We start from the raw sequence: 72,089 nt of genomic DNA on the forward strand, positions 1-72,089 counted from the left end.
GCCAAAAATACTTTTCTATTGCATGGTAGAACATATAATTAAAATACTATTACTACTACCACTAATATTCAGGGCTTGACATTAACCATTGTCATTTACTTGTCTTTCGGACAAGTAAATTGGTCCATTCACTTGTCCGAATCAAAACTTTTTTTTTTTTTTTTTTTTTTTTTTTTTTTTTTTAACAATCATTTATCTAAAGCTATATTCCCACCAGTGTTCTATTAACTTTTACGTATTAAGTCTGCATATTTCTACTAGAGATGGGCAATATCTTATCATTTGCGATATAGCAGTAAAAAATGTCCCCGCAATAAGAATTACTCTTCCTGCGATAATAACAATAAAGTTTTGCATGTATATTAGCCTGTTGTTGTTGTGTTTGAAATTTTGCGATCAGACTTTTTCACAGAATGTATCATATATTGCAGCAATCGTTTGTTTACTGTCAGTTAAAGGGGTCATCAGATGCCCATTTTCCACAAGTTGATATGATTCTTTAGGGTCTTAATGAAAAGTCTCTAATATACTTTGATTAAAAATTCTCAATGGTTTTGTAAAACACCCTTTTTACCTTGTCAAAATGAGCTCAGCAAAAATCATCTCATTCTAAGGGGTTGCTCCTTTAAATGAGCTCTGCTCACCCCGCCCCTGTTACGAGTCGGGTTTGACTCTCGTCATCTAGCCTCTTCTTTCTATGTCATCTCTCTCTCTCTCTCTCCCTCTCTCTCCCCCAGCTGTCTGCTATCGCAATCTGGGTTCGTGCTGATTGCTACGGCACCTGATCCCCACTATGCCCTGATTACCCTCTCTATTTCTACCTGTTTGTTTCTGGGCTTTACTGCCAGATTATTACTCTCTATGTCTGAATGCCATCTCTCTGAGATCCTCTAAACCTATTGCAAGATAAGTTTAGTCGTGTCAAGTCTAGTCCTGTCGTGTTTATTGTCCTGTCGTGTTGCAAGTAACTGTCTAGAGTCTTCTTTGTCTGCCCAGTCATCCTGTTTTGCGCCTTCGGCGACTCACCCTCCCCGGGACACCCACCGCTGGCTCACTCGTACCTGTTGAGGAATCCCCCCTTGCTGCGCTGCTGGAGCCTGCGCGCTCCTGCTGATTCTGAGACTTTTCGTTCCTGTATTTTCCTGTTCTGCGCTACTGAAGTGGAAGTGGACGGCAGACAGCTTGAGTTTATATTACTGTCGTTGCCAAGAACGAATAAAGACTTCTGTTTGCTTTTCCTGGCCTTCGCCTCTGGGTCTTTCACTCATCTCATAACAGCCCCTCTTTTCTCTCTGTGGAATGACGATCTTGTTTATTTTAGCCACATTTAGCCATGTTTACCCACTAAATTTCCTAACTATCACGTTATAAGGAAAGGCAATCACAAAGATTCATAAAAAAAACTCTTATACTCACTTCTGCTGTAAGTGAAGCTGGATCATTAATGATTTGCGTGAACATAGACGGATATATGTAGATCGGGAGGCGCATTCCATTCACAAACAAATGTAATCTACTGCATCTTCAGTGGCTCAGATGTCGGGAGTAAATGACGACCACTATGTTTATTATTACATCCAGCAACACAACACCTCAATCGGAGATATTCTTGTCTAACATACATCCCTGCTCCGGCATTGAAACAAGGAAAGTTACTGGACTGTTACAGCTGATCTGAGGTAAGAGCTCATGTCAATCAACTATCGTGGGAGCGGCCTCTATTTTTTTAATAGCCTGTTTTCTATAATCACTGTTTTTGGCCTAACTAGGAAGTTTTGAGCTCTGAAACTTACAGGCTATTCTAACACCATAATGATCTCATATATGTCAAAAGATCAAGGAAAATGTGACTTCTTAATTCATGACCTCTTTAAATTTGAATCGGGCTACTTGTCCAGTTGGGCAAGTAAAATTGTGTTTCACTTGTCCCTTTAAAAAAAAATCCACTTGTCCCAGGAAAGCACTAACATCGAGCCCTGAGTAATAATAATAATAATAATAATAATAATAATAATAATAATAATAATAATCCGAACAGCTGAGTCCTTAGCCATCTTCAAGAATCGGCTAAAAACACATCTCTTCCGTCTTTATTTGACCCTCTAACTCTAGCACTCTCTGTTCTAATTCTATTCTTAAGAAAAAAAAAAAAAAACTTGCATTTTAGATGTATATTCTATTCATTTATTTACTGCTTGTTTTCTTAAAAAAAAAAAAAAAACACTAGTCTCTCAGTTCTTTTTGTAAGGCCTCTAACACTACCTTGCTTATTATATAATTTTAAAAAGACCTTTGCTACTCTTTTTGCTACTTGTCATAGCACCTGCATGTTATTACTCTTGTTGATTTTAATTGCTATTATTGTCCTCTTTTGTAAGTCGCTTTGGATAAAACCATCTGCTAAATGTAAACATAATACTATAACACATTTTATTAAAACATTATTTATAAGCATAATTAAAATGTATGTATTTGATTACATTTTTAAAATTTAAATACATTATTAGCATAATATGTACATGTATAAATACATTTTATATTTGTTGTCAAAGAGGTTTTTACAATATTTTACTATATAATGTTTCCTGTGAACTCTGTGGATAAAGCAGCATTGCGATTAAGAACACTACTTTAGATATTACATGGAGTGAAGATAAAAACAAAATGCCACTGAATCTTTTCTGAAGACAGTCCGAAACTTCAGAGGTACATTCATATAATTTATTCATTCATATGTTCATTATAATTCCTGATTTATGTTTCTGCCGGTGGGTGCTCAACCCCCAGTTGCTTAGTGAAATGCACAGACTGTAAATACATTACCAAATAATACACACATTCTTTCTATGAGGGTTGCGCTTCACTAAATGAAATGAATAAATACCTGTTTAGAATAAGCACTTATTCGTGCATACACAGGACAATGTTTGAAGGCGCACACGTAATGTTTGAGGGATATGATCACTATATACATGGAAGAGGAAGCCAGCTGCAAGGCGAGAGGATTTGTGCTGGCACCCTTTCATACAGTAATGCATTCTTGACATTTACCAGTAAAATAACGCCAAAACCGGCTTCAAAAGAACTATGAAAATGAGAATAAAGTTGTAAAAGCTGCAATGAATTTCTTATTGCTTAAAATTAACAGACTATCTGTGCGCAAATGAGACTATGAGACTACAGTTATTTAAAACTGTACTTTATGCTGGACAGTATTTATTTATCATCAGTTGTTCAAATCATGGTAATCATATACAGTTTTAATGATAATTAAAATATAAAACGGTAATACTAACCGTGGGAAATTTTATCATGATTTATCATCAAACTGGTAATCGTTACATCCCTAGTCTGTAGTTTTCTGTAGTCCATTTCCCACGTAGATTCACCCAGATCACTCTTTGTTGTCATGAAGCTTGTTCATGGATGTCTGAGGTGATGCTTTACTCCAGGATGCTGCTTTTGAAAACATCATGGCATGTACACATACCTGCAACACAAGAAAACAGAGAAACAGCAGACCAGCAGTATTCATGCATAGACATTTTTAGACTTCTGTTGATTGTATAGTGGTTTTAAGTCTAGTGATTGTATAGTTGTTTTGTTGACCTAGTCTTACGTCATTTGACACCTATGGACCAGTGAGGTGGGGATAAACTACTGATAGGGGAAACCTATGAGGAAGTCTTCACCAAAGGGTTGGCCCCTGAGGCCTGCCATCACTCCATCAGTCATAGCAAACATCATAACCCATAGAGGATGGATGAGTGACTGGAGTGTGTTGTAGTATAACTTTGAAGGCTGTGAGTGTAATTAACTGCCATTCTCTCAATGGAAAGGAGTGACAGTCACCTTCCTGTAGTTTTATTTACAAAGAATATTTCATCTTGTACAGTACAGGGGAAATTAAGCACTCACAGCCCTAACAGTTAACACCTGAGCAAGCTGCTCCAACAGTTCGGCGAAGTGGGGAGGGGCTGCTTCAGAGTGGTAAGCAGACTGAGTAAGAGCTGAGTAAAGCTGTTCACTTCTCATAATGTCTTTTTGCTTTTCCTGCACTCTTTCATCCAGTGTCCAGGTTTACCACAGTAAAGACAACTGCCCTCCCTCTTAGGACATTTACGTTTCTGTTGATTCTTTGTGTTGACCTGAAAGGATGCTGCTGCAATCTTTACTCTGGCTTTAACATCAGAGTCTCTTTCCCATGAAGCTAAGCAGTCTGTTACTTCTGAGAGTTCTGTTAGACCAAGCTAGATCTAGGAATGGCAATGCTTTTCTGTACTCTGCTACAAGGCCATCTGACCAGATGTGGACTAGGGGTCCATTGTCATCTAGCTCACTTTCAGGATCCTCAGCTATTCCACTGTAAGTTACAGCTGTCTGACAAAATCTTTCAGTGTACTCACTTACAGTTTCATCTTTCTTCTGCATACAACTAGCAACCTTTGACCAATCCACTTTTGGTCCAACAATGTTCTTTAATTCTCTTAGAGCTCCCTCTCTCAATTCATCTTTACTACCTTGTTTAAACTCAGAATTATTTGTAACTTAGTTTATAACTTAGTTAACCAAACGTTGCAGCTGTTTGTTAACACTTCTCTGACGGTGCAGAGGATAACCACATGTACTGGTCTGTAGTGGTTCTTTGAATAGAGTAACACTCACCAATTCATTGTTGAGCTGAAAAAAGTTTCTGGAATTCAGTCTGGAATGATGTCTGGCGAGAACCTCTATCCAGGTCACGGCACCAAAACTGTTGTAAACTTTTTCTTAGAAACCAGGAGATGTTTTGGATATCCTGAAGCAGAAGTTTCTCTTTATTGAGATACTAGGTGTGCGTCACTGCAGTCATCAAAAAGTCATCTGACAAAAGCTCATCACAGTAGAGTATATAGGTTTCAAGGGGAAGGAGTACATAGAGGTGGAATCAATCTAAACAAAGCATGCAAATGCAGTACAGGAAATCAGCCCAGTAAAAGATTTTTCCCTGCCTTGATCTATTTAGAATACAAGTGTCATTCAAATGCCTAGGTGCTAAACAAAAAGCACAGTTGTACCTTGAGCTTAGAATTCACACTTAACTTGGGAAACCTGAGAGATGTTCAGGAACTGCATAAAGGCAAAAGGTTACTGTCTCAGGGCCTGGGCTGCCTGCTCTTAGAATGTCACAATATACATAACTTTTTCAGTTCATGCTGTTATATTGGAACCTATGTTTAACCTTTTATAAATTTGTAATACAACACGTGATTATTGGAATCTGTCGGAGGGCTACGGAAACACCACATTCACCAAAGTAAAATGGTCTAACCAGACACTTCTCTGAGTGAAACAAATAACTAAACATCTAATAACTACAAATACAATTAAAAATGCTGACACATAATCATGCCAAAATATCACTTACCTGAAGCACTTGTTTGACGGAAAATCCATGACTGAATTGCCGCCTTTCAGAATTGGCGTGGTCGTCGTAGCAACCGAGGTGTGGCCTGCTGGACATCAGCTAGACTTGATGTGTTTTCCAAGTGTAATCCAAATAGCCAGAAGTCTATGTTTACCAATGACAGCCATACTTGACATAAGTACACCGTACTTGGTTCTAATGTGTTTGTTGTTATCTGGACCATATACCTCAAAAGGAGCTGTGAACTAAGCAATACTTTCCCGCAAATTCTAAACTTATGGCAAAACATATTTGGTAACAATCTGGCCCATATCTGTTCAGCATGCAATATCTAAGCCATATGTGCCAGCTATTGGCCACATTTGGCCCAAAAGTTCTTGCTGTCTGGGGGGTGACTACATTATCTGTAAATTTTTGTTCTGGAGTGGACTTCTCCTTTAACAAAGAGAGTTTGCGACATCTATGTACATCCAGATAAAATAATTATTTAAAGAGAGTATTCACACGTTGTTCAGAATTATTTGTACTAGTCTTTGTATCTGGTTGAAAAGAATAAGAAGTGATCTCCATATATATATGTAACGGGACTCGTATCCAGGGCAAAAACAGTAGCAAAATCCAGAAATCAGGCAGAAGGTCAAAATACCAAGAGAGCAGTCCAAAAGTAAAAAATAAACAAGGCTATGAAACTAGGCAAAAACTATGGCAATGAACTAGATAGAACTATGGTAAGAAAACAAGGCAAAACAATGACAAGAAACAAAACCGTGGCAAAAACAAGGCAATGAAATGGGAAAAACGCTTAGTAGAGTCCGCACAGGCAAAACAGGAAATAACCCATGAAGCAGCAGAGGAAGCGATAACAGACAGTCCATGGGTGAGTGCTCCCTCTGCTGGTGTGGCGTTACAATTTATAAAATGCCTACATTTCTATTTATTAATTGGTAATATTATTTTAATTATTATAATTATATAATTATTGATTATCTAAACAAAACATTTTTTAAAGTGTACATTGTTAATCAAAATTTGAATCTCTGTGAAATGAAGAAAAGGGCAATGCTGCTGTTTCGAAATGTTGTTTATTGTTAACTGTTACAAAGGAGTTTACACAAAGTTTGCAGTGGCTAAACATCATTGAGTGTGACTGTGCTTAATCTCCCCCTTTTCAGGGCTATAACATTTTATCCTAATCACTATTCAGCAGCAGACACAGCTCATCTTTCTTTGGATTTATCTGACCAAGTTCATCTTTTTCAAATCTTGCAGACAATGTTTTGATTCTGATCTCTGAGAGCCAATTGAAGGTCATTCTTAAGATTCATCTTGATCTCTTTTTTTTTTTTTTATTCAATTGAGCAAAGTGAAACATAGATTGATGGCAACATCTTGACATAGGGACTTATACATAAGCTGAAATCAGTCACAGATATATACAAGTATACACAAATGAGACAAAAACAAAAGGAAAAAAAATGGCTGTAAATGTATGGATGTGGTAGTTTAAACAGGTATAGAGATAAGTTAAATCCATAGTTACATGAGTTGTAATAGTAATTATTATTATTATTATTAATGTAATTTCTGTGTTATTTGGTGAAAAAATGAGATGATAGATATAACTGCACTAAATATTAAATAGACATCAATATGATTTAGTAATAATATAACATTAAACAGCAGAAAGAGCAATAGGTGTGATCATCAATATAATAAGCGTTTAAACATCCTTTTGAGGGTTAGTGGGACTGGTTGAGTAACTTCAAAACATTGCGCCATGTACAATCACTAATGCAGGAACAGCTTTATTTTCATAGTAAATATATAGATAGAAACAAATCGAATGACACAGCCTACTTTTAAAACTGTAGGACAAAAATGGAGTCCTAGTGGAATTATAATAATGTATAATAATTATTATTCATAATTATTATAATAGTAATGCGCGTCTTTTTTCTCCATGTCTTTTTTACATGATCATCAAATGGAAAAGATATAATTATGTAGAATGAGAGAATTTTTGAACACACGTACAGATTTTAAATTATGCAAAAAACTGATCAAAAAATGCTTTAATTTTCTCAAAATATAATCAAAATAATATCACCTCATTTTCCAATTATTCCAATGAACCACTTTAATGGCTGTTAAAAAGAACTTACACCTTCTGTGTGTGTGTGTGTGTGTGTGTGCGTGTGTGTGTCAGAGAGAGAGACATGAGTTTATGTACACATGAAACCAATCACAAAAGAAACTGAAAGATTTGTATGTGTTGTTGTACATTTTTTTCTTAGAGACCAGGAGACGTTTTGGATATCTTGAAGCAGAAGTTTCTCTTTATTCAGATACTCACTGCGTGGCGCTGCAGTCATCAAAAGTCGTCTGACAAAAGCTCAGTATAGTAGAGTATATAGTTTTTGAGGGGGAGGAGTACATAGAGGTGGAATCAATCTAAACAAAGCATGCAAATGCAGTATATGAAATCAGCCCGGTAAAAGATTTTTCCCTGCCTTGATCTATTTAGCATACAAGTGTCATTCAAATGCATAGGTGCTTAAACAAAAGGCACAGTTGTACCTTGAGCTTAGAATTCACACTTAACTTGGGAAAACCTGCCAGATGTTTAGGAAGTGCATAAAGACAAAAGGTTACTGTCTCAGGGCCTGGGCTGCCTGCTCTTAGACTGTCACAATATACATAACTTTTTCAGTTCATATTGTTATATTGGAACCTAGCATAGGATCAGCATATTTTAAACAGATTCTTAAATTTGTTATCCCACAGTGTGTATCATGTATATTTGTTTATAACAAGAGGCCATTATTAGAGGGTGTTTATGTCACACAGAGACACTGAGGAGTTTAAATGATAAACCCCAAATCCAGCATAGAGGGGTTCTGTGAACGTATTGTTGAATGTGTGTAAGTGTGTGAGTATGTGTGTGTCAGAGACGCTGTAGAATGACAAAGCGTCGGCCGCCATGTCCAAATACACTCCTATTCTATTAGAGGAACGTGAAAGAGCAGAGATGACAATTGAATTGTTATCATGACGGGCAGTGAAACGGCCTTCACTGCACAAAAGGCTCCAGGAGATTTTATTTCGTCCAAGCATACAGCCACTTTCTGCCTATTCCTTTATATGTCACTGATAAAACAGCCTCAACTCCACTCCATTCAGCCTCCCAGTAACAGCGCCCGGTCAGACTCTCTCTACACAGAATCTGATACACATCAAATCTCTCAGGATGATCAGGATATGACTGATTTTTTTTCATAAATGTCACCTTTCTGTTCTCCTCAGACAGAATGAGCTCATTGTTTGCTGTGTTTGGATCCAGTGTGAGAAAAAAGGCATCTAAACACAAGAACAGAGAAATTTTTAACACAACAACAGTCAAGGTGTGTGTGTGTGTGTGTGTGTGTGTGTGTGTGTGTGTGCGTGCATCTAAGACATACATTTGTTTAGTCCTGCTGTAGTCCTGGATTCTCCTCCATGATCCATACTATAAAAAACAGAGTCACATTCAATCAGTAAGCACAAAGTCATATTATTACATTTTTAATTCTGATTTTGGCTTTCAATTATTATGTAAACGAGAAAAATCAAGATAAAACATGATAAAACATGCTTTAAGATACTAGCAATATGCTAAATATGATAGCAAAAGTGCTAAACATGCTAGAATAGAATTCAGAGACTGAACTGGTCTAAAGCTGAGAAATTCGCATTAATAAAAGAGCTTGAATAAATCCCAGCAATGAGACGTGTGTTTGAGTCCTAAATAAGGCTCATCAAATAATGATCAATATAAACGACATTATATAAAAATAATAAATGTATCATGATAAAGAGTTCACAGGAAAAAACAGTGACAGTAAAATGTTACTGTGTCCAGACTAAATTTTTGTTTCTGCAGAAGGACTGAGTTTTTGGTTTTCTTTTATAACTTTCTATTATATATACAATATTTATATATGTAAGCCGGGCATAGAATCAGACGTAGGCGGGGGATCCATGTGCGACGTAACTTCATTGCAGGCGAAGTCAAACAGGCAGAGGTCAATCAACAACAATCGGGAGCAGAGCAGATAATCCAATACAGAAACGATAATCCAGGCAGAGGGTCAGTGGGCAGGCAGCAAGAATCGTACGAGAATAAACAGTCCGATCGGCAACGGGAAGTCAACAGAAGTAAAGGAAAACGCTCAGGATTGTTAGAAAACTCTAGCCAAAACTTCGCGGGGAAACGCCCGCGAAACGGGTCCATAAATGGCCGCCGGAGGAAGTGCTCCGAACGACCCGGAAACGGAAGGACGGGTCCCAGGCACAGGCTGATGGGAAATGTAGTTAGTAGTCCGGGGATGGCTCCCGCTGACGGCGACTAGAGGGAGCCACAGAGACCGCCGTGGTAACAATATATATACAATATTCTATTATATGTCTATTATATATACAATATGGTGTAACACTAGATACCTGTCTATGTTCAGCACTGTTTCCCTAGCTGCTTATATAAGCATTTTCAGACAGACTTGCTTTTATTAGCTTTGCATATGGATATATAGTTACACATTTTTAGAAATTCCTCTTTGTAAAAGGTTGATATGTGCATTACAATTCAATCTGAAAACAACTGTTGTCACAAATCCGGTCTGTGGCTTTTTGTCCACTCGCCACCAGATGTCGCACTGTCATTACATTGACTCTCACACTACACAAACTGTTGCATGACTACATTTCCCATCATCCATTGCACTGATTACACATACAGCTGCAACCGATCAAACACACTATCCACAAGTTTTCTACGCCCCATGAGACCTTGCGTCAAAAGTGGGAGCGTCTTCCAGGTTCAAAGTAAGCAAGCAGGACGTGACACTCATTCATTCAGCATTTGACAGGAGTGACGGGCAAATGAAGCCTTGTGTAGCACAGAGACTTTCCTCTGACTGTTTCGGGAAAAGATTCACAGCTTTGAGAGTGTCGAAAACAGCGCAATCTGGTGGTTAGTAAAAAATAAAGCAGCCAAAAGCCTGTGAAGCACTGTCGGAAGAAGCATTCACCGCAATTTCCAAAAATCGATCCATGTTATATGCACAAAAAAAGCCTAACCGTGTGTGTGTTTGTTTGTTGAATTTCTGACTCTGATAAATAAATTTACCCATTAAACAGTGCCATTAAATGCCAGTACAAATATCAATATGATGTAATAGAAGAATAATGTACATATATAGTAATTGCATATGGCATATATTTAATTTTCCTGAAATAATTTGTATTCTTCATATTGCTTATATGACTGGGTATTTAAAAATGTAATTATTAAATAGGTCCCAATGAAAATGTACTCACAAAGTGAGATCTGGGGGTCGAACATTAGGACACGCAAAGTGAATCGCACATATGACTGGACAGAAAGTGAGACTTCTACGAAAGGGATTTCTACGTTAACAAGCCAACACAAATTTGAAAAGCATATGTTGTCCATAAGAACTTAATGACATCTCTCATAAAGGTGTGCATTGTTACAAAGTAAACAATGGTCTAAAAAACACTTAGCCTCTTCACTAATTAGCAGACAAAATACCATTGGTATACTACGTCCGCCGCCTCACTGGAAGTTGTACCACGTTCTTTTTTACAGTAGCCCCCCAAACCCAATCATCGTCGCTTGTTGTGGATTTATCCTTCGTTTTGTCATTTCAGACTCTGTTTGCACCTCGTATGAACTCTTGCACGTCTATTGGAATACCCTTTTGCCTAGCCCCGTGGATTATGTTCACCACTGATCGACCCTTGCCTGTCTTGGATTACTCTAGTGTCTTGTCCTCATATACCTGTTTGCTGATATTCGACCCTGCCTGTGTCACACCCCGTGGACTGTTTTGTTGGTTTCACTCTTCTGTGCCCTTATTTGGTCTTTCCTGTTCAGGAGTGACCATCTTGAATTTCACAATATTCAGGAAATTGTAGATATTAAATTGATGTTTGAACCTATTTGCGAGTTTGTTTGTTTTTTGTCTTTTTATCCTCATTCCACATGATCAGAAAAGAGGAAACCAACAATAAAACAGGAGAAAGTACTAAATTATTTCTATTTTATTACTTTACTATAAAGTAGTAAAACACATGTGAACAGTCGCCTACTTTTTGATCAGTTTATCAGTAATATAGTTTCCTCCAGAAAAAATGAAACCAACAATAAAACAGGTGAAAATGGTAAATTATTGAATGACATGATAGCTCACTTGCTCTGCTATTTCCTCAAACACATTGAATAGGAGCATGATGTAATTTTGGTCTAGAATCAAAGTACTTCATGTCTGCCATCTAGTGGTAGGGAATACAAATGAGATACTACACCATATTAGGAACTACAGTCTATTTTATTAAGTATGACGTCTTGTCGCAATTTTGTGACTTTAGTGCTTAGAGGGTTAAACAACTAAAGTTAAAAAAATATTGAACAAGTAAGCTGTTGGTCACATGATTTCACCTGATGCAAATTCGCAGGTGAGAGTTCGCCAAGCTTTAACTTTGGAACTCAGCGAAATGTGAAACTTGTGACCATGTGACCATGCCTTAAGTGATGTCTGATTATTGAGTGAATCATTCTTTTGAGTTGGTTTTAAGGAAGTAATCAGTCGAGTCAAAAATAATTGAATGAGCTGGTTCTACCAACTGTCAAAGTTTCCCGAAGATTACAGAGGATTTTAATGAGTGAGTTGCTGACATTGTACACATGTAGGTTTCTTTAATAATAAACCAAACATATAGGCAATATTCTTATTACTAGTTTTATTAAATATGCCTGCATTTTTATTAAAAATGAGAAAACCTGAATTTTACTATGTTTGTGTATGCAGATTACACAAATACACAAATAACTTAATTTAAATTGATATAAAATGACACTGAATTTTAAGAAAAGAAATGTATACTAACACCATTGCTAGTAGACTTAAACTGATGAATCAGTTCTTTGAATGATTCTTTGAGCCGAACTGTCTAAAAGAACTGGTTTGTGGAAATTAATCAGACTTTAAAATAGTTTCTTTTTTATTATTATTTTTGTGCCTTTTATTTAGATAGGACAATGTAGTTTTGACAGGAAGCAAAGTGGGAGAGAGAGAAGGGCATGGGATTGGAAAGGTCCACGAGCCAAGATTCGAACTCGGGTCGCTTGCAGCGCAATTGTGCTATATGTTGACACGCTAACCACGAGGCTTTTGGTGCCAACATGAAGACAGTTTCAGACGATTTTTAATTCGAACCAGACCGCGAGATCACACACTTGTTGATTGTAGAAACGATTTCACAGTGACACGAGATCTTACAGAGACTTGCGAGATCAAACGTGACTAGAGAAGAAAAACAAATGAAAGAAAGTCCATTTGTTTAAATTGTTTAAATAAACTATTCTCATTTCTTTATCACAAAACAATAAATCAGGCACTGTTTTTAAAAGAAATTAGCTTTTTAATCTCTCATTTTAACCCATCTCATGGTGTGTGATGCTGGACTCTTGTATGAGTTTCTAATGTTTTTTTGTATTCTTTGCACTGTTCTAAACATTAATATTTATGTGCAACAATAGCATGCTGTCTCAGTGGCCTTACACTTGATTTTAAATCATTTTTTTCTAACTGTATGATTTAAATGTTGATGATTGTACTGAGAATAACTTTCATCTTCGCTTTATTAGTTTTTATTGTTTTAATGTATTTCAAAGAGTTGGCAGTCAAAATTAAAACTGCTGAATGATATATATTCTTTATTCTTTAAAGAATATTTTATAAACAATGTTTTCTAAATGTTTAAATTGCAGCGTATAGCGTTTATTAAACGGGGGTACAATCCACAGATCAGTACTCACTACTCAATACTCATGAGTACTTTTAAATAAGCTACTCTTATGCTTAAAGGGGTCATTACCATTTTCCACAAGTTGATATGATTCTTTAGCGTCTTAATGAACCATCTATAATATACTTTGTTTAAAAATTCTCAATGGTTGTGTGAAAAAACCTCTTTTTACCTTGTCAAAATGAGCTCTCCAAAAATCATCCCATTCTGAGGGATTATTCCCTTAAATGCAAATGAGCTCTATTTGTCCTGGCCCTCTCTTCTCTCTGTGGAGTGACGAGCCTGTTTACTTTAGTAGCATTTAGCCACATTTAGCCCCTAAATTTGCGAACTAGCACATTATTAGGAAATGTGGAAAGCTGGATCACGAATGATTTGCGGGAACATAGACCGATATATGTAGATCGGGAGCCGCATTCCCTTCACAAAAAAATGTAATCCACTGCATCTTCAGCGACTCAGATGTCGGGAATAAATGACGACCACTGTGTTCATTATTACATCCAGCAACACAACACCTCAATCGCTCAATAGGAGATATTCTTGTATAACTTACATCCCTGCTCCAGCATCGAAACAATGGAAGTTGGACTGTAACATCTGATCAGAGGTAAGACGCTTATGTCAATCAACTATAGTAGGAGCGGCCTCTGTGGGTGTGACGCCACAATGACAGGCATCTGAGAACGGCTCGATTTGAAAAAGGGATTATTATTTTTACAGATTAATTAAAAACCAGTGTATGGATTTGATTTTTATCATTATAAGGTAGATTTGTACATACACTGCCAACACACATTAATGTTTAAACAACACTAAAAAGTGAACTTAACATCCGATGACCCCTTTAAGTAGGTTTTTGGACTCGCACTACATTTTTTGGAATGTAATGGTACTTTTAATTGAGTATATTTTTCAGTATTCTTTCCACTGCTGCTGCACAACTGTAAGTCTTTGTATTGTGGAACACAGAAGGAAGAGTATTTAGTCTCAGTCACCATTCATGTATTTTATAGAAAAGATGTTGTACTGATAGTGAATAGCGACTGAGGTTGTTAGTCTCGTAAAGGGAACATCAAATAAAATTGTCACGTTTTATTAGCTTTTTTGCATTTAGTTAGGTCTCTGGCATGTCTTCCAGCTCAGAAAAGCAAACTTGCAGCCAGTTTGTTATGGGCTGTCTGAGTCTGAAATGGTGTTATCCAAGGAGACGTTTCAATTTGCACCCAGGATACACATAGATAGCTAGCTATTTGAATAAGAGCAATACATGGATGTATTCACATGGCTTGTGTTGACATGCCCCACAGAAGAAAGGGATGGGGTGAGCAACAGCTCATTAGCATTTAAAGAAGCATGCAAAGAAATGGCTTGCTTTGAACAGAGCTGTTTTTGACAGATAAAAAGGGTGTTGTTTTAGACATTTCATGAAGACCCTAATGCTCTGACTTTGTCCCACTGGAGATGAATCTCATACAATTCTGGTCATTCTTAAGAAAACTGTCTCTTTTAAATTATAACGTGGAGACTGGATATATTGGCCTATCATTTTTTTTTTTTGTACATAATATTTTTGAATGCCTAATGTATTTTCTATATTTGGCTAACCATGATTTATCCACTTCAGAAATGTTATGTATGTGTTTGTAACTGTTTAATTGTACACATGACAATGACAACTAATTGTGATGTTTAAAATTATTATTACATATATATATAGGCTGATTTATTGAATTCTATGAGTTTTTAATAAAATGAACATAATTCAATGTAATTCAACGTAAGGTAACCAAACCAATTAAAATGACTGGAAGAAATTGTGTTGAATTTGTTTTTGTTGAAGCAGTTTAGCTAAGATTTCACTCCCTAGGCAAAACTGCTATGTTTGTTGGTTTGGCCTTGCCTCCTCCTAAAGCCAGTTCTTAAGTTATTTTGTTTGAATTAAAACTGATCTTGGTGTTTGTCATGGTGTGGCTCAAAATACTTGAGTTTCTCCAGAGTGCAGTTTGGATGGTTGAGTGTATCAAAAAGCAGCTTGACTCCTGATTCTCCTGGGTGATTGTAGCTCAGATCCAGCTCTCTCAGGTTTGAGTTTGAACTCAGAGCTGAAGACACATAACGACAGCCGTCCTCTGTCACCATACAGCCAGACAATCTACGAACACACACAGCAACAATCCACATGACATTAGTTTGGCAATCAAACATCACTAACACAAAAATTTGTAATGTAGCTGTTATTTTCTGTAGCTTCAGTGACAAAAGTGAAGTCATCTGGAACATTTATACTTAAATGTACTTAAATGTACTTATGAAAAGAAACATAAAACATTTTTATGCTTGATTTGCATTAACAGGAAGGGCCAAATATTCCCCAAATCATCTGATATTACACATCTTTATTTATCAGTCTAACATAGAAATGTTGGAGTGTACAAATCAACAGGGTTCGCAATATGCCAATCCCATTGTACAAATGATTGGACGATGATAAATGTGGCGGCTGAAAATAACTGTCATTTTAATACCACATCCCTAAAAATAACCCCGGTTTAGAAACCTTGTCCCTAGAACAGGCATGGGCAAACTCGGTCCTGGAGGGCCGGTGTCCCTGCAGAGATTAGCTCCAACCCTAATCAAACACACCTAAACAAGCTAATCAATCTTTTAGGATTACTAGAAGGCTACAGAAAGGTATTAACAGAAAAGTTTTATCAGGGTTGGAGCTAAACTCTGCAGGGACACCAGCCCTCCAGGACCAAGTTTAAAAATAGGGCAGGCATGGGTATATAAACTATTTAAAATAAAATTTGAAACATGTATTTTAATAAATGTTTTTTTTTATTTATTAAATGTTAATGTTATGGATAGGCCAAATGACTCACTGTCAACAGAATATTTTACCATTGGCAACACATTTTTAAATTATGAATATGTGGCTTCTAGTGATGATCATAATTAAAGGATTAGTTTACTTCCAAGACAAAAATGTATTTAATTTTAATTAAATAAATTAAAATTAATTTACACACCCCCTTTTTGTCATCCAAGATACTTACGTCTTTCTTTCTTCAGTCATAAAGAAATTATGTTTTTTAAAGAAAACATTTCAGGAATTTTCTCCATATAGCGGACTTCAATGGTGCCCACGAGTTAGAACTCCAAAATGCAATTTCAATGAGCTTCAAAGAGCTCTAAATGATGCCAACCGAAGTATAAGGGTCTTATCTAGCAAAAGGATCGGTCATTTTCTTAAATAAATGAATATTTATACACTTTTTAAACACAAATTCTCATCTTATCTAGCTCTGTGATGTGCATGCATACTCTGTGCGCTCCAGTTCAAGACAATTAGGGTACAGAGGTCGTGTTAACCGAAAATTCTTTATCATTGATGAAATTTTTTTTTATCAATGATGGAAAAATCTGAAGGCCGTCCGTCACTGACAGATTACAGTGAGGGTGATCTATTGTAAATTGTAGCTGTAATTCCCACCCCTGTCCAGTTGGTGGCAAGTGCGCTCCAATCTGGCAGCAGAGCATAGGCTAAAGAACAAAAACTAAAGTCTCTCAAATGTTTTCCTATGTGTTTGATTACGCACAGGCGAGTACACAGAAACTGTATTTATTGCTTGAATTCCCTAATGAAATGGAAAGAATTTGAAATCTGAGACTTTGTTTCATATCAAAAGTAACACAAATCCTAGCCAACTGAAAACAGCATAGACTTTTTTTTAAGACCCTGTCTGTCAAAATGACGGACAATGGTAAAGTCTAGCGCAACCTCTGTTATTGTATGTCGAAAAACTCCCATCTCATTTTCTCCTCCAACTTCAAAAGCGTCCTACATCGCTGCACAAGTACCAACCAAGTGTTTACAAAGTGAACGTGCAAAGAAGATCAAACCCCCTTTACAAAAAAGGTAAAACGGCAATGTGGGACGATTTTGAAATTGAAGAAAAAAATGACATGGGAGTTTTTCCCAAGACATAAACATCTTGGATGACAAGGGGTGAGTAAATTATCTGTAAATTTTTGTTCTGAAAATAAACTAATAATTAGTAATCTAGTAGTCTTACCTGATGCTAATATTACAGTAGCCAGTCTTAACAGTTTACGTGACTCTTGACATGACTTGGCTCTTGATTTTATTATTAGTTTTTTTTTTTTTGCCACAAAGTAAGTGACTGCGAAACACAGATTTCTCTAATAACCCCCTGTAAAGCTAGTCCCATGCAAATAGGGTTTAAGATGTGATTTTTCTTATGTTTTAATGAATAGAGTGTTATGCTTCACTCTCAAACAAAATGTGGTAGCATTTTCATATTGTTTTATGGAAAACAATTTACCTTAGTATCTCCAGATTATGGTTTCTCTTCAGTCCATCAGAAAGCAGTTTCACACCTGAATCTGTCAGGTCATTGTTACTCAGGTCAAGTTCTCTCAGACAGGAGGCTGAGAATTGAAGAACTGAGGACAAACTCTCACAAGATTGAGCAGTGAGATTACATATGGAAAATCTGAACAAGAAAAATACAGTAATATATATTTAACCAATGTGATTTTTAATAATTAAGTTTAAGTTTATAATTTAGAATTAAGTTTATAATTAAAGTTTCAAATCAAACCTCAGTATCTCCAGGTGACAGTTTGGACTCTTCAGTCCCTCAGAAAGATGCTTTACTCCAGAGTCCAGCAGGTAATTGTTACTCAGGTCCAGCTCTCTCAGGACAGAGGATTGTAGAGCTGATGACAAACTTTCACAAGACTGAAAAGTGAGATTACAGCCACGTAGCCTGTGAAGAACACAGAGATGTAATGAGTACCTGAAAACCATACTTGAGAAAAAGTATGGACATCTTACAGTGAAAATTACTCCACTACAAGTTACAAGTCACCAATTCCAAAACAAATTGTGTAAAACTCTTATTTTAAGTATCTGATTTTAACAGTACTTGGAGATGGGGTATGTATTTTTTTTTTCAAAAATGAGTAGGGCAGATTACCAAAACAAACTTGTAGCCAACCAGCAGTAAGGGGCATGTCTACTCATTATGAGAGGAGAGAGCGCTCAGTGCACAGGACAGTAGCCGAGCCGAGTGACAACAGAAAAATAAAGATGGCGAATTAAAAAACAAAAGAGGAAAATGTCCGCTATAGGCTTACGATAAGGCAGCGGTTCTCAGTTCCAGCCCAGACTAAAGATTTTCATCGGCAAAACACTCATGGCGATTTCTGTGATCGTGGCTCCTGATCTGTGATCCTGTGTTGTACAGTGAAAGAGATGGCTGTTGTCACGGTCTTGTGACCAAAGATAGCCTACGATCATTTTCTGACAGTGTCAGAGATTCCTGATCATCGCATGGTGTGCTTGCTGCCACGACCCACATTTACTGACTAGCAAATAAATTTGCAATATGAAATCAACACGACATGGTGCTAAAACTTGAAACTGCATACCTCAAGCTCTTATTCCTTCCTTTTTTTTTGCCGCTTCCACTTTTTTCAACACACATAAAAGCTACAAATGCCAAAGTGTGATTCATTATGCTTTTTTTGTTTTTCACTAGCGCATGCTGATGTTTTATTCTTCTATAGTAACGTACGTTGTAGCGTATGAGTCGATAGATGTCATCATTGCACACTTTACATGCATGTCGTACACAAGTTCCCCCTCAGTCAGTCACGTTCGACGTTACATCAACTGACGTCTATGGGGTCTCACTTGAGAGCCCAATCACCTCCAAGCTTAAGAAAAAAAGGCCAATGAAAATTGGTGAGTGCATTCCGCACCACTCCCCCGTACATACGGCTATGTAAGATGCCGGTGTGCAAACACTAATTCAGATTTTTGCTTTGGAGCCGATCACTGATCAAGAAGAAGAAATAAATACACGATTTTTCTCTTCGGCACACGGGAGCTCTTCGGCTGTGGCAGTAGGCGCTAGAGAAACTGCTTCTCCTCTGCATCTCCAGCAAAGTGCTGCCCCAAACGAGTGCACCCAGAGTGCCACGGTTCTTCCCTGGGCAACCAGCTAACAGAGTGAATTTCCTCCACTTACACAGTCGTCGAGAGCCTATCATTCGGCCCCTGTGGCCTCTACACCTGCTTCATAGGGTAGCGGCACAGCCCGCTCCTCAGGCATTAACCCCCTAAATCCGCGAAGCGACCCTGAGACTGCGCCCCAGTTCTCCCAGTTTTTCACCATGCCGAACTTTGGGTCCTCCATGCCCTCCAGTTCAAACTAGGCAGAGTAGTTCACTACTGTGCTGGTAGAGGGCTTCCTTTGCCCCCTCCAGACATGACATCATGTCTCAGTAGCCTTGTCTACGATTTTTTCCTATCGTGTTCCCAATAATAAAAAAAATATATAAATAATTCTATTTCCACATGACTAACATCCTGTCATTGTGCTCCCCTATCCCACCCCCCCCGTCTATCTTGCCTGTCAGCACGTATTATAGTTTCTAGCATTTAAAACCGCATTTTTCCATTTTAAAAATATATCTTAATTATGACCTATGCCATTAATGTCAAATGCAAAATATTAATTTATGCTTTCATGGTCTCAAAGTAGATTATTGTAATGCTTTATTGGGTGGCTGCTGTGTGCACTTACTTAAAAAAAAAAAACGCTCCAAACTAGAACTAGGAAGTATGACCATATTAGCCTGGTTCTGTCAACTCTGCACTGGCTCCCTATTGAACATCGAAAACCATTTTAAAATCTTGCTGATTACTTACAAAGTCCTGAATAGTTCAGCTCCTTAATACTTGAGCAATTTTATAATACCTAGAATATCAAAATCAACTACAGGTGGAAGATCCTTTTCATATTTAGTGCCCAAACTCTGAAACAATCTACCTAGCGTTGTTCAGGAAGCAGACACACTCTGCCAGTTTAAATCTAGATTCAAGACCTATCTCTTTAACCTGGCACACACATAGTACACCATTGCATTTCTATAATTTAAATCCAATAAAGGATTGTTAGGTTGCATTAATTAGGTCATCTGGAATGGGGAACACTTCCCATAACACCCGATGTACTGTAGAATGGCATCTACGCTAATATTAGTTTCATTCTTATTCTGAGGTCACCATAGCCACCCAGATCCAGTCCATATCTGGACCAGATTGGGGATCAGTACCTATTAATGACCTCTACACCCCTGAGTGTCAGTGGAGACTCAACTAGATGAGCCCCAGAGACATGTCCCCTGTGAAGACCGCGTCAACTAAATGGCCATCAGGACAAGACAATGAAAGCCTGGAATGAAACCACATCATGCTGGTTTCGTCTGGCCAGAGGAGAACTGGCCCCCTTACTGAGGCTGGTTTCTGCCAAGGTTTTTTTCTCCATTTCTGTCACAGATGGAGTTTTGGTTCCTTGCCACTGTTGCCTTTGGCTTGCTTAGTTGGGGACGCTTGAATGATTGCATAGACACTATTTGAAGAGAGCTGAACTGGATGATGATATCACTGAATCATCACTGAATTGACTTTACCTAAAAAAAATACTCTTTGTTATTGTCCTCTTGCATTATTGACAAAATATTTTCCTGTTTGACACTGTAAAGCTGCTTTGAGACAATCTGTATTGTAGTACCTGAGTCAAGGTTTATAAGCTTTGCATGTTTTTCAAATTGGGCACAAGTGGGCACGTTGAGTTAATATCTGCATCTGTGCATTTTCGCTCAATCCAGTTCATTGATCGTTATCAACACACTGAATGTGTCCTACTGAAATGAGGCCACCACTGAGAGTAATATAATTCTCAGAGTACACTGTATGGAGGATTTGATTGACTAAGTCAGTATAAAGCTAACTAAAATAGATGCACAGAGAAAGGGAACATTTTAAATTCACATGAAACTGTTAATTGAACTATAAATATATGTCTTATATCATTTTCATAATTGGAAAATAGAATTACAAAATTCCAGGTTTTCCAGGATGCTTGGAAACCCTGATTGTTTTCTCACTGGCTTTCTTACGTAGTATTGCTCGCCTTGTGACCTTAAAGGGAACTCTGGGTATTAATGCTTGTATAGCTTAATATAGCGTGAATGATGCCTCTTACTGAAATATGTAGTAGAAAACCCATGAAAGATTTATGTTATTTAAAAAGTCCACATTGTTCTAAACATATTTTGGACTATGGGGGGTGCCATTATTTTGATTGTGTAGAACGGTTTCACTGGTGAGCTACTGGCACTGAGTTATGCTCTTTCTACAACAACACAACTCGGAAAATAAAATACTAATACAGTTCTGCCCATTGTCTGGTCATGGTGTATGGCTGTCACCTACAGGCCATTTTCAGTATTGCAGTTTTACTACTCCTCTGTATATACACAGTTTTTATTTAGTTCGGTAATGGGCAGCGTGCAGCAACGGTTTCAGTTCAGCACGTGAATGGTCATTGCCTTTATTAATGGGTTTTCTACTATTTTCTACTACCTATTTCAGTAAGAGACATCATTTATGCCATATTAAGCCATACAAGTCTTAATACCCAAGCTTCCCTTAAAAGAAACAGCACTTGTACATTTATGCTACAGTATAGACAGGAAAATCCACTAGCTATAGTTATGGAATGTCAATTCATCCACATATTTTAACCTTTAAATACATACCTCAGGTCTTTAGTGACCCAGGATCTCATTCACTACCCTCTCTCTCCTTCATTTTTAATGTTAGACATCAACTTTCTTTGTGTTTCTTAATCTATTAATTCAAACAATATAACAAGAAAAAAATAAAATTAAATTCTAAAAGAATGTGTTTTCTGATGATTTTGTAAAAAGTGTATAGGGTCACTAGTGACCGTATGTATGTACGTGTAAGGAGGACTCGTAGGAAGCGTATAAGATCCAAGTGCGAGCTTTATTTGCAGATCATAGTCAGACAGGCAGGGTCGATAACCAAACAAACAATAATATTCTGGGCAAGGCGAGAGCATAAATCCAATAAACAGGCAGAGTCCAAAACCAAAGAGAGCAGTCCAAAGTGTCAAATAAACAAGGCTATGAAACAGGGCAAAAACAATGGCAAGGAACGGGGCAAAACTATGGCAGAAAATAAAGACAATGGAACAAAACAAAACCGTGGCAAAATCACAAAAAACAAGGCAATGAAAACAGGGAAACGCTTGGTAGAGTCCGCTAGAGCAAAACAATACGGCCAGGTCCGTACAGAAGAGGTGGGCCTGGATCGTGGAGCAGGGACAGACAGTGAAGCGCTGGAGGACCTGGGCCATGGGACAGTAGCAGACAGAACACTGGAGGACCTGGGCCATGGAGCAGAGGCAGACAGTGAAGCTTTGGAGGTCCTGGGCCGTGGAGCAGTAGCAAACCGTGAAACACTGGAGGACCTGGGCCGTGGGGGCCGTGGAGCAATGGCAGACAGTGGAACTTTGGAGGACCAGGGCCGTGGAGCAATGGCAGAGCAGGAAGCCATGGTGGAGCCGCCGCGGGTGCAGATCTTGGTGGTGTAGGCAGAGCAGGTAGAGCCGGGAGCCCTGGCGAGGCAGGCAGAGCAGGCAGAACAGGAAGCCATGGCGAGGCAGGCAGAGCAGGCAGAGCACACAGGAGCAAAGATATCCACAGTGAAACTAGTGACACCCATAGCAGAGCGGTGTGTTCACGGACGATTTCCTTGGCCGTGGCATGACAGGCAGAGAGTTCATAATAGGTCTTCTTGGCTGTTACATGACAGGTGGAGAGTTCATGATTGGCCTTCTTGACCATGATGTGGCGGGGCAGCGTTTTCATGATAGGCCTTCTTGACCGTGACATGACAGGCAGAGGGTTCGTGATAGGCCTCCTTGGTCGTGACAGGACAGAGAAAGAGTTCATAGAAGGATGCAGCCCCCATTGGAGGATCCACAGCATAAGCTGACACCTCTGGAGGCATAGGCGTCAATTCTAGGGCAGACGTGGCAGTGAGTTCATAAATGGGCGCCACCTCCTTAGGAGGTTCTACAGCGTATGCTGACACCTCAGGAGGTATAGGCGCGAACTCGTGGACAAACGAGTCCTCAGGAGCAGACTTGTGGTCAGATGAGGCCTCTGGGGCAGACTCGCAGTCAGGCAAGGCCTCTGGAGCAGACTCGTGGACAGATGAGGCCTCTGGAGCATATTCGTGGACAGACGAGGCCTCTGGAGCAGACTCGTGGACAGATGAGGCCTCTGGAGCACAGTGTGCAGCCCACACACTAAAAATGGCGACAGCCATTACAGGCAGCACAGTAGATAGTGGGGTGTCTGTTGACCTTGAGGGTGTGGATGCTATTGACTTGTGGCTTGGGAGTGTGGGCTCTGCATGGCTTGGGAATGTGGGCTCTGCGGTTTCAGCAGATACATGAGGTTCTGGTAAGACAGCCGTTTCTTGACTTGATTCATGGAGGTCTCCCGTGACTTGACTTGACTCAGGGAGGTCTGCCGTAGCTTGACTTGACTCGTGAAGAACAGCTGTGACCTGACTTGGCTCAGGGAGATCAGCTGTGGCTTGACTTGTTTCATGAAGGTCAACTGTGGCTTGACTTGGCTCATGAAGGTCAGCTGTGGCTTGACTTGGCTCGGGAATAACAGCAGCAACTTGACTTGGCTCATGAAGATCTGCTGTAACTTGGCTTGGCTCATGAAGTTCAACTGTGGTTTGGCTTGGCTTGTGAAGATCGGTAGTGACTTTGCTTGACTCAAGAACCACGGCTGTGACTTTGCTTGACTTGAGAGCTACAGCTATAGCTTTACTTGACACAGGAGCAATAGTTGTAACTTGACTGGACTTTGGAAGAGCAGCTCCGACCTGACTTGACACAGGAAACACAGCTCTAACTTGACTTGATGCTGGAACAACAGCCGCGACCTGACTGGACTCGGAAACTTGACTCGGGAATAATATGGCTTGACTCAGAAACAACAGCTGTAACGTGACTTGACTCAGGAACAACAGCTGTAACATGACTTGACTCATGGGGAACAGCTGTGACTTGGCCTGACTCGTGGGGCACAGCTGTGACTTGGCTTGACTCGTGGGGCACAGCTGTGATTTGGCTTGACTCGTGGAGAACAGCTGTATCTTGGCTTGACTTATGAAGAACAACAGCTGTATCTTGGCTTGACTCATGTAGAACAGCAGCTGTGTCTTGGCTTGACTCATGGAGAACAACAGCTGTGTCTTGGCTTGACTCATGGAGAACAGCTGTATCTTGGCTTGGCTCATGCAGAACAACAGCTGCATCTTGGCTTGACTCATGGAGAACAACAGCTGTGTCTTGGCTTGACTCATGGAGAACAGCTATATCTTGACTTGGCTCATGGAGAACAGCTGTATCTTGACTTGACACAGAAAGTGTAGCCCTGACTTGACTTGACACCGGAGGATCAGGCGTCACTTGATTTACCTTGGGTATGGCAGAGATGATGGGATGAGATGCGGATGAGATGATTTTGGCTTGATGAGGCTCAGGCGTGCCAGCCATCTTGGCCATGGACTCAGACGGGGCAGCCATCTTGTGAATAGGCTTGGGGATGGCGCCCATCTTGTGGACTGGCTCTGGGATGGCGGCCATCTTGTGAGCTGGTTGTGGGAGGGCGGCCATGACAGGTGCAGGCTCTGGACGGGCGGCCATGACAGGTGCAGGCTCTGGACGGGCGGCCATGACAGGTGCAGACTCTGGACGGGCGGCCATGACAGGTGCAGGCCCTGGAGCGGCAGGCATGGCGTGAGCAGGCCCTGGCTTGACAGACTTGGCATGAGATGGCTCTGGCTTAGTAGACTTGACGAGTGCAGGCTGTGGCTTGGCAGACGTGACGTGAACAGGCTGTGGCTTGGCAGATGTGACGTGAGCAGGCTCTGGCGTGGTAGACATGGCTTTAGCAGACTTTGGCTTGGCATTAGAGGGCTCTGGCATGATATAAACAATTCCGGACATGAAGGTTGGGGTTTGAAAGTTTCCTGGTGTGCTGGGCGCTGTAGGGTTGTAGGGCTCCTTATCCGCAACCCCCACAGTAAATGATGATCCTGCCAGCAATAAGGCATAATCTATATACTGCTCCAAAGACCAGTGGATTTTACCCCCAGCAAGGCCTGAACGAATGGGGTCATTCAGTCCCACTCTAAAAATGTCCTTGAGCGCCACATCATTAAACAGCACCAAATGACACAGTTCACAAAATTCCACAACAAAATCCTCAACACATCGGTTACCTTGTCGTAGGTGGAAGAGGCGTGATGCAGGGTCCATGATGATCTGTATTCTAAAAAGCCGCTGGATCTCGGGGAGGCGAAGTATTCTGTAAGGAGGACTCGTCGGAAGCGTATAAGATCCAAGTGCGAGATTTATTTACAGATCGTAGTCAGACAGGCAGGGTCGATAACCAAACAAACAATATTCTGGGCAAGGCGAGAGCATAAATCCAATAAACAGGCAGAGTCCAAAACCAAAGAGAGCAGTCCAAAGTGTCAAATAAACAAGGCTATGAAACAGGGCAAAAACAATGGCAAGGAACAGGGCAAAACTATGGCAGAAAATAAAGACAATGGAACAAAACAAAACCGTGGCAAAATCACAAAAAACAAGGCAATGAAAACAGGGAAACGCTTGGTAGAGTCCGCTAGAGCAAAACAATACTTCGCAGCTTCCTGTTTGGCATGGCCTGCTTTTTATGGCTGCCAAACAGGAAGTTACCAGAGAAGCAGCAGAGGGAGCAGGAACAGTCAGTCAGTGAGTGAGGGCTCCCTCTGCTGGCGTGGCGTTACAGTACGTTGCCCATCATGTTTGACAAGCAATGATGATGTGATGTTTCATTGATGTGATGTTTCATTCATAATCACCGCAGGCATAAAATTAAAGAATATCACCAGCAAAAATTGAACTGGCTTGAATGGCTTTACTGCAGAGTAATTACGCTACAAAATGAAATATAAGAGTCACTTAAAATTGACATTGATATGGTAAATAAGCTGCTAGCAATCAAAATATTAATTTTTGTTAATGGGGAAGTACGCTCTGACGATGACAGATGGTAAAATCACTTTCTCAAATTGAAACCTTTTAAGTGTCATAAGGTAATGAAATATGCTTTATTTTATTCTTTTGTGATTGTTCTTAAAATATCATGAGAGTTTTTATGCTATGGCAGCAGTTAGTTATCAATCTTTAACAATCTCTGTTGAATATATGTCCAGGTCGCTAAAGACCTGAATACAGTGCTGCCCACTAGTATTGGCACCCTTGGTAAATATGAGCAAAGGTGGCTGTGAAAATAAATCTTTTTGATTTTTCATTCCAAAAATTCACAAACCTCTAAACTTTCATTTAAGTAAAACAATTAAAAGTGAGGGGAATCTCACATTATGAAATAAATGTTTTTCTTTAATGCATGTTGGCTACCATTAGTGGCACCCCTAGAAATGATTAAGAGTAAAATATTTCTGAAGTGTATTCATTCATATTTACATTTTTTAGCACACCAGGGTGACTGAAATTGTCCAGCTGTGACTTCCTGTTCCACATGATTAAAAATACAGGTACACAAAGGTCAAATTCCCTTAATCATCTATCACAAGGAGTAAAAAAAAAAGATAGTTCTGATGTACAGAACAAGATTGTTGAGCTTCACAATAAAAAGTTACTGTAAGAAAATGCCTAAAGCATTAAAAAAAATCCCATTTCCACCATTAGGGCAATAATTAAAAAGTTCCAATCAACTAAAGATGTTACAAACCTGCCTGAAAGAGGACACGTCTATATCGTCCTAATGCACACTGAGGAGTGGCCACAGACTCTCCAAGGACCACAGCAGGAGAATCGCAGAGACTAGTTGAATCTTGGGGTCAAAAAACCTAAAAAATATATATCAAACAGCCCCTACACCACCACATGTTGTTCGGTTGGGTTTCAAGAAAAGAAAAAAAACTCCTGCTGATCCAAAAACAAACTTCAGCATATTCGGTTGTCAGACGTGAATGGACCTTGGGACTGGCTTCTATTGTCAGATGAAATATAAAAAAAAGAGCTTTCTGGCAGCGAAGCCACCAGATAGGTTTGGTGCAAACAGGGATAAAAAATACCCCATGCCCATGGTTAAATATACTGCTGGATCTTTAATGTTGTGGGTCTATTTTTCTGCCAGAGGTTCTGGATATCTTGTTCAGATACATGGCAATCATGGATTCTATCAAATACCAACAGATAAAAAATCTAAACCTGACTGTTTCTATAAGAAATCTTACAATAGACCATGTTTGGATCTTCCATCAAGACATGATCCAAAACAACATCGAAATCTACACAAAAATGTGTCACTGAGCACAAAATGAAGCTTCTGCTGTGGCTGTCTCAGTTCCCTGACCTGAACCTTAGAAAATGAGTGGGATGAACTGAAGAGAAGACGCACCAACATTGGAGCTGGTATTCTGAAGGATCTGGAAAGATTCTGGATGAAGGAATAATCTCTGATTTCTTGTCAGTGTTCAACAAGCTCATCAGGCATTATAAGAGAAAACTCAGAATCTTGAGAAAAGGTGTGGCAATAATTGGGTGCCAGTAACTGTGGCCAACGTGAAGTACAGAAAAACATTTATTTCACAATAAGATTTTCCCCCCACTTTCCATTGTTTTACTTCAATGAAAGGTTGGAATTTTTAAATAAAAGATCAAAGTATAAACAATGCAGATTTATTTTCACAGCCACCTTTGCTCACATTTACCAAGGGTGCCAGTATTAGTGGGCGGCAGTGTATATAATGATTGGCGAAATGCATTTAAGGGTTAGTGATGTAGTTCATGTGAATGTCAGACCTCAGTATTTTCAGTTGACAATGTGAAATCTTCAGTCCTTCATAAAGTAACTTCACTCCTGAATCCTGCAGGTCATTGCAACTTAAGTCCAGTTCTGTCAGATGGGAGTTTGAAGATTGGAGAGCTGAAGATACAGTTTCACAGCATGTTTCATCAAAACCACAGCCGTTGAATCTACGAAACAAAAGGTTTATGCTTATTATTTTCTGGTGTTCAGTGTTTTTGTAATAAATTATTGTTTTACAACATCAAACAGCAGTAAAATTACTCACAGGGCTTTTCTGCAGCCTCTTACAGCTGGAACAAGTCTCTTGAAATTTTCTTGTAATGACGTGAACATCTTTGGGTTGAACTCATTCAGCACCTTCTCTGACATCAGCAGTATGTAAGTCAGCACTGTGCACATTGAAGATGAGAGTTTTCTGTCTGGATGTTCATTTGAACTGACATATCTCTGGATTTCCTCATATAATGAATGATCTTTGAGCTCAAGTAAGCAGTAAAATAGGTTGACTGAAGTTTCTTCTGAGATAACAAACTCGTCTTGTACTCTTTTAACATATTGAATTGTTTGTCTAATGCTCTTTGTGGTGTCTTCAGTGTGTGTGATCAGATCTTTAAACAGCTTTTGACTGGATTCCAGTGTAATGCCCATCAGAAACCTCAGAAACAGGTCCAGATGTCCTTTCTGACTCGTCATGGCTTTAGCAATAGCTTTCTGCAGTAGGTCTTGCAATGTGACATTTTCTTCCGGCTCATCAAAGAAAAACTGAAGCTCCTGCATGTTCTTGATGTTGTTCTTATTCAGATAGCAGAGGAACACATGCACTGCAGCGAGAAACTCTTGAACACTTAGATGCACAAAGTGGAAAACCTTTTTCACATGCAGTCCACATTCCTTTTTGACGATCTCAGCAATCATTCCTGTGAACTCAGTATCTTCAATTACATCAATACCACATTTTTTTAGATCTTCTTCATAGAAAACAACAGATTCCTTCTTCAGCTGTTCAAACGCTAGCTTGGTTAACTTCAAAATCATCTCTTTATTTAGTTGTAAGTGCTTTGCACATTCTCTTTCTTCTTGTTCATCATATTTCTGGTTCTTCATGTTTATCTGTATCAGCAGGAAGTGAATATACATTTCAGTGAGTGTTGTGCTGATGTTCTCTTCACTGTTCCTGAAAATATTCTCAAGTACTGTGGCTGTGGCCAGCAGAACACAGGAATGTGGCACATGATGTAGAGACTACGAGACGTCTTAATTTGTAAGATGATTCTGGAGGCCAGAGTCTTATCTGTTATTTTTTTTCGGAAATACTCCTCCTTCTGTCGGTCTGTGAATCCTCGCACCTCTGTGAACAAACCTACATACCGAGGAGGGATCTGATTAGCTGCTGCTGGTCGTGAGGTCACCCAGATGATAGCTGATGGAAGCAGATTCCCTTTGACCAGATTTGTGAACAGCACATCTACAGATGCTTTTTTCTCAACAACCTTTATTGATCTACTGTTAAATTTCAAAGGCAGACAAGTCTCATCAAGTCCATCAAATATAAATGCTAAATTGCATTCTTTATACAGCTTTGTTTTCTCAAGGCCCTCTAGTTCAGAATAAAATTCCAGAAGAAATTCATGGAGACTGAAATCTTCATTTGTCATTGGGTTGATCTCTCGGAATGGAAGCAGGAACACACAGTCTATATCCTGATTGGCTTTTCCTTCAGCCCAGTCCAGGATGAACTTGTGCACAGAGAAAGTTTTTCCAATACCAGCGATGCCCTTGGTCAGCACAATCTTTTCCTCATTGTTTTTTCTCAGTTCAGTAAATATATCATTGCATTTCATTGGTTTGTCCTGTGTTTTTTTTTATCTTGAAAGCATCATCAATCTTCAGAATCTCATGTTACTCATCTTTCATATCTCCCTCTGTGATGAAGAGTTCTGTGTAAACCTCCTCGAGATGTACTTCACTTTGTTCTATGCCCTCAAAAATACGTTCTGCTTTTTTCTTCATGAAAGATTTGTGAGTTTCCAAGAATTTTTTCAGAATCAAATCTGCTGTTATAAAATATGAATAGGTTAACAAAACACGGGGCAAAAAACTATAATAAACTATATGTTGTTTAAAGGAACATTTCAGATTTTGCATCAGCATGATCTCTTCAGATTTCATTCAACATATTGTATTAAATTACTTTTGAAAGGAACACCAAATACTTTTAATTTACAAAGATGGTGAATTTGATGCTTTCCCATTCAAAAAGGTAGGAGCTATACTTGCATGACAGAAATAGCTGCACGGATAGGCATTACAAAGATGGGCAAAGATAGGCATTACAGTAATGTATACATTACTTTTTTCAATGCCTAATTTGTTGACTCAGTACAGAGGATAGGGATTTAGGAACAACTGGAATGCAGTATTTCTTAGTATATAAGATATACTAGCATGGTCATTGCTGGTTACATACGATGGTTGGCTTAATTTTTTAGCTGTTGCGGAGGAGTATTGGCATGGCAGTATTTAAATTTAAAGAGCCCTAAAAATCTTACAGTAACTGAGATTTATAAAGGGAAAATTGTGAGTACAACTGACAAGACTGCACCTTGTTTTTCAGTCTTTTTCTCTGCCATCTCTGTCTCTGAGAGTTTTTGTTCTGTAAGAGAGAAAAGGAGGGAAGTAAAAAATGTGAGACAAAATGTACAGATATTGTACATAAAAGAAAATACAGCATCACTTTGTTTTAATGACCAATTGTCACTATTAACTATCTGCTGCATATTACTAGTATATTGGCTGTTTATTCGGAATTATAAATCAGCTAATTGGGAGTTAATGGAGGGAAAACTCTTAAATAAATGGTAAATGTGTTCCCTATTCTAAAGTGTTATTGAAAATACTGTAGCTAAAGTGTGTCTGCCTATAAACTTTAATAGGAATAGTCATAATCACTGAGCTTTATTTTACTTATCTATTTACTTTTACTTAAGCTATTAACTGACTACTTATCAAGTGTTGTGTCTTAAAATGCATATCTACTGTGATAATACCATTTCCTGCAGTCTTGTAGATGATGTTAATTGGGCCTCTGTTTCCAGTGAGTATAGGAGCATTCACAGTTGCTCCCATATAGGCATTGATTTCAGTGTTAGCAGTGCTGCTCATTGGGACTGGAATACAAACAGAGAGATTAATTACATTTCCTAAATGACAACTTAACATTACTGATATTCTGTTTCTCATTACCCTGCTTTTCTTCTTCCTGCTCATCTAGTGTGTCACAATGCTGCTCAACAGATGCCATCCTCTTTCACCAACTCACTGCTGTTGGACAGGAAGAAAAAGGGTTTCAATGGCAATTGTAAAATATATTTTGTGTCATTAAAATGTCTCTGTATGAATTCATTATTAACTACATTTAAAAAAAAAAAAAAAAAAAAAAAAAAATAATAATAATATCGGTGTTACGTGTAGTGCTGGACGGACGAGACGAGAAACAAGATACGATACAAACAAACACTTTAATATAAATCTTCATACGAATCAGGCAGGAACACAGCGATACATCCACACACTCCAAAATAACATTAAGGACCGACAGAGAACTCAGAATACAAACAGACTTATAAATGGTGAGACTAATTACAATCACAGGTGTAGGGGATGACGATAATGAGGGTTAAACCAAAACAGACAAATCGACGGGGGGAGACAATGGGAGAAACCAAAGACATAAACAGACATAACTGTGACAATCGGGTTCTCACAAAAAATGCCTGCTAATTCACAACACAATCACAACATACATAGGGCCTAAAACTAACTCCTTGCCACACCTGCCAATGGCTGATGACTTGATAAAATGTACAGGTCAATTTTTTATTTATTTTTTTTTACCGGCCATGAAATGGTTTTGGCAAAAACAGGCAGGTATTACTACTACAATGACTAAACATTTTTACAATGTTTTTAATTTGTCCTGCTACTGGTGTCTCCATTAAATGCATTTTCCCTCAATTTTACCTATTAATTATAGCCATTCAACATTACAGTATAATTGAAAGCTATCATTTCTTATTTTTAGGCTTCTAAAGGGGTCACTGGATGCAAAGTTCACTTTTACATGTTGTTTGAACATAAATGTGTGTTGGGAGTGTGTGTACACAAACACCCTATAATGATAAAAATCCACCCAGTGTTTTTTATTTAATCTGTAAAAATAATTTGCCCTTTTTCAAATCAAGCCATTCTCAGCAGAGGCCACTCCCATGATAGTTGATTGACACGGCCGTCTTACTTTAGACCCGCCTTAAATGAGTAACAGTCCGATCACCATTGTTTCAATGCCGTAACAGGGACGTAGACAAGAATGGCTCCTAAGCGATTGCGTTGTTGTGTTGTTGGATGTAATAATGAACATAGTGGTCATCATTTACTCCCAACATCTGAGCTGCTGAAGATGCAGTGGATTGTTCTTTTGTGAAGGGAATGCGCCACCCGATCTACATATATCCAATGTTCACGCAAATCATTCGTGATTCAGCTTCACTTACAGCAGAAGTGACTATAAGGTTTTTTTTTTTTTATGAATCTTTGCGATCGCCTTTCCTAATAACGTGCTAGTTAGCAAGTTTAGTGGCTAAATGCGGCTAAAGTAAACAGGCTCTTCACTCCACAGAGAGAAGAGGGGGCAGTGTGAGCAGAGCTCAGTAACATTTAAAGCAGCATTGACCAGAACAGTATGATTTTAGCAGAGCTGATTTTGGCAAGGTAAAAAGGTGTTTTTTACACTACCATTGAGAAATTTTAACCAAAGCATGTTATAGACTTTTCATTAAGACCCTAAAGTATCATATCAACTTGTGGAAAATGGGCATCCAATGACCCCTTTAAGAAATATATAACAACTTTTAAGTGATTTTAAAACAATCTTCAAATAAACTATAAATTGTATATGCATAAACTACACAGATTAATCTTTATTCAAGCCACAAAAGTTAATCAGAGACTAGAGCAGTCGAGTGATGATTTTTTTTTTTTTGTTCTTTGATTTACATCAATGACAGATATCAGCAGGTTAGGTTTCACTTTAAAAGCAGCGCGGCCTCTTTAAAACCTGATGCACATGACATGGAACTGGCACATATTCGATTTTTCTCCAAACTCTTTACTGTCATTTAATACTTCATAACTCATTTAAGAATACGCAAATAAGAATATGCAAAACCGTGCATTTTGACATAATTGTGTGTTTTTTGTACAGCCTTTCAAACTATACATGACTGTCTAGGCGGTATAACTCCAGGTATTTGTCGCCACATTTGTGGGTTATGAAAAATAAAAAAGGGGGAATGTTATTCTTCCGAAATGAAGCAGCAATATCTTCTCAGGTAAAAGTTATTAGAACTATGTCTAGATACAAGCTGGCTATCACACTGCTCTGACCTTATCAGCCCATTTGTATTTCATTATTTGATACACTCATTGCTTGTGATAGAACAGCTAATCACGTTTTATTCACTTGCGTCAGAAACAGCGAATCTGTTTAAAAACTGGCTTTTGTTTTCACTACATTCCATTGTTATATAAGTTTTACCCAGCAACTGGTGACTGACACTGTTACATATATTTGCCAACGCCGATTTTTACTCGCATTTGGCACTTGGCGAGTGTTAATATTAGGCCCTGTGTACTCACATTCATTTGTTCTTAATCTCTTCCCAATATTAATGATTTGTAGTTTTCTAAATGAACTCCCTGGTGAAAAAAACAGCATATGCTGGTAGCTATGTTTTGATGCTGGGATGCTGGTTAGGTATGTTTTGATGCTGGGATGCTGGTTAGGTATGTTTTGAAGCTGGTTTAAGCTGGTCCTTAGCTGGTTTATGCTGGTCATGTTGCTGGTCAAGGATCAGCATAAACCAGCTAAGGACCAGCTTAAACCAGCATCAAAACATACCTAACCAGCATCCCAGCATCAAAACATAGCTACCAGCATATGCTGTTTTTTTCACCAGGCCTTGTTTATCTAGTTCAATAAAAAGAACAGGTTCGAAAGAATTATGTGTTTGCAAACTGAACATCACTCCAAATCGTTTGCTTGAGGCTCTGGACTGCATGCTCCGGCATTAGTGCAAGTGTGAGTGCAGGCCAGCGGGGGAGCAGGGAGGGGGGATAATCACGATCGGGCTCGGTTCTAGACAGCCGTGCCTAGTGTGAGTAAACCCTTAGTCCCTGTGGGGCGAAAGTGGTCTCCTGACCTATAGGACAGTCCTGAGCACTGCCAAGTGCAATCTAACCAATTTCATTGAATAAAATATGTGACATGATTACACTATTTGATACACAAAAAGACATTGTATTTCAGCAAGCGTTTCTTCCAATTTATGCACACAGTGTCTTGAAATTTGTGTGTCCCATGACACTTTTTCACTTTACTACATATCTGCATTGGTATGCTAACACTAAAAACAACAACAGCATTATAGTTTGCAATACAGATGTTGTCTTACAACATTATGCTATCACACTGGATTATATTACTCTTTATGAAGCAGTGGCAGGAATGTAGGAAGCTGGAAAGTGCAGCTTTATTCCATCTCCACCGGTCTCAAAACTCAAAGAGGTGTATAGACCAGTACATATGTTTAGGACAATTTGGATCTTGCACTTTCCCTGCAGCAGCTCACTTTGTGTCCTCTCTATTTTGCATTCACAAAATCAAGCTGCTGTATCAATATAAATATTATTGTTTTTGAAAATGTATTGATATATAAAGTCAACATTAGAGTCGATATACTCTACTAGCTCCTACTGAAAATAAAGTGTTTGATGTCTTATAGATGCACTCAGTCCAAATAAAATGAGCAAAAACTAGCAGTAGGCTACAAACCCTTGATATATTAATATTTCACAATTTCATTGTTTTAACACACCTGAAACATTCAGGTTACCCTGAGAAAACTGTTGCTAAATCTTTCTGTTGTAAATATTAAAAATAAATGAAAGCCAGAGCTATGAATTTCTCACTATGTAAATTATCTCACTTTGTCTTTGATCATAGTGTAAATATGAAATATGAACATATAAAACCTTTAAAGAACCTGTAAAAACTCTGTAAAATGAACATTATAAGAATTTCACGAACTTACCAACAGGAACACTGATTTACGACAAAGTTTGATAACTCTTTCTCTTTCGGTTTGTTCAGCTGAAGGGACATCAATGCACATTTGAAACTTATGACTCATTTCCTCCTTTCATCACTAATGTGCACATTAACATCTACTGGATCAATAAAGTTCATCATGCTGCTGCCCTGTGCTCATGAGGGAGTTGTTACTCTCTTCAGGACTGATAAAAATGCATTTTCAGACTCAGATCCTTTTTTGGTCCACTTAAGCAGTAATGGTGTCTCAGACCTCACTGTGTTCAGACTGTTGCTTTTTGTCTGTGTTTGATGGCTGACATTATGGCATCCAAAATTGGAATATTTTTATCCTTTGCACAAAAATATAAGTTTTGTACACCTTTGTAAAATTTATTTTGAATTGTTTTCCTTGGTTTTGTAATCTTTTTATTTCATAGCACACAGGGTTTCTGCAGGATTTTTAAGCTCAAATTTAAGCCTTTTTAAGACCTGCACAGATAAAATTGTTGCCATATGAGTGGGGTAGGGTGATGTCTACACTAATATATTAACTGTAAAATGACTGTAAAAAGCATGATTTACAGTTCATATAAGCCTACAGGTTTTCAAAAATAAAAAAAAATATAAAATTATAACTTCACATTTCAGCCTTTAAACCATTTTTAAGAAAACAGTCAAAAGTATCAATTATTATATTTACCGTTTAGTGGTTTATTGGCTGATTTAATATCAATTATAATATTTTAAACCAGAATAAGGGCTGATTAAAAATGCTAATTCATTCTCTGCCAGTAGGTGGCACTTTTTTCATAAATTTAATGGTTTCCCTGGTAAAGGCGGTACACAAAGCAGTCTGCAAGTTCCTCTGAACTATTTAAATAATTTACATTATTAACTTTACATTATTTATAGCTAGTCAACAAGAGCACAAGCACGCCTGCATGTACTAAAGTATTTAGCAAAGAGACTATCAGCCTGCTTCTTGTAACACCACAAATTTCAAGCCTGTCTCTTGCATTTGTTTCCCCTCCTCGACCTCTAACATGCATCTTGTTCTTCATCCTCTTCCTCAGCTTCTTCGTCTCTGTGACAGTCTTTCCATTGTCTTAACGGTCCATGACTTTCATCTTGAGAACTGGATTTTTTCATTGTTGATGTTTGAGTGTGCTTTTTTTTTTTTTTTTTTTTTTTTTTTTTTTTAATGTTTTGCATTGTGTTGTTTGCATTTTTGCTATTTGTGTTACAATAAAGTATCATACAGTAGCCTTAATGGTATTTAGGTCATCAACCTACTCTTCAGCACAATGGTATCTCAAAAACTCAGACATACCAGAAAACTTTTTAAATTTTAACATAGTGGAACATTAAACAATAACAGACCTATATTAATATTGAGCAAAACATGAATTCACATTTAATTTTAACATGTACTCTTCTTTAATAGTCAGAAGCAAAGCATGCTGGGTAATAGAAATCTGACTATATATATATATATATATATCTTCTGTCATTTTTCGCTGGCTCTGCATGTCTGTATAGTGGTTAATGTCAGATACCTCAAAGTAAGGCTGTGTTTACACTGGCAGAAAAAATCTGATTTTTTGCCCACATCTGACACAGATCAGAATTTAATGCACGTCTGTAAACACAACAATCCGCACGAGATTCAATTTTTTTCAGTATCCAATCTAAGCCGTTTCCAAATGTGGTTTTAAATAGAGCTGGGCGATATATATAAAAATGACTGATATCTCGATATTGTCCAAAGCTTTACGATATTCGATATATGTCTCGATATGTTTGCATTTTCTTTTAAATATTTAAACACGACTTTCTTTTGCCCCCATTAAAAAACAACAAAAACAAGTTAAATAGAATAGCTATTATTAATGTTTAGTGCAAATTTAAGCAGTTAAAAAAAATATCTAGACCAGATGACCATCTGCTGCTTTTTATTACATGAACACATGTATATGTAACTGAAGCAACAAAACACGTACAGAAAGTGCATTCTGTCAAAAAAAAGTTTAGTGCATGCAATGCACAATTTACACTGTGCAACTGGAAGAAATAACTAAACTGGGATACAAGTTTTACTTTAATTTGGGTTTTAAGTTTTTAAGCTAAGAACAATTTTGTTAACTGTCTGCTTTAAGAGAAGTTCTGTAGCATTAAACAATGTTCTCACTGGCACTAACAAATGTATTTTTTAACTAAAATAGTGTAAAGAAGGTCCCCAATGTCTTCTTTTTTCAGGCTGGTGGCTCAGGTGGCGCTTCTGCACTTGCTGTTGAACTGGACTCCACAGTGTCAGACTCAGAGTAGGTATCAGCAAGCAGGGACTCTATCTTGTCAACAGTTTACATAGTTCAATGTAAGTGGTTTTAAACCTTGGATCTGTAAGGGAGCAAATGTTCAGCCGCCTGCTGGTCTCAGAATCAGAATATTTGTCATTAAGATACACCAAAATTGAGCTTTTGATTGATTTGGTGAGATCTGCGTCTTCCTCTTGAGGTGCAAGGATGTCAGTGTTGAATAGAGAAAGCACTGGTTTGATACAGGAAACTGTGACATAGTCCTCACCTGACAATGCATCACTGAAATCCAGAAGTGGGCCGTATGGCTTTGTGAACAGACTCCAGGACCTGAAGATCATACCAGGTTGGCACCAAATGTCTTGCCTTTTTATCAGAGGTAAGGACTTTGATTATGGCTGGCTCTTGCTCCAGGAGTCGAGCAATCATTTGTTCCCTGGATCCCTACCTAGTAGGTGATTCGGTAATAAGCTGGTGGTTTGGTAGACTGAGATCTCTCTGGGCATTAACAAGTTCTCTCCTCCTTAGCTGTGTGAGAAGCTGGCCACAATGTTCTTGCACACACTGATACTGCGTTCAATGTGGGAATCCCTCAAAAATAATAATAAAATAAAAATAATTAGCATACAATCCTTCAACCTAACATTAAGAGTCAAACTATTTCACAAAAATCTGCAGAGAATCCACTTGCCCGGAAGCTTCCGCAACTGATGTAGATTTACAGAAAATACCTTTGTTTGTCAAATAAATGATGTTATGTACTTATTCCCAACACTTTATTAAGCTTAAAGTTGTATGTCAAATGACAAGTGATCAACTTATAATCATGTATTATGGCAGGCCAAAAGGTCCAAAAACAAGGAAAATGATTTGTCGTGGGAATTCACTATACCATTGCCAGTAGGGTTTGACACCCTCAAGTTCACAGAGACCTAGAGCCAGAATTACATCATGGACTTCACCACTTCATGTGGATTTTTTTTTTTCTATGATTAAGCATCTAATGAAATTTTGATAGACTAATGGTTAATTGATGATCAGAACTCAGGAGGCAGCCCTTGTAACCATAGTCAATTTAGCTAAAAACAGCTAAAAATTGTTCATGCTAAGATATTCTTATTCATATTCATCCTTGTATACTCATTTATCAATAAAATAGCTAAATTAATTAAACATCTACAGAAAATTCACACATTAATCATCTAAATTATTTAATTTCTAAGTTTCAGTGACTGGCGGAAACAAAAGGAGCCTGAAAGAAGAGAGAGAGAGAGAGGAGGGAGAAACAAGTGGGGCATTACATATCCCAAAAAATACAAGATACAATAAAAAAGGAAAAAAAATGAAAATGTGTAATATGTTTAGAATTCTGTTATTGTTCATCTTCACCATTAATTGTTTTTATAGTTTTAGAATTGTAATCATTCCAATTATTTAGTAAATATTTGTTAGATATAATTTTTTTTAAAGGGGGTAAGTTCAAATAAAAATTGTTTTAATGGTTCCTTGTGGTCCTGCAGATTATTAAAAGTAAACTTGGAATTATTTATATTATTTGTCGCAACACCCCTTGACAGGAAAATTGGGGCAGACACTATATAATCAATCGATCAATCGATCGATCAAACAGACATTTTGACCAGCTAAGACCAGCTTGACCAGCTAAAACCAGCTTGACCAGTTAAAAAAGTGGTCAAAACCCCTCTAAAACCAGCTATGACTAGGCTGGGAGACCAGCTTAAACCAGCTTGGCCAGCTTAAGCTGGTTTAAGCTGTTTTTTTCAGCAGGGAGGCTGGCAGTGCATCTGCATACACACTCTCCTTACCTAGCGACTCATTTTCCTCACATGGCAGACGACTGACTCTCCTCAGCTGACGACTCACTTTTCTTACGCAGCAGACCACTGACTCTCTCCTCATGTACAGGGGAATATTATAATAATACCTGTAACCTTTTTAAACTGCAATGGCTGTGTAACAAACATTGTTCTATTTTGTGTTGCAGGCTAAATGTCATTTATTGTGAAGAAATATTCCTATCAGTGTTCATTGCTATCACACACATATTTTTATTCCATCAAATTTTCTTGTTATAACGAGATGTTATGTCGTCAAAACGACATCTTTTCCTGTAAAAACTAGATGTTATGTCTTCTTTTTTTTTTTTTTTACGTCAAACCAGTTATTTTTGAATAACCCACTCATACTGTTTAAACAAACAAACGAACAAAAAAAAGTTCAGCTTCTTTGGAAAAATGGGACTAATTAATCATGTTCTAAAACAAGCTAAATAGGATCAGTTCTGTTTTATATTCATTTTAATATCTATATCAATAAAATACACAATATTTTGTTTATTACAAATACCATTATTCATTATTATTCATATTAATTGGACGTTTACATAGTTTTATTTAAAACATAACTTGAATATGGGGACTCTTTTGATTTTTGACTCATCAAAATTTCTGAATAGTAAGCAGTTAAAAACATACACACGTATATAAAGGTTCTATAAAGTATTTACATTATATATATAAAGTATATATATATATAAAGTATTTGCATTTTTGTCAGTAAAGAGACCTATGACAGGGTGCACTTATAGCACTTTTTGTTTCTGATAATACCCCCTTTCTCAACTGGAATGTACCTCATAGTTCCCACTAAAATGCTCTGTTTCCAAGTCTTCCATAATCAGCTCCTCAGCATTACAGTCATCCTGAAAGTGAAATATAACAATACAGTTAATGAAACATAATACAGTGATGGCACATAACCTGCCAAAACCTGTATACTAGAATGAACAAATGGTTTGTTACCTCATTTGAGCCATCAGTCACTTCGTCTTCTGACAGCGAAAAAAAAGTTTAATGCTTATTTATTAATAATATATTTATTTGTTTACCTAAACATATGGTGATTTAAATACTTTATTAATTAGGCTAGACAAAGAGGTGTATTTTTTTCTCAGATACAAACGGTTAAACTTTCCATGTGAGACATCACATTTTTATAATTTAAGTGTCTTTAATTAGATTTTAAGTAGCATATACATGTCTGTCAATAAGAGATAAAGGCCAGGCTATAAAATATACATTTGCATATGTGAATAAATAATGTATAAGGAATTAGCTTAGCTAACTCATAGACACTGGTTGATATACCTCATTATAAAGGACGTCAATGCAGCTATCACATTCTGAACTCTCTACGTTGTTCATTTTCTGTCATTCCTTCCTCCTTTCCCCCAGAATCCTAATGAATAGACACTGTTTAGTCCAGAGGTTTTTAACCAGCCTTACTCTTTGAAGTAACTTTCAATACAAACAAAGAAAATTATAGAACATTATATGTTAAAGAAGATCTACATTTCTCAATTACATTCATAAAATATGTGCTTAATTTAGTGTAGGATTGTGTAGGAACAAACATTTTTTAAATTAAAACAACATGGAATTTAAACTAAAGCTACACGGTGGCTGCAGAGGACCACCCATTGGTTCATGTGCCATTTCCATATACATATTTTTTTAGATTTATACTTCAAAGACAAAATAAAATCAGTTAAATAAATAAATACTCTTAGCAAATTTTTGTACTGAAGAATAAGTTGCAATTATGCCACATTACAATCAAACCACACCTTTGTGTGTGTGTGTGTGTGTGCGCGTGTGCATTATGTTCCGTTTTTTTTTCCTTCACATTAATGGCAATAAAAAGACTGACAATCATAAATTAAATCTGTGAGATTCTGATACAGCAAGAGGGGAGATGTTGTTCATCTCAACAGGCTTTTCATTTATTTGTAAAAAAAAAAGTTTACAACTGTTGGTCTTAAATTGCAGCTGAGAGCAAAAGCACATTGTCAAATTTAAAGAATAGGCTTTCTTGTCACTGTTAGTCCCTACATTTATTAATGTCTCTGTGCTGCTGTGTTATATATTGTAAATAAATAATAAATTAGGTGCCCTTAAATATAAAATACTGCATAAATAACACATCCTGCACTGTTTCAAAACAACATGGCTCTGTTGATTCTACTTTCATGTTCTTTTGCAAGAAGACACATTTTCTGCTGGGAAAAAAAAGACTCAGAAGACCCTGCTGTAGAGAAAATTCTCTCACTTGGTACAGATGTACTAACGTTGTGCCAGTTTAGCAATGTGAGGATACTCTGGCTCGTTTATTTTCCACCATGCTAGGGGATCTGTATCTACAGAAATGCAATCTGTGGCTTTCCCTTACAAAAATGTCCAGTGGTAATCCTGTGGTACTGCAACAGTACAACATAAATTTACCACACAACAAATGAGCATAGCTAAATATGACAGGATTACCACAGCACTTTCTGTTGTACAGTATCACAAGAATTTACCATTAGATGGCATATGTTGTTTTTCTGTTGTTTTTTTGTATGGTAATACAAAAGTATTGAAACAGAGATAATAATGATAGAATTACTACAGCACTTTTTGTTGTACACTATCACAGGAATATCCTGTAGTACTTTACCTTCTTGGGCTCATTTATAAAATGCTTATAACATGTGTACACCTCTCTTCCAGCTGTAAAATCTGTAAATTGCAAGTGATTATGAAAATATATGCAGCTAAATGGTTTCAGATTACCACCTTCCCAGCAAACAGGGGACGTCCCCCGGACGTTGCAAACATCCGTTTAGGTCCGCAGTACATCCGCTTTGTAACGTTCGCTGGCGGACATTTGGAGAACGTTGGTATTTGGTCCGATTTGTAACGTTCACTGTCGAACGTTTGAGGACGTCCGGATTTGGTCCGCTTCATAACGTTCGCTGTCAAACGTTCTGATGACGTCCGGATTTGGTCCGCTTTGTAACGTTTTCTAACGGACGTTCTGAGGACGTTCACTTACGTCCGGATTTGGTTCTCTTTTTGACGTTCGCTGGCGGACATTCAGAGGACCTTCGCCCGAACCAGTTTGCGAACATCCCTGTTTCGTCCCTCATCTGCCATTTCCATAAGAACACTTGAAAATCCAGTCGCCCATGCTTGGACTTTACCTGACACCTTGCAACTCAGACTTCATTAAATTAAAGACAAATAAATAAAAATAAACCCATATTGGATTTTAAAGGGTATTATTCCTTAAAACAAAATCCCTTTTTTAACTGTAATAATGGAATGAAAATTCCATTTTTATTATTATTATACTATAGTATAAACTATATATTTTAATTAATTGTAAAATAAATTACTTTCATTTATGCAAAAGAAAAAGTAACTTCTGTAATTAAAGATGTCATCAAATCACGAGTCTGTTTCAGCATTTCGACATCAAAAACAAGATACACTTCAATAATGTAATTGAACCTAGGCTACAATTAGGCCCTATGTATTCCCCATACATAAATAAAATAAGGTTGAATCCCTGAAGAGTGATGAATGCAGCCAAGGAAAACATGAAGAATAGAAAGAATAGAAGAAAGTGGAAAATAACACAGGTAAGACAAATAAATCAGTTCTTACTTTTTTAATATTGCTGTTGGTAAGCTGACAAGAGAAGTTATTTAGGAAAATTATTATTATTTTTTTTTAGTTATTGCATTTAAGACTGTTATGCAGCGCAAAAATAAAAGTGTAAAAGCCAATCAAATGAGCTTGTGATCGAATGACGTCACTTAGGGTGCGCGCATGTATCCATGGCAACGCTGAGCTGCTGAGTGACAGATAACGGTCTTACTGGTGATTTCCTCAGACATGGCCTTGAGTTTTCGCTTTTGTCCGGTCGAAAAGGTATTTATACTTTTATACTTGTAGACATTAGGTCCCGTAACCACTGCGTATCTCGTAATACTTACATTTTATGAAAAGTTTACCTTTTAAAACATTTGCTGAGTCTGTCAGTCGTGTAAGGCTGCTGGCCATTAGCCTAAACACTTTCGAAGCTAACGTTAGCACCCATATAGAAATGTGATACATGGCCATATATGAACATTTATATAAAACGATAGTTAATATGTGTGAACCTATCTGTACATATTTATAATAACACTGTTTGAATGAGCCATATATGATAAAGAACTTGTACAAACATGTGAATGACCTTTTATTTATTTATTTATTTATTTATTTTACTTTTTACAGAGTTATGAAACTATTTGATTATATAGATAATATAAAATAATATAAAAAGTCGCTGTTTGGATTTTAATGAGCAGATACTTAAGAGTCTATGAATGGATCATTAGCAAAATCGCGGTGTTAAAATCCTGGCCTTAAGGACTTTTAGAATAAAGATTTGAACTTGTGGTGTTAGTCACATCCGGGACATTTGCTCGTGTGCGCGCCTCACGCATTTGGAATATTTTTCACAGAGGCCATTTTCTTCCCTCTCGATGCGGAGCATATGAGGACGGGAAACAACGAAATAAAGTGTTTAATCTTACGCACAAAATGTGTTTTGTAATATAATATCGTTTTATAACGATATTAATGTGCTGTATGCCGCTAAACCTTTCTCAAAGACATTTTTTTCTACTCGCGATGCGGAACAGACGAGAGCTGTGTACTCCTGAACGTCTTCCTAGAGAGATAACGTTAACGTTATTTCCTTTCACTCGCGATGCGGAGCAGACAGGGTATTTATCAAGAAAACACCGAAGTAAGTGTTTTACCTCAATTGCGATATGTGTTTTATAAGATAATATTACTTTATGACGATATTAACGTTACGCAGTGCGTGCCTAAGACGCTTAAACGTTTCTCGCAGATCTGAATTGCTATGCAGTGTTGACGTGGAGGTCCCTTTTAACAGGGAAACGTAAGAAGTAAGTGTTTTGCCTCATTTAAAATATGTATTTTATAACTGTATGCTTCTAAACCAACATATAGTTTCTTACAGATCTCATTTGCTTTACAGTGCTAACGTAGATCATTTTTAACAGGGAAAGTAAGTGTTTTATAACGTCATATTGATTTATAACGAAATTTATGTATTTAAACTGTTTCTCAGAGCAATATTTTCTTTCACTCACGATGCAGCGGACAGAGAAGTTGGTTTTATCAAAGAAAACACAGAAAGTAAATGTTTTACTTCATTTACTTGTAATATTACTTTATGATGATAGTAATATGCTGTGTGCACCTAAACATTTCTCATAGATCTGAATTGCTATTTAGTGCTGACGTGGAGGTCGCTTTTAACAGGGAAACACTTGAAGTAAGTGTTTTATCTCATTTAAAATGTATGTATTACATATGTATTTATAGTGATATTTATGTGCTGTGCTCTCCTGATTTTTTTCCCAGAGAGATATTTTCTTTCAATCACAACACAGAGCAGACAGGAAAGTGGGTTATATCAAGGAAATGCCAAAAGTAACTGTTTTACTTCATTTACATTATGTGTAATATTACTTCATGATGATATTAATATGCTGTGTGCACCTAAACATTTCTCATAGATCTGAATTGCTATGCAGTGCTGAGGTGGAGGTAATTTTTAACAGGGAAAGACTAGGAGTAAGTGTTTTATCTTATTTAAAATATATATTTAAGTAGGTGTTTTACTTCATTTACATTATGTATTTTATAAGGTAATATTGTTTTATGATGACATTTATATGATGTGCACCCTAAACAATCCTAAATGTTTCTCACAGATATTAATTTCTATGCAGTGCTGACGTGAAGGTCGCTATAACAGTTTCTACAATATTTAAGGTTTGTTGCTAGTCGCAGGGGAAGCCATTATTTGTTATGAAGCTGAGGGGAAAAGTAAAACAATGTTACACAACCTTCAGAACTTAATAAAAAAAAGTCATGTTTAAAAAAAAAAAAAAAAAAAATCATGAAATTGTATTATTTGTGTCCTAAGAAGATGGGAAATAGCAATGAATTTATTTTCTGATTTCTTGCCCTTTTTAGGATTAATGTGGTTCTATCTGCATTTTTTTTAAGATGCTGTGATGATGATACATCCCGGAACCACTTCTGGCCAAATTGGTACAGCCTTGAACTGCAAAATGGCAGAGCTCACTATATTGCCACTTGATTGTTTTACTGTAACTTCAGCCAAAAATAAAAATGTTGTATTATTTAACTGCCATCAAGTTGATTAAAACCTGAATGAGCTTCTTTCTTCTGCTGAACACAAAAAGGTATTGTGAAGAATGTTTGTAAACAATTGCTGTCCACTTCCATGGTAGGAAAATACTAAGGAAGTAAGTGGAGCCCCAAAACTGTTTGGTTACAAACATTCTTCAGAATATCGTCCTTCGTCAGCAGAAGAAAGAAGCTCATACAGGGTTTGGACCAACATGATGGTAAGTAAATAATTACATAATTTTCATTTTTGGGGAACTATCCCTTTAAATACATTTTAAATAACTTTAAAAAAGTGTTAATATTATTGTGTTTTGTAGCTGATCAGTTAATTAAAAGTTTTGTAAACATTACCCTTATTGTGTTTTTGCCATTTATATTTTGCCATTAAATTTTTAGTTCAGATATATGTAACTTATATTTAACATATATTTAATTTACATATACATTGTTGCCCATATATGAACATGTACTATAAAGACATATAAGTGTGTATTTAGGGAAATATATGTTACATATGTGAAAGCGGCTATTTTGTATATCTGTGTAATCCATACATGGACATATATTATATATGTGTTTTACATATATTGCCATATATCAGATTTTCATAAAGCTGAAACGATTAAACATATACAATGTTGACAGATATTCAACTTGAATATTAAACAAAGCGATATGCTGGCGCTGTTGTGTGAAGTGCATTTTTGATAAACGCACATAGAAAAGGAACAATGGCCTAAAAATCATAAGAGGTTGGCTATCAATCGGGAAATTCTACACGGGTGTCATTCGCGCAGATAATGAGTAGTCAGTTGATTCAGTTTGATAGAATATTATGTCATTCTGCGAAAACAAAGTCAACGTTTAAAACCATTGCTAATTTTTGTTCATTTATATTGTTTTAGGTTTCCAACATAAGGGTGGAATCAGACCTGGATAACGCCCAACATCTGGAACAGACAGACAGACACACACACACACACACAAAAAAGAAAAATATTTTAACAAATAAAAAAGTATTGTTAACGTACTATTGCTTGTGTGTTTATTCCTTGGGTAGATCAATTTTGTCTGTTTCGACTAATGACATGTTTACATATATTAAAATGACCTGTAGCGAACGTTCGCTATAGGACCCCACAATGTTTTCTTGAACGTCCCGTAAGCGCCCCTGTTACGTCCCGCGAACGTGCCCGCTTCGTCCTCCGGACGTTCCGCGAACGAACTCGCAACGTCCCCATGACGTCCAAAAAACCCTACACGATGACGTCCAGGGGACGTTCCCAGATGCCATTCAGGGGACGTTGTGGCGACCTTTTTTTGTTAGCTGGGTTAAAACGACATCAACGTCAAAATCATTTACTTTAGAATAGCAAGCGGCAAGAATGGCTTAAATTTCCAAAAACCTTCTGCACTCAATAATCAAAAGTGCATACATCTGTTTTCATGTTAAAGACCATTTTTACAAATATTAATGTTGCTGTGACTTTAGTGTACACACATTGTACGTGTGTCAAATCTGTGCATGTACACACTTTATATATATATATAAAATATATAATCTTACGCAAAATGCCATAACTCTTCATATATTACTCGATGACATTTCAAAGCAGCAGGTGGCGGTAACGAGCTTCATGCGCTGGTTTACCAAACATGCGCCAACTCTAACGCCATTGGAGAAGCCCCCGCGTGGTGAAGGCGCCGGCGGGAATCGACTCTTGAGGAAAACTCTGAATCTGCAGCAGGTTGGATCTGTGCTCTTAACTTTTCGACGACAATCATCACTGGTCTCAAAGTAAGTGTTTAATATATATTTTAAATGTGTTTTAAGAAGGCTTTTGAAAAAAATGTGGCCGTTTCTAGTCTTCTTATGGAGTAATTGTAAGACTTACCATGGTATACTGTAAACACGGTTATATTCGGTGAGAGGAATACTGCTATGAAATTGTATGCCGTTTTAAAGGGGAAATATGAATTAAACTTACATGGCAGCGGTTGTACATCTATTAATGTGCTGACGAATAAAATTAAATACCATATAGTCGCCCAAAGGTCGTGTTGTATGTGTATGAGAGCGCAAATATGAGCGACGAGTGAACGGTCTTTACTTGAAAGAGCCATGAGGCGAAACTGCTAGAAAACTTTTTATATAACGTTACTCAAATAACGTTAAACGACGTCAATTTTAGTTTGGTCCAGTTAATGTATAATGCCTTTGTTCTCGTGTTTACCAGAACAGAAACGTATAACTTTAGCAGCAGCTTCTCTTCTATTTACACTGTCATTTATAAGGCGGGATCCATTACTAGAGCGCTGCAGTTTTACTGTACTGTACTGCATTACTGTACATTCACAGTAACAGGAGTGACACGTAAAAGTGGCACATACATTTGTAAATTTAATTGAAATGGTCTGTTTTGATGTTTGATACTGCAAATAGGTATTTCTTAGTTTAATTCATTATTCTATATATATCACGCTGGTGTTTGTAGTGCAGATATAGTTTTATCCTAGATTGCCTGTAGTAGCTATTGAAGCAGAAGTCCATGTTGTAAAATTAAGATGGATATATATATATATATATATATATATATATATATATATATATATATATATATATATATAAGGAATTCAGATTGAATAGTTTTGATGGAGGATTAAACTTTGACATGTTCTTTTCCTTCAGGTTAGGTTCCAGCATGATTTGGCAGTGCAAGTTGTGTCACATGATCCTTCAGAAATCATTCTAATATACTTTTTTTTTTTTTTTTTTTTTTTTTTTTTTTTTTAATAATGTTAATAAAGTTTCAGCTTTGCTCCACAGCAGTAAATTATTTTAAATTTAAATTATTTATTATATTTTAAGATGTATTTTACAAACAGTTTAAACAGTTATTTTAAAACTTTTTGATGCTATTAGTGTTTTTAATTTTTACTGTATTTTTGAGCACATAAATGCAGCCTTGGTGAGCTGAAGAGTCTTCTTTGTGAACATTTACAAATTGTAATGTTTACAAACTAGACAAGTACTGTATGTCATTATGTGAGTGATGTAATAAATAATGTTTAGTTTCTTACACAGACCAATTGTTTTTGTTTACCTCACTACATCGCCAAACACCAGTGAACCACCAAGGGTGTTGGTGACCAAGGGATCATGGGTCTTTAGTGTTTTACTAAAGAAAGTAAGTTTCTAACTTTTATTTAAGGAACTGGGCTTTTTTAGGCTTTGAGTTTGTATTATTGGTGTCTGGTTTCTGGGTGTTTAAATTTAATGTACAATGATCATGTAAAGTTTTGCTCACAAGTTTACATACCCCTTGCAGAATATGCAAAATGTTAGTTTTATAAGATTTTATAAAAAGTAATAGGGATCATGAAGATTGCATGTTATTTTTTTTATTTAGTACTGACCTGAATATTTCACAAAACAGACGTTTATTTAAACTCCACAGGACCAAACAATGACTGAATTTATAAAAATGACTCCATTCAAAAGTTTACATACCCTTGTATCTTAATACTGTGTGCGGTTTCCTGGATGATCCATGACTGTTTTTATGTTTTGTGATAGTTCATTATTTCTTGGTTTGTCCTGAGCAGTTCAGCTGCCTGCTCTTCTTAAGAAAAATCCTCCAGCTCCTGGACATTATTTGGTTTTCCAGCAGCATCTGCATATTTGAACCCATTTCAAAAGTGAATGTATGATTTTGAGATCCATCTTTTCCAGCTGAGGACAATTGGGGAACTAATTCATAACTATTAAAAGAAAGATGAGAACATTCACTGATGCTCAAGAAAGCAGCACAATACATTATGAACCTTTGAATTGGATGATCAGGGTAAATTGTACTTACATTGTCTTTTGGGAGAGATGTGAATATTTATGTACCTTGTGAAGTGTAATACTAAATGGAGGGGAAAAAATATGCAAACAAGAAAAATGTACACATTCAAAACATTCCAGTTCAAAAGTTTACACCCCCCTGGCTCTTAATGCATTGTGTTGCCTACTATTACAAAAGGTGAAAACATTTACTGATACTTATGTATAAGTCCCTCAATTGTTCTCATTGTTAAATAGATGGATCTCAAAATCATACAGTCACATTTGGAAAGTGTTAAAATATGTAGAAGATGTTGGAAAACCAAATAATGTGCAGGAGCTGGAGGATTTTTCTGAAGAACAGCAGGCAGATGAACTGCTCAGGACAAACAAGGAACTTAAGATAAAAGATAAAAAAGATAAAAACAGTCGTGAATCATCCAGGAAACGACACCCAGTGTTGAGATTCAAGGGTATGTAAACTTTTGCACGTGGTCATTTAAATTAGATATTATTTTGTCTTGTGGAGTATATAAACATCTGTAGTGTTCAATCATTTATTCCTAATCCTACCCAATACCTAAACTTAACAACTAACTTACTAACTATTAATAAGCAGCAAATTAGGAATTTATTGAGGGAAAAGTTGTAGTTAATAGTGAATACATTTACCCTATTCTAAAGTGTTACCGTAAATGTATGAGCATTTCAGTTATATATATGAAATTTTCATCAGCATTCAGAATGGGATTTGTCTGTTTGATTAATATGAAGTGGGCCATTTTTCTTTAAATGTTCTGAATAGCAAACATTCCAGGATTTTTCTCCATACAGTGGATTTTAATGGTGGTCAGCAGACTGAAGATTAAAAGTGCAGTTTAAATACAGCTTTTAGACCCAGATGAGTCCTCTGCAATCTGACTTTGCTGCAGCTTGGAACCTTTGCATTATTGACACACTATTGTCCTATTTAATACTGTAAAGTTGCTTTGACACAACCTGTTGTGTAAATAACGCGCTGTATAAATAACATGATATTAGACTTGATATTGGTTAGTTGGTTATTAATTTCTGTTTATATCTCTCTCTTATTTATTCAGGAGGAGTCTGGTGAACCAGATCTTGGAGATGTTCTGGGGATAGTTTGCTAGATCTCTTCCACTAGCATGCTATTATTACAGCTTCAAGTGAGGGTTTTTTTGCCCAGACCCCTGTAAAACCGGGCCTGGGCTTGGCTAAACGCTCCAAACTACAACACAGCTGACATCAGGGATTCTCATCTTTTGAATGAGTGACACTTGTTTGCACAATTACTGTCTGCTCTATTTTTTTGGCATTGTATATGCACCCAGCCTTATCACTAACAGCAGTTATTGAATGTAAACCTGTAAAAAGAAATAATTTTGTAAAATATTTGCATTTTGTCATTTTACTGTTGCTGCTGTCTTGTCATTTTTAGTTTGAAGCCAGATATCCTTGTACACATTGCCTTTACAGGTTTTCCTTGATATAACACATTTACTTGACTCTTGTTAGTGATGAGGCTGGGCAATTTAGGGCAAAAAAGCTTTTGTTTTAAAGGGTTAAAAAGACTTATTTCATTTATCGAGATGTACCAAAGTACATCTGCATTTGATGTTTAATGAAATGCTTTTGCATTTTGAGGTTGTAAAAGTTTTGTGGTGTTGTGGAAAATGTTTAAACTCTACAGTGTGTAGAAATTAATTTTCCACAATTAACAATATATTGTTGTATTTTAAATATTCATTTTCACTGTGTTAAATGGAAGCAGTTAAGAAAATTCTGTTCAATAAAAGTCATTAAGTTTTTTTTGAGATACTTGTACTCAACGTTTTTAAGGCTTTTTGGGGTTTACAGTGTACCCTCACTTGAAAGGTTAAAGGAATACCACAGAATACTCCGAAAATATAACAATTAAGGGCCACAGGTTTATTACAGGATAGTCCTAGTATTACTGCAGAAATATGACTATTATAACACAAGAATATTACAGCAATATTACATACTGTACAACACAGAATCCTGTGGTAAATACTACAGAAATGTGAGAGTAATACCACACGTTGCCGCAAGAATATTACAGGAATATTACATACTGTACAACAAAATTCTGTGGTAAAATGTCCCAAAAAACAACACAATACTACACAATTACCACACAAATCGTATGTGGTACTTTTGATGTATTATCATATGGAATACCACAGGACATTTTTGTAAGGGATTGTAGGAGGAGACTTCGTCCTGAGTGATGCTGGACAAAGGTTTGTTGATTCTCTCCTGCTGTAAAGAGTTCTCCAAAAAGCTCTGCCATGGCAGATATTTTCTGGGGAGGAGATTGTGTCACTGATACTCCTGGCTCTGCTGGTGAGAATGAAGTGGCCACTTGGATGTCACTGGATTGACCCTGTACAGTAGCAAACCAGCAAACACCGTAATAGTTTAGAGAATAATGATAATAATAACAACAACGAAGTGCTTTCATATCAGCAAAGACACTAAACTTATTCTTTGGGCTGTGGGGAAAATATTACAAAGCCTGAAATATGCTGGGTTTATTTTAAGACATATACTGTCCACATCACTAGTTGGATGAATTTCAGTATCATCTTTTGCAAAGGGATGATCATTGACAGATGGAGATGCTTCAGTACTCATTGTTGTCACAGTCTTCTGGGGTTTAAGCGTGTCAATCAGGTCCTCTGCCAATCTTGCCTCTGTGTCTGACAAGGTTGCAATGTCCCTTACATTTTTTTTTTTACCTCAGTGTCCATCATGGCAGAAAATATGGCAGCCTGCTGTTTGACATAACGCTCTAACATGTCATACATTGTATTCCAACGAGTAGAGACGTCATGTACTAGTTTGTGAACAGGAAGTTGCAGCATCTCCTACTTGGTTTTCAGGGCATGGGCAGCTGTTGTGCTTTGGTGAAAAAAACCGACCACTTCCCAAATCTTCCCCAGGAGTCTGGATACCTGATTTACTGAGACTGCATGTTTGGCTACAGTGTGTGTGAAACACCTGATCTGTGACCCCAGTTCAGCAGTTGCATTAGCCGGGTTTCCATCCAAAGTTGCGAATTTAACTTATGGACAAAAATTGGAGTATCGCATAAAACATTTGCGAATAAGCACCATTTCCATCCAACAAGCCAACAAGAGTGCGGCCGGACCGAACAATACACGTCTCGAAACGTGACAAGTGAACTTAACGGTTCTGATTTTTTTCATAAACCGTTACACCACTAGTGTGTATATAGTCCACTTTTTAATAACTCATTAAAAACACCTCAGTATGGAGGACACTACCAGTATGTGTGTAGTAGGAGTGTGTACGATCATGTTTACATGTATGAACTCATTCGTTTTTCGGGAAGGATAATATATATACAAAAGAAAAGGCCAAGTTTATTCTTCATTTCCAGTTTCACTGTAATTTGGCAGTGAACTATCTAGACTCCAGCAAAGTCTGCAAAGTTCTTTTCAGAATCTCTCTTATATATATAAAAGGTCATCTACAATCTTGCTTGGTTTTACCTGTATCCTCGGTCTGTGCAATTTCTGAAGTTCACTAGTGCACTAGTGGTGGCACCATCTTTACTCCCATGGTGCTGTAGTGTGCCGTTTGAAAAAGCAGTGCAGCCACATGATTACACAAGGCCTTAATTTCCAGCTGCACAGGAACAGATAAATCCATATAATATTACAGGCTTACTAACTGCTTGCAGTACAACCTTTAAGTAAAAAGTATGAATGTTAGGACATTACACTGTAACAAAAACAGATACTTACATGAGAATAGTACAGTCAAGCAGACTTGAACAAATGAAGATAACAAAGGGGCTTATAAAACTGCAACAGCAGTGGAATAAAATCTGCAACTGCAGTGGTACAAAATGAACTTGAACCTGAATGACGACTACAACACACTACTCACTTCAGAATGACAATTTTGATAATTTTTTGCAAGTTATGTCTGCATGATTGTTGATATTTTAGTGAGTAGGGACTAGAGTTTGTTTCCGGGCTGAGGGATAAACTTTCCCAAACATTAAGCAATCTGCTTATGGGATTCCTCGTTCTTTCACTTTGACCGGTAGCAACCTGCCTGTACTACTAGCTCTCTGTTCACTATGTCTGACACTGTATTCAAAAGAAGAACGGACATTATCGCAGACTATTGGCAACTGTAAACTTCATATTTATCCTTCTGAAATTTACAAAATTAGTCAGAATTTACAAACAATTGATAACTTGACAGGAGTAGGCTTGCGTTAGCATTACATTTAGCGCAAACTGAATGGAAAACAGCTTACTGCAAACATATTATCTGCCGAAATTCTGCAAATCAATATGTTTTAGAAGTATCTTTATTTATGCTAGGTTCATTTATGATATGTAGCAATTTGTAATAAATACGTTTCGCGTAGCAATATACAAACTAACAGGACAACCAGAACACACCCTTGTAGTTAAAAACTGTTTGAAGAAGAACTTGTATCCCTTGTCCAGCTTTGAACTTTGCTCGAAGTATCCACCAAGTGAACAACATCTTGGCCAAATATTGCAAAGCTAACAGAGACGACAACCAAACGCCATTGTTCTGTGAGTAAAACCAGAGGAATTAACACAGTGCCTCAACAAAAACTTCCAGTGTTCAGTTCCAACGCAGTAAAGGTCCATTATCCTCATCTGCTTTACTATTTAAGTTCTGTTTTATGTGTTTTGTCCGGATATTGAGGATTCAAATGGTAATTTTCACAATAGAGTAAAAGAGATTATGTACCATAGTTTCTCACTTTGCACATAATCAGATACATAGATTTAAATTTATTTATTTATTTATCTTTAACTATTGTAATCAAACACTTTCTCCAATATCATTTAATCATGATTTTTATCAGTCACCTCCAGGCAGTTTTTTTCAGGCATCCAAGTCGTGTCTACTTGAACAGGCAAATTCTCAAATCTTAAAAACTACTGGTACTTTAGTTAAGTACTTTAATTTAAATTTCATACTCTAAATAAGCAGCAAAATTTGGCATAAGCTGTCTCATAAATGTAGTTCCTTCTGCTAAAATGGTATAAAAAAAACCAACATATTTTACAGGCTAGACCAGCAAATATGCATGTGCAGTTTTGGGACACTGATTCTTTCTATAGCAACTAGAGCTTCTAATGGCAGCTACAGTGATGCATTAACTTTACCAATTGGCTTTTTTTTTGGAAGGGAGACTTATTCTTAAAAAATTGCATGTTGCTTTGTCTCTCATTAATTGTAATGTATTGGTATTTATGCAGTCTTCATAAGCAATGCATCCAGCATGGCTGGACAAGGCACCAAATTACAATAAAATGCATGGTAGCTGGTGTACAATTTGCCAAAAATATCGGGAGAAAGGACTTTTGCAAACATTATGCAGTCCTTGAAAAATCTTGCAATTTTATTATGAAATAAATCTGTTCGAACCCTGTAATTAGGTCTAAGAAATCAGCAAAAGCATATCATAAAAGATTATTTAGAACAGGTCAGTGATAGATCAGTTTATGTATCTGTGATTCCCAACCATGTTTCAAATTTATGACACTATTTTCCATTAAAATAATTTTCACAAATGAACACAACTTATATGAAATTTAAAGCCTAAATACAGTCGCCAAATGCTATAAACTACACCACGATCACTTGACTTCAACATCACCATCACTGAACTTCCAACACTTTCAAACTTTATTTTGAAACATTTAAAAATATTGTATATTTTTTGGGTATTAAATTTTTTGGGGGGGGGTATTAAGGGAGCTTTTTCGAGGGAGCTGATTGACGGCACTGTGAGTGGCTCTCGCTGTGCCCTTGCCAGCGTTCCCTGAGGCTCCAGTCCCGCTGTTGCCGAGGCAGAGCGTCGGCTGCAGTCATGGGTTTTGCAAATGGATCTGGTGGAGGGAATGGAGCTCGTGGAGGTGGTGACTCGTGCTGTGGCCATGCTTAAATTAGATTGGCTAGGTGAGAAGCCTTTAGAGCTTAAACTGGATGAATGCTTCTTGCACTCTAAACCACCACCTTGCCGATGGGGTTTGCTGTTTTAACCCAATCTTCACAGCAATGTGGTGGGAGCTGTTAAGCACGGTTATGGGGTGATGCCCCTCGGGTAGAACAGATGCTCACAGGCTATCTGTCTCCCGGCGTGGCATCACCTCTCAAAGCCCCGACTTTGCCCACTAAGCCACTGCATACCACGTTGGGGCTGATGGGCAAAGGGTACTCGTCAGCGAGTCAGGCTGGTGCTTTCCTGCACACCATGGCGGTGTTGCAGGCATACCAGGCGGACTTGCTGAAAACGCTGGATGAGGGTGAGGAGATTAAGGCGGAGGCTATTCCTGAGCTGTGCCAAACCACAGATTTTTCTTTCTCTTGGCCATCTCCTCTCTGAAGAGGGTGGGCGACCTCCAGACCCTTTCTGTGGCCCCTTTGCAACTTGACTTTGCGCCTGGCATGGCCAAAGCCTTTTTGTACCCTAGGCTGGGGTACATCCCTAAGGTGGCCTCATCTGTGCCAAGGCCAATCGTACTCCAGGCCTTCTGTCCTCCTCCCTTACGGGACTAGGAACAGCAGAGACTTAACTGTGTGTGTCCAGTGTGAGCAGCTGTTTGTATGCTATTCCGGCTCCCTGCCACGCCTGCTTCTCTAACACAGAAGCTACAGGCTTACTCACCGCACATGCTTTTATGCTTCCTGATCTCATGCTGATCATGCTGTTCCCTGTTAAGTAATTGAGTTTCCTCCTATTCTAGGAGAGTTGATTTTCTTGATTGGCGGCCAATGTTGTTGTTTTATATGCAGGCCTCAGACATGGGTCACGAAAGAGACGTTCCCCATAGCGACCCCTAGAGGATGCAGTGTTTCGTACTGTCCACTTTTTACAAAAAAATATCTTTACTAAACATTTAATTAAAAAAAAAAATAAATAAAGAAGAATGCGTGATTTTGTGCTGTTCTCTTCTTTAAATCAGTCCAAAAGCTTGTAAAGTTGCAAACCTTTATGAGAGATGTCGTTACAGTGCTCAGGGACAACATGTGTTGTTCGAAACTGTGCTTCCACATCGTTAGAAAGTTTGGATGGCTAAATCTTGAGTGACTGTTAAATTTAGGCAAGTGAAAAATCACGTCTAATACACTGCGGCTCAGCAGGGGCCTCAGTTTATCCTCAGTTAGATATCGTGACACAGATATTGTCATCTCCGGGTTATCCACATTTTCCAGCTGTGGCATGGCTATTTCCCACTCGATGCAACATAGGCTCTTCAGATCTGTAGGCATCGCTTGGCATTGATAACATTCACACTTACAAATCTCCATTGCTCTTTGTCTATCAGAGAATAAAGTCATTATTTTTGTTTTCTTTGTGCACTAAAAGTATTTTCGTCGCTTCATAAAATTACGATTGAACCACTGATGTCATATGGAACATTTTAGTTGCTTTGCTGTCTATGAAGAGCCAGTGAGCTCTCCAATTTCATCCAAAATATATTAATTGCAGTTCTGAGGATGAACAAAGGTCTTGTGGGTTTGGAACAACATGAGGGTAATTAATGACAGAAATTTTATTTTAATACTTCTATGGATTTGAATAATGGAAATGTGCCTAAGCCCTGTCTGTGAAACCAGGCCTAAGTCACATAAGCCACAAAATGTGCTTTATACATTAACATCTGAATAAACTTATTTAACATGATCAATCTGACTATATTGACACATGAAAGTAATTTTTAAAGTCAGGTAAATATTGGCTCTATAAAAAATGCATCAACTTCTTATAGAGTATATTGTTTACTTTTACTGTAATTGATTACATTTATTAACTAAAAAATAAAGTAAATTTTAATACATTGTTTCTTTTGTTCACAGATTGCTTGGCACAGGTGAGAGTTTCAGCAGCCTAGCATTCCAATATATAGGCACCGTGCAAGCTGTGCTTATGACATGCAGAGCAACTGAGTGGTAAATGATGAAATGATGGCATCACAGTTTCCAAAACCAACTGAGGAAATATGGAGAAATATTCCCTCCAAATTTTGGGAGAAATGGAATTTTCCAAATTGCATAGGTACAACTAAAGGGAAACATGTCACCATAGTGTCATCAGCACATCCAGGGAGTTTGTGTTTTAATTATAAAGGGACATTATTGTCCACATTGCACTGGCTTATGCTGAATACTGATTCACTTTTCTACAAGTCGGAGACTTCGGAAGAACAAGCGAGGCCATTTCCAAGGGAACAAGTTCCACAATGGCGACACATTTTCAACTACAGACTGTCTCGACCATGGATGTTTATCGAGTGCGCCTTTGGCATTCTGTCATCCAGATGAAGGGAATTCCTTACAAAGATGAATGTGAAACTGCCAAATGCTGATTCTGTGGTCACTGCAGCCTGCATCCTCCACAATTACCTCCTGAATCCTTCTGAGAACCAAAGGTGGCTGGATGAGGCTGAAGAAAGAGGGTAAGTGCTACCAAGTGTAAATATGGGTTGGCAATAGGGGATGCAGAGAAGCATATGATGTACGTGAGAGGCTTTGCACATTTTTCAACTCCCCAGAAGGCAGACTGTCCTGGCAAGAACAGAAGACTTGTTCTAACCTTCTCCAAGCACCTGAAAATATTCCTGTGTTGAACGTACAGGACATATAGTTGTATATAGTCATATTGTTGGCACTTTTAGTGCTATTTAGCAGCATTTTTTTTTAGAGTGTACTAATCATCAACAGGCATGTTCGAAGAACCCAGTTAGCCAGATAATGATTAGCTGGATCATATTATCTCAGATGTGTCTTTTGATTTCGGATGCAATGAGCAACGTTCAAAGAACGGACCCCTGGATTGCCTGCCTCCTTTCTCTCTCAGGGTAGTTTTTGTTCGTTTTTTTATATTAATAAAGAGCCTAGATTTTCTGCACTTTTGAGTCCTTGCCCCATCCCTTTATCCAACCCGGGCACATGCGTTTTGCAAGAGATCAGAGTTACCTTTTCTTTGTACAGTTTGTGACAGAAATGCAACTGGCTAGAAACAGCATTTCTATCCAGTTGTGAAAAGGCAAACATATAGACCAATTTTAAATAGATGTCACAGTGACGTCACTTGCAGCTGTGCATGCATAGTGGTTGCAGAAAAACACTGGTAGCAAGTGGAGGTAAACAGGTAAAATCCATGGAATAAGAGAAAAAAAAGTATTTTTGTGCCTTTTGATGTCAAAATCAGAATGCAACTAATTTTTATACAATACTGTAGTCAAAGACGCCATTTGAAATGAAGACGTTTAATTGGACATACTATGGATGAAAACTGCTATGATTACTCTACTTTTAAAGGGGTCATTGGATGCCCATTTTCCACAAGTTGATATGGTTCTTTAGGGTCTTAATGAAAAGTCTCTAATATACTTTGATTAAAAATTCTCAATGGTCTCAAACACCCTTTTTACCTTGTCAAAATGAACTCAGCAAAAATCATCTCATTCTAAGGGGTTGTTCCGTTAAATGCAAATGAGCTCTGCTCACCCCACCCCTCTCTTCTCTCTGTGAAAAGACGATCTTGTTTACATTAGCTGCATGTAGCCGCGTTTAGCCGCTAAACTTCCTAACTACCACGTTATAAGGAAAAGCGATCGCAAAGATTCATAAAAAAAACCCTTATACTCACTTTTGCTGTAAGTGAAGCTGGATCATGAATGATTCGCGTGAACATAGACGGATATATGTAGATCGGGAGGTGCATCCCCTTCACAAACAAACGTAATCTACTGCATCTTCAGCGGCTCAGATGTCGGGAGTAAATGACGACCACTATGTTCACTATTACATCCAGCAACACAACACCTCAGTCGCTCAATCGGAGATATTCTTGTCTAACTTACATCCCTGCTCCAGCATCGAAACAAAGAGGGCGGACTGTGACAGCTGATTCGAGGTAAATCGCTCATGTCAATCCACTATCGTGGGAGCGGCCTCTGTCGGTGTGACAGCATCTGAGAACAGCTCGATTTGAAAAAGGGAATATTATTTTTACAGATTAATTAAAAACCACTGCATGGATTTTTATCATTATAGGGTAGATTTGTACATACACTGCCAACACACATTAATGTTCAAACAACATGAAAAAGATTCTGATAATCCTATCATTCCATCATTTGAACAGTTTACCAGTCACTTCTCTGAAGTTTTCAGCACCTCTACAAGCACGCTTACAACTTCCGATCAGCTGTTCCGTCTCCACCAAGGCTGTTCCAGTCAATGCCATACTGGAATGGCCCCAACATGGTAGTGTTAAGGAACGCCAACATTTCTTCGGCTTCTCCAACTTCTATCGTCGTTTCATCAAGGACTATAGCTCCATCATAACCTCCCTCCTGAGGAGTAAACCAAAACATCTCACATGGAACCCCATTGCCCACGAAGCCAAACGTCTAAACCCCCGACAGACCCGCTGGGCACTCTTTTTGACCAGATTCAATTTCAAGATCACCTACTGTCCTGGCTCCAAAAACATTACAGCTGACGCCCCCTCTCGTCAATTCTCCATAGACTCCCCCTCCGAACCAGAACTCATCATACCGTCTGATTTTATTGTCAGCCCCATCATTTGGGACGTGGACCGAGAGATCCAGCAAGCCACCCTCCAGGAGCCAGCTCCACTGAAATGCCCAGAAGGGAAGATCTACATCCCAGCGTCAACCCCTTCTGGGCACAGCTCACCAATCTCCGGGCTCTGGACACCCAGGCAGCAGACGGACCCTCTCGCTCCTTCAAACTTGTTACTGGTGGCCTAGTATGCACCATTATACCATCAGGTATGTCCAAAGCTGCTCAGTCTGTGCCCTGTTTAACTCTCCTCGTCAACTGCCCACAGGAAAGCTGGTTCCATTACCCATCCCGCAGAGGCCCTGGTCCCACCTCAGAGTGGACTTCTTAATGGACCTCCCGAATTCCGAAGGTAACATGTGTTTTGGTCATAGTCGACAGATTCTCCAAATCCTGTAAATTCATTCCATTGAAAGGATTACCTACTGCTCTGGGGACTGCCGAACACCTCTTTCAACATGTCTTCAGTCACTTTGGTCTCCCGGAGGAGATTGTGTTAGACGGGCCCTCAATTCATCTCTCATGTCTGGAAAGTTTTCTTTAAGCTACTTGGTGTTTCTGTTAATCTCTCTTCTGGTTACCATCCACAGGCTAATGGCCAGACTGAGAGAAAGATCCAAGAGCTGGGACGTTACCTCCGGTCATACTGTCACGAAGACCAACACGGCTGGAGCAGGTTCCTCCCGTGGGCCAAGTACGCACAAAACTCCCTCTGCCAAGATACCACCGGCTTAACACCCTTCCAGTGCATACTCGGATATCAGCCTCTGCTGTTTCCCTGGACGGAGGAACCCTCTAATGTTCCAGCTGTCGACCACTGGTTTCGAGAGAGTGAGAGAGCGAGAGAGCGTAGGACTCAGCACACCATCATCTACAGCGGGCAGTTCGCCGACACAAGAGCTTCGCTGATGCCAGGAGGAGGGCAGCACACTTATACCAACCAGGGGATCAAGTCTGGCTCACCACCCACGACCTGTGACTGCGACCGCAAGCTGAGTCCCAGCTACATTGGTCCATTCCGAATCCTGAGGCAGATTAACGATGTGACATTCCAGCTTCAGCTGACACCCATGTACCGCATTCACCCCACCTTCCACGTCTCTCTGCTAAAACCATTTTCTCCCTCTACCACAGACACCCCTGGAGCTGAAGCGGAACCCCCTCCTCCGGAAGTCCTGGACCAGCCTTCCATCTATATGGTTCATGAGCTCCTGGACTCACGGCGTCGAGGAGGCCACCTGGAATACCTCATTGACTGGGAGGGTTACGGTCCTGAAGAACAATCCTGGGTGCCCCGAGATGATGTACTTGACCCCACCTTACTGCTGGAATTCCATCGCAGCCACCTGGATTCCCCTGCCCCTCGCAGTCGCGGCCACCCCTCGGCGTTGTGTTAGGGTGTCAGTCATGTTCATGCTACTCATCCTCACAAGAACTGTCAGACAAGACTCCTAAGACATCATTACATCCTGCCTGCTGTTATCTCTCAATCTGTTAATAAATATCTCATCTGTTTGCACTCACCTCTGTTTCTGGTCTCCTCACTGTTTGTATGTGATAACAGTATTGTTGAATGATACCCAAGCCTCCTTTGATAGGTTGTTGGTGCTACTTATGCTTAAGTGTAATTTGCCCATGGATGACTGGTAGCTATGCTGAGACATTGTCCAGTGATTTTGCTTAAGTGTGATCCAAAAGAGTCTTTTGAGCCATGGATCTTTTTGTGTACATAAACTGGAGATTTCAGCGGAACAAAGGAAATAAGAAACCTTTTGGGGGAATCTCTGTCCTGGCTGTGGGAGACTTTCACCAACTGCCACCACTTGGTAAAGCCAAAACACTCTGCGTGTGGAGGAGTTCGTCAACAGTTCCCTATCAATTTCATTTACGTCTGCACAGCTCACAAGTTTCAAAGCATGACAATGGAGTCTGTCGTAATGTCACTGAAAATAATTTTGGAGCCGGGAATGGCCTACATTGCTATCAGCAGAACAACCTCACTTCATGGATTGCACATTATAGACTTTTTTGCTGAGATTTATGCTGATCCTGAAATCACAGACTCACTGCAAAATATGAAAAAAAGCAATGTTTAAAGGAATCACGTGAGAGAATGAAGGAAACCAACACCAACCAAGACAAAACACTTAAAATCATTCATCGCAACATAGAAGGACTGGCATCTCACATCGAGGATATCAAATGTCATCATGAGCTATATCTACAGGATATTCTTTGCATATCGGAAACTCACCAGTCCATCATCTTTCATCACATCTCTGGTTGGAAGGATATAAGATGTTTGTAAGGAATATTACATCAGTGTACACATTTGAAAGTGTGAATCAACTTGCACGTCAAACACCCAAAACCCTCATTTCGCGCCGCAGGATGTCTAATTGCATCTTTGCGTTGACTTAACATGTAAATCACTCGCGCTAGACGCTTCATGTCTGGTGTGAACGCACCATTAGGCAGTGTGACAGTGGTTGGTGGGTATCACTACCATCTGAGGAGGTACGAGGTAGTGACTTGTGTATTCAAAACCTGCAGCTTCAGCACAATTTCCTACCCATAAACACAGGAAACACAATAAACACTCCATTGACATTTTTTTTTAAATGATCAAATTGTAGTGTCAGTGTGCAATCCCTTGAGAACTTCTCGTAAGATTCACAATGTCTACTGGGTGTTAGGAAACTTTCCAGCAAATGCATAATCAACAATGGCATCTATTAATTTAGCCATTCTTTGTAAGGCAGATCACAGAAAGCAATTTGGATTTCAGAAAGTTTTAGAGCCACTGTTAACCCATCTTCCAAGCTTGGAAAAAGATGGTATTTTTATTCCAAGATTAGGAAAAGTCATGAAAGGCACTGTGGTGAGCATGGTGGCTGATAATTTAGGGGCCCATTCTGTGGGAGGATTCATTGAAAACTTAACAGGATCTCATGTTTTTGTCTTGCAGACAGGTCCCAGTTTCAGATCACAGAAGTAAGATCTGGACTTTTTTAGAGGAGAGATAAAGAGCAGCACACTCTTCATGTTGAGACAGTTTTGTCAAGTCCTACTCCCACTCCTTGCTATGGTATGAGAAAAAAACTGCAATGTCTGAAAAACTTCATTTTCATGTAACATCTGGTTACACACCAGATGTATTACATGACCCTCTTGAATGTCTTGTTTCAAGTGGAACTGGCATTGTGATTTCATACTTTTATTAAGAAATATTTTCTCTTGAGGAGCTCAAGACTGGAGAGCTTATAAGTGGAGTGACCAAACAAATCGTGTACATTGTCTACGCCTGCTCATTTTGCCACAAAAAGATCTGTAGGAGGTAATGCGCATGAAAATTGGTGTTTGTTGCATTTCTTGAAAGTCCCTGAGGGTGATGAAGTGTGGCAGATGTTAATGACCTTAAAAGACATAGTGAAGTCGGTGCTGATAGCCTTGTGGGCAGCACACCGACATATGGCGCAGTTGCGCTTAGGGTGTCCCGAGTTCGAATACTGCCTTGTAGACCTTTCCTGATCCGGCCCCCCCATCTCTCTCTCCCACTTGCTATCTGTCATATCTCCACTGTCCTATCCAGAAAAAAAACTGCAAAAAAAAAAAAAAAAAAAAAAAGTCATTCTGAAACTTTTGATGGCCCCAGTTTATTCAGAGCAGAGCATTTACTACCTTGACTCTTTTATTTCTACACACTGACACAGATTTATGGAAGTTTTTCCCCTCAAGAAAAGCTTCTTCCCAAACACCACTTTCTCGAGCACTACCCTTAACTTATTCAGGAATTTGGTCCTCTGGCAGCCATTTGGACCATGAGATATGAAGCTAAGCATGGCTTTTTCAAAAAAGCTGTCAGACAACTGTCAGCTGTTTCAGGAACATACTGCTGTCCCTTGCAAAAAACACCAGCTCATGATTGCATTGCATCTCCATGAATCAAATGTGAATAAGTCATCACTTTCGGTCACAAATACTTGTCTTTATTGACATCCTAAAGGGTGACGTAAAAGATTTGGTGCAACATAGGTATCCATGTGTCAAAATGGTACATGTTGCAAATAATGTGTGCTTATTAGGCACCAACTATAAACCTGGAATGTTGCTATGTCATGGTTTCACTACAGACTTGCCAGATTTTTGTGAGGCATTACAGTCTATCTTAGTTTGTAATGAACTGGTCTTTGTGTACAATGAGCACCTTAGGAGCTATGAGTTTGGACACAGGCAACATTGAGTTATACTTGAGCAAAGTGAAATGGTTGACTACTATCCCCTGGCTGCTTATACTGTTGCAGGAAGATAAAAGACTACTTTAAATTTGCCCTATATTTGCCCCTCTTTTTAGGTGCATGATTATTAAATGTGTAATCAAAGAAACATTTTATATTCCAGACTGCTTTACTTTGATGTATGAAGCAATAGATTTTGGGGGCCAGTGTTTCACTTTCAGCTCAATAGATGATGTACAGGATAAGTGTGTTTTAAAAGTGGTACAAACTGAACCCATCACCCTGAATACGAGTGCTGTGGAAGTACCAGTCATACAAAATGAGTGTGATGCCATTGTCATGCAGTGCCATGCAGTTGTCATGCAGTTCTTCAGTGGTTCTGTGGGGTGGTTAAGGTGCTGTATAGCACCACTGCTGTACAAAGAACCAAAGGCCCTTTTAAAGGTTCTTTACGAGCCAAAGAACCACTGTTAGTGCCGTTTAGCATCATTTTTGTTGAAGAAATAAAATGTAATAATGGCACATCTTATGGTTTCTACATAGCACCATTTGACAAAGGTGCTGTGGAGCACCTTTAAAGATATGGTGCTATATAGCACCAAAAGTGGTTCCCCTATGATTATGAGGCAAGACCCACTTTTAGTGCAATATAGCACCATTTTTTAGTGTATGAAATCAGTTTACATTCCTCAACATTAATTTTGCCATTGTAACAATCCAGTTAGATTTTTGTTGTATGCACAGGGATTCTGACAACAGTTGGCACTCCAAGATCTAGTTTCTCCATAATTGAGAACATGAAGAAAGAAAACTGAGACAGCCTAAATCAGGAAAAAAAACCGTGGCAATGTCTGCAAAATGCTTAAAAAATTATAATAATATCTTACATGCAAAGCTACCTGAAAAACTATCAAGTGTACCAAGGACAACTGCTTTAAATGCGGAGGGTGATCACACCAGTCAATAGAAGGTAAATAAAAATCAATTTATGAAAGCATTTTAAAGGCATGTTCAATTTACAGAATTTTTACACAAGTGCCTAGAACTTTTACAGGTAGCTTTTAATTGTTTTGCAGACACAGTTCTGGATTTAGTCTGTCTTATTTTTTTTCCCCCTTCTTCATGTAATAACAGATTTAATGATGGTGAGACCAAATCTTTGTGTGGGGCACTTATCACATAAAATTAAAGAAAACATGCAACAGTATACAGTAATACAGTATTGTAACCACTTTGCAGTTATTTGTGTATTTGTCAGGATGTCAGCAGATACATGATTAAAGATAGCTTCATCAATCATTAAATGAAGATGATTGTACTGGGCAGCACTTCAGGAGAGGAAGATGCCAACATAGCTGAGGGCATCATCATCACCGAGGAAACTGAGGTGTTGTTGAACCTCACAAATGTGTGCTTTCTGCTCATGGGCTTCATTTACTTCCTAAACTTAAGATATCCCCCAAAGCTGAGAAACACATTTTAAAGTATGAGGTCATTCCCACTATTCGGGGCAGAGTATTGTTTAGCATTTAGCACTCGTCCAATGTTAGCTACAATTACGATGCCCTCTGAGTTTATTTAAGTCTTGTTTCTAGTCTTCCAAGTCTTGTTTATCCTAGCCTGTTGTCTCATCTGGTCTAGTCAGCAGCCTGCCCTGGAATTATCATCGCCTGTCTTGGATTACACTTTGTCTTGCCGTTTCGGACTCTGTTTTCCCCTCGTATGAACTCTAGCCTGTCTATTTGGATTACCTGTTTGCCTCACCCCTTGGATTATGTTTCACCGCTGATCAACCCTCGCCTGTTTAAAGGATTACTCTTGTATCTTGCCCCCATATACCTGTTTGCAAATGTTCGACCCTGCCTGTGTTTGACCATGTCGTTGTCTAATAAAGTTCTGCATTTGGATCCGCCCGCTTCACGTGTCTGTCAATCCATAACAAGAATGGTTTAAAAAGGTTTGTTAATGAAAATCAGTTTAACTTTTTAACAGAAACATTGTATTGCAGTATAATCTAAGTAATGCGGTGCTGCTAAAGAAAACAGAAGCAGAGGTTTATTTGTTTTATCACAGGGTTGTATGTAAGATCACAGTTAGGCATCTCATGTTAAATTGCTCTGTTATAAACACAAAAACACATTGAAACATCTGTGATAGGTTAAGGATGCTGAACCATTTTGGCCTTGTTTTGGCCAACAGTAGTTGTGTTAATTAACGTTTCTATTCAGTTTTGTCCATTTGTTTTTTCAGTCTGTTTTTTCAAGAGTTTAATTCAAATTAAAGTACTCAAGAAAACTGTCTGTGTTTTTTTTATTATTGAAAACAGCAGTAATGCAACATAAATTATATTAAAGAAACACTTTTTTTTTTAGTTTTACCATTTTCAAATCCATTCAGCCAATCTCTGGGTAGCACTTTTAGCATAGCTTAGCATAGATCATTGAATCCGATTAGACCATTAGCGTCTCCCTCAAAAATGACCAAGAGTTTCTATATTTTTCCTCTTTAAAACTTGACTCTTCTGTATTTACATTGTGTACAAAGACGGACAAAAAATTAAAAGTTGTGATTTTCTAGGTCGATATGTCTAGGAACTATACTCTGATTTCAGTGTAATAATCAACTCTGTCATCAACTCTGCCGGCTGCAACTCTGCATCTACACAAACTTAGCGCTGGTCACTTTCAGGCGCTGTGTAATATTATTGCGTCTGCCGCACCCATGGTACGCCGAAATGAGAATATAGTTCCTAGCCATATCAGCCTAGAAAATCGCAACTTTTCATTTTCCGTCAGTCTTAGTACACAATGTAACTACAGAAGAGTCAAGTTTTAAATAGGAAAAATATTGTCATTATATATGGTAATTTTTGAGCGAGATGCTATCGGTCTAATGAGATTCAATGATCTATGCTGAGCTATGCTAAAAGTGCTACCACCAGACTCAGAGATCGGCTGAATGGATTTGAAAATGGCAAAACTCAACTGTTTAACTCTAGGGGAGTTGGACAAGTGTTCCTTTAAGTAATGTTTAAATAATATTTAAAATAAAGTTATTCCGGAAAAAAAAAAAAAATAATAATAATAATAATAATAAAAAAATAACTAGGATTTTTTTTTAAATGTAAAAAAAAAAGCAATAAATCATAATATATATTTATAAGCACTACATATGTAAAATTTACATACAAAGAGTCAATAAAATTTGCTGGGAATTCCTAAGTAAACTTTTCTTAAAGGAGAACTCCACTTCCAGAACAACAATTTACAAATAATTTACTCAACCCCTTGTCATCCAAGATGTTCATGTCTTTCTCTCTTTTAAAATAAAAATTTGTATACTTTTTAAGCACAAAAGCTTGTGTAGCACAGGCTCTGGGATGCACGTCCACGAATTAGCGATGGGTCGTTCTTGAACGATTTGTTCATTTTGAACGAATCTTCAGTGTGACTTGGGAAGAATGAGTCATCTCAGAGTGATTCGTTTATTCAGGCATGCGCAACATCCTATTAGGTTCTGTACTGGAATTAGTTCACCTGTTTCGAGTCTTCGGGTTTTTCGAGTCGTTTGTTCATCTTATGGGGCTGTCACATGATGAATGAACAACTCGAACCCGAAGACTCGAGAGATGAACTAATCAATTCTGTAGCATCTGGACCAATCAGACATACAGTTATTTGTTACATTTAACAAATAGTCTTTAAACCCAACCAGCCAGCTATATGCTGGAGCTCTGGAGACAACCCCACAAAGCAACTAACACCCCAAGAGGGCTCAGTTGCCAGGACACCCATCTGATAATAGGTTTTATTGCCCCAAAGGAATGCACATTTGCCCATGTTACATTTGCCCATAGGAAAGACATAATGCCTACAGAAATGGACTCTTTCCTATTCATTCACAGACAAACCTATCCCAGGTCACTGTGTATAGTTTTACTATTATTGCCTTGTAATTTTGTTTTTCGTTATGCACTGTTATATGCATTTGTTATGATAGATCTCTAGTGTAGTATAACTTACCTATGCCATGTTTGGTCTCTTTGAATTTGTATTTTGATGATCTAAATGATGGTGTATATTATATGTTGATACCTTTGTAACATATTAGTGTTTTAAAAATCCTTAGTAGTTTTGCATCAACACCCAGTTGAATTACATATGCAAAATACCATGCTCACAGACAAAGAGTCGTAAACTTTCCCTCCAAAGGTGAAAGTTGCTGCTGGCTCTCAGACCTCCTGGAGCTGTAGCTTCCAGAGACCTTAAAGGCATCATGCACATGCTTTCTCTCTCTTTCTCTTTGCTTTTCTGCAAAATCCTTTGATTGCTGCCCGTGTGGAGGAACCCACGGGGAGCCTGAGCCAGCACGGGGCACTGATGGGCCCCAACATATAGAGCTGTGGCTCTCGACCACAAAGAGCCAGACATTTTCACTCAACCCTGGAATTCATCTTCATGGAAGTGTTCTCGAACAGACATTTCTCTCTTCCATGTTCTTTTAGTTTTCGTCACTCGTCTCACACGAGTTCTTTTAGAACCTAAGGGGATGAGGAGGATGAGCTAGAACTCATTGGGACTTCTCCAAGTTGCGCCAGGCCTTGTGGTCTTGTCTTTCCATTCCCCAAAAATCATAGGATTTCAGCTGGGTCCCTCTCAGCTCTTGATTCTTCTTCAGTTTTCACATGGGAAAAAACTCCCAGTCACCATAGAGTCAGAACATCTTTGGAGATCATCGGACCCGGAAGAACAGGATCGCGAATACAAAACCACCACTGCTCCAAACCATCAAGACTTTCACCTGAGACTGCATTCGGACACTTGTTCATCGACCAAGGCAATGCAAGTATCGTACATTTAACTAAACAAAACAGAGGTTTAGTATGAGCTGTAGACAGCACTGATGGTTTCACTCAGGTGGTTAACTGACTCTTTTCATAGCTTCAATTTCTTGTCTCTCTAATGGCTTTTCACTGACCCTTCCCCAATGTACGAATGATTTCATGTTTGTTTGTTTAGATTAGTTATGTGTTAGTCCTTTGTTAATAAAACTCTTGTGCACAAATTTTTCACAAAAGTTTTGATTCTGATTTTGCCTTGTAAATTAATGTCCCTTTACGATTCCGATTTGAGCTAAATGCTCTAATGCAATGGTACTTTAAGAAAGTTATTTACTGTGGCCAAGAACATATAATTTTTGTTGATATAAAAGTTGATATAAAAATTATACTGAATGTTCGCTGGACGAACAGATTAGTTGATGGAAAATTTATTCAGCTACAGTTACTACTGGCAGCTGATATAAATAATTGTAATTAATCATAATTAAATGTAATTATTTATATGCATTTCCCTTTTGAGGCTAAATCATTACAATTCGTTTTCTGGCTCACACTGCATTGGTTGAGCTTATGGGGCTGTTACGTGATGAACAAATGACTCAAAGCCGAAAAATTATCAGATAAGAGGTGAGGTGAGCTAATCATAGACTAAAGACCCAGGTAAACAATGAATTAATCTTTTCTGTTTCTGTAGTATTATAGTTTTGTCTTGTTTGTAGTGTGATTAATGTTTGTGTAAGCAGTAGATGTGGAAGTAACATGTAATATTTTAATCACATTTTGCTAAAATAAACAAAATGACAGATTAGTTCATTTTGCTGAACGAGACTCAAAGGTCAGAGTCGGTAAAATTATCAGAACTTCCCATCCCTATTATGAATCACGTCTAAGTTCATTGTCTGTGTACTCAAAATCGTTGTACCTTTTTGTTTGTAAACAGCGTTTGACTTACTTGCACTTTCTTAGTCCTTCCTTTGTAAACACTGGGCCTGCAGTTCCGTGTGACCTTTCGACATGATTCAATAGTACATAGTGTCATGAACGCGCATCACAGAGCCTGTGCTACAAAAGCTTTTGTGCTTAAAGTATAAAAAAAAAAATTATTTTCAGAAAAAAAATGACCGATCGCTTCACTAGATAAGACCCTTCTTCCTCAGCTGGGATCGTTTAGAGCCCTTTGAAGCTGCATTTAAACTACATTTTGGAAGTTCAAAATCGGGGCACCAATGTAGTCTATTATATAGAATCTTGAAATCCTAAAATGCTTTCCTCAAAAACCGACTGAAGACAGAAAGACATGAACATCTTGGATGACAAGGGAGTGAGTAAATTATTTGTTAATTTTTGTGGTTTTGGAACTGGAGTTCTCCTTTAAACATTTCTATTAAAAGCTACTAATAAGTAGAAGTCTTTCTCTTAAATAGAACTCAGTGTGTTCAGGCAGAAGGTCTTAGTTCATGTTTACTCAGTGTAACTATAGGTGTGCCACAGGGATCAATTTTAGGACCACTCCTATTTACTCTATATATTAATAATATTGATCAAAATGTTCAAAATTCACATCATTATTATGCCGATGATACAGTTATAAGTAGTTCAGCATCTACACCAAATCTTGCAGATTGCTTTTAATATTTTTCAACGCAATCTGTCTAAACTAAAATCAAACAAACTTGTTTTAAATGCTGAAAAAACAGCATTTAAGCAGTTTTCTAATGCAAAAATCAATGCCTCATAATCTTCTGTCAGTCACCACTTCAAAAATATTCTGATATTGAGTTTGTGTCACAATATAGGTATGTTGCGTTTTTAATTAACTCTCCTACTTTTGTTCCACATGTGGAACTGAGTTTTTATTTTAGAATTAAATCTTGCCTTTCTTTTGAAGCTAAAAAGAGGCTTGTTCCTGTCACTTCGATGTCTATACTTGACTTGGATGGTATTCTTTGTTCACTCGTAGACTAAAACACTGGCATTTTTTAATATATAAATATACAGTACAGACCAAAAGTTTGGACACACCTTCTCATTCAAAGAGTTTTCTTTATTTTCATGACTATGAAAATTGTAGATTCACACTGAAGACATCAAAACTATGAATTAACACGTGGAATTATATACATAACAAAAAAGTGTGAAACAACTGAAAATATGTCATATTCTAGGTTCTTCAAAGTAGCCACTTTCAAAGTTTTCCCAATTTTTCGGAATGACTGACCTTCATTTCTTAAAGTAATGATGGCCACTCGTTTTTCTTTACTTAGCTGCTTTTTTCTTGCCATAATACAAAGTCTAACAGTCTATTCAGTAGGACTTTCAGCTGTGTATCCACCTGACTTCTGCACAACACAACTGATGGTCCCAACCCCATTTATAAGGCAAGAAATCCCACTTATTAAACCTGACAGGGCACACCCGTGAAGTGAAAACCATTTCAGTTGACTACCTCTTGAAGCTCATCAAGAGAATGCCAAGAGTGTGCAAAGCAGTAATCAAAGCAAAAGGTGGCTACTTTGAAGAACCTAGAATATGACATATTTTCAGTTGTTTCACACTTTATTGTTATGTATATAATTCCACATGTGTTAATTCATAGTTCTGATGCCTTCAGTGTGAATCTACAATTTTCATAGTCATGAAAATAAAGAAAACTCTTTGAATGAGAAGGTGTGTCCAAACTTTTGGTCTGTACTGTATCTTGGGACTGATTCCTTCATATCTTTAGACCTATATCAGTAAAAAAAACTGAAAGTAGTTAAAAAAAATAGTTAAGTAGTAAGTAGTTTAAATTTGCTGCTCCCTATGCATGGAATAACCTATAAAATAATTTAATGCTTAGGGAGCTGGTCTCATTGGATGTTTTTAAAGTGAC

General features: G+C 37.9%; 1 long non-coding RNA gene and 1 pseudogene across 1 annotated transcript; one reads left to right on the forward strand and one right to left on the reverse strand.

Annotated features, from left to right (window-relative positions):
* Positions 1 to 8,230: 8,230 nt before the first annotated feature.
* Positions 8,231 to 31,397, reverse strand: LOC127160752 (NACHT, LRR and PYD domains-containing protein 12-like; annotated as a pseudogene).
* Positions 31,398 to 43,812: 12,415 nt separating this feature from the next.
* LOC127160749 (uncharacterized) lies at positions 43,813 to 46,623 on the forward strand. The gene is made up of 8 exons (XR_007826841.1): positions 43,813 to 44,200; positions 44,309 to 44,619; positions 44,701 to 44,758; positions 44,848 to 44,916; positions 45,003 to 45,060; positions 45,201 to 45,261; positions 45,499 to 45,543; positions 46,551 to 46,623. It is a non-coding gene; the product is annotated as an uncharacterized LOC127160749 (long non-coding RNA).
* Positions 46,624 to 72,089: the final 25,466 nt, after the last annotated feature.

This window comes from Labeo rohita, unplaced genomic scaffold, assembly GCF_022985175.1.
Source record: "Labeo rohita strain BAU-BD-2019 unplaced genomic scaffold, IGBB_LRoh.1.0 scaffold_45, whole genome shotgun sequence".
NCBI classification, from domain to species: domain Eukaryota; kingdom Metazoa; phylum Chordata; class Actinopteri; order Cypriniformes; family Cyprinidae; genus Labeo; species Labeo rohita.